At 40.1% G+C, this 72,089-nt stretch overlaps 1 protein-coding gene across 1 annotated transcript; it reads left to right on the forward strand.

Moving 5' to 3' along the window:
* Window positions 1-4,297: 4,297 nt before the first annotated feature.
* On the forward strand, window positions 4,298-31,690 carry KLHL31 (kelch like family member 31). The gene is made up of 3 exons (XM_036769312.1): window positions 4,298-4,536; window positions 26,521-27,722; window positions 30,476-31,690. The coding sequence occupies exons 2-3, from the start codon at window positions 26,551-26,553 to the stop codon at window positions 31,206-31,208; spliced, it is 1,905 nt and encodes a 634-aa protein (XP_036625207.1). The 5' UTR covers window positions 4,298-4,536; window positions 26,521-26,550; the 3' UTR covers window positions 31,209-31,690.
* Window positions 31,691-72,089: the final 40,399 nt, after the last annotated feature.

Raw genomic sequence — 72,089 nt, forward strand, 5'->3', positions numbered from 1 at the left:
GATACTCTGATACAATGTAAGCTCCCTGAGGGTATAGGCCATTTCATTTTGGTCCCAGTATCCCCAGAGCCTAGATTAGTGCCTGGCATATTCTAAAAAATGCTGATTAACTGATTAATTAGGTTGATTATTTCTCATAACTAATGTATGTGTTTGTATAATTATAATTGTTTTCCATCCAGTGATCCTCCAAATTTAAAATTTTTATTGATACTTTTGTATACGGTGCCCCACTGGCACTTTTTGATATTGCTTCCCTACCCCAGTTCCATAGAATTCTTTCTTTTGTCCTGGATTCATTCCAGAGAGAACTCCCAAGTGAGGAAATTTCCTCTGTCATCACAGAACTGGCACCTACTCAGAAGCTTATAGTCTGAAAAAGCTTCCTTTCTTATAAGAAAGAAAAACTACTAGACAAAATAAATTGTAAATTATTTACCCTGGCTTCACCCTCCATCTGTTCTATACTGCCTTCTTTCAAGTTCAATACCGGCCCTGCACCTCATGATGTCCCATATCACTATGATGGAATGCTCCCCGCCCCAAATAAGCTATTTCAAGGAAGAAAAAGAGGGAAAGTTATAATAATAATAATCTTATATTAATATATTATCTTATATATAATATATTATCTAGCCTATTTATGTTCTATATAAATAATATATAATAATAAAATATAATATACAATATAATCCCTCTTGTTAATATATCACTCTAACATACACAAGCACTTATAAATATCTTCTCATTTGGTCCTCACAACAACCCTGCTCCTATTGCTGCTATTATTATCCACATTTTGATGTGCTGCATACTTTTGGGAACTATATGCATTATGTTCTGAGCAAGCTGAATACAGGTTCTGTGCATTCATTCTCCTCCCCTCCACCTGTTCTGGACCTAATACAGTTTGGCACACCACATCGCACCCCTAAAGACCACTTGTTACATCGCAGCCTATACCCTGCCTGGGTTCTCTGAATGGCTCTTCAAGGCTTAATGATAAATTAGGGTAAAGAGGATCTGCCTGGTTCTTTCACAGGCGCCTAGCATCTCCCACAAGAACACCATCCCTTCCCTCCTCTCCCCACCCGCATCCCCTCCGCCATAGATCTAGACATGTATCTAAGCTCTGGAAACTTCAACGCCCAGGGTGAAACACTTTTCATAGACCAATCCCAGATTGGATGCTGTTTTCTAGTTGCCACTTGAAAAGTAACTTTCAACTTGTTCCTTCAAGTTCAAGACCATTAGTCGTTCCCATAACTTCAGGTCAGAATTAGCCGTGCTTAACAGTCTAACAAAACACCCGAGACCATTCTAGACCTAACATGCACAATAGCTGGCACATATAGTAGGCACTTAAATGCTTGTAGACAGACTGATTAAAGTAGCTCCGACACCGCAAAATCTTACCTGCGGCTCTAACCATTTATTCATCTGGGCTTACATTGTCACATCCTCGGGGAGATTTCAGATTGCCAACACGAAGCCAAACAGAAGGCAGCTTTGTGGGAAGGCCGTTATTAAAATACTTCCTATACATTTCTCACCTCCACCCCCATCATCTTCCCCTAATAATTTAGCTTGCCAAAAAACTTCACCTAGGGGCCCAGACAGCATTCAAGATTACTCCGCAAGTTTCTACATCTACCCAAGCTACTGGGGGTAGAGGGTGCAAGAACCTGTTGAACTCCTTTAATAGAACAGACTTGCAACTTTTGGGAATCCTGTGTCTTCCTCAATGCTCCTTCAATTTCAGGATCCTTCCTACAAGGTTCGCAGTTTCTGCCGTTGTTACAGAACCTCCCGGGAGGTCCTTTAGCAGGGACCTCGAGGAAGGAAGCCACCAGCATGACCCATAGCCTCCAGCCAACCTTCAGACCCCAAATTGCTCGTCCACTGGAGTCTTTTATGGATAAGCACGTCACTCTTAGTTAGCTACGCTTGTCCTAAGGTTCAATAAGTCCGCTCACTCTCTGAAGGTTGGAAGCAAAGATGAGGGTTTAGAAGTCCTCTGAGTCTTTTAAGGAAGATGCTATCACCCTCCCGCAATGGAGGAACACTGACCTGCTATTGGTTTTTTACAAATTTTGCATATATACATACATACACATACACATATGTGTGTGTGTGTGTGTGTGTGTGCGTGTGTGCGTGTGTGTAAAATTTCCCCTAATAGAATGGAAGTTCTTTAAGGGCAAGGGCTATTTCATTTTTTTTTCTTCACATACCCAGCATTTAGTCACTCTTTCAACAAACACTTATTATGGATCTCCTATGCACCATTTCTTAGCACATAGTAGGTCCTTAACGAATGTTTGTTGATTAATTGATGTTGACAAGATTATTGACTGCCTTGTGTAACCCATCTCAGGCCTTGATGCTTCCACATGACCATGGTGTGCCTCGTATATCCCTAAACCAGATTCATTTTATCTGGTGTCCTGCCACAGCTAGCTGATAAGAGCTGGCCCAGGTAATAAAGCAATAGAAAGAAAACAAGTTATCCCCTCCACGAAAAAGCTAGCAACAATTCAGCTTGAAGTGTGTTGAGAGGTGTGAGGAGGCTCTGAATGCATAAATTCTAATCTCGAGTCTTCCCAGAGGTGGTTAAATAATCATTGCTCAGGCATTTAACTGTCTTTGCCTTAGCTCCAGTAACTGTAAAATAGATTCATAGATCATTGAACTAGGACGGGATTTTAGGAGTCTTCTTGTCCAACCACTTTATTTTACAGGTGAGGAAATTCAAGCCTACAGAGTCAAATTAGATAGCCCAGGTCTCCAGACTGAGTACAGCATCTTATTCATGCTGCTGGAGAGAATTTTGTCATTGCAAAAATGTGCTGGTTAAACAGAATTCACATAAATATTAGCTCACTTTTATATCAAGATTTAAGTTTTAGGAAGCATTTTCCTCACAACAACCCCGTAAATTAGTGAGCATAACCTCATTCTACTGAGGAAGAAAATGAGGATCAGAAGGACTAAGTGACTTATTTATCTATGATCACACATCTAGGAAATATGGAAGGCAGAATTTTAACCCAAGTCTCTACTGATAAAAGTTCGGGCTTTTGTGGTGATACCACTCTGCTTATTAGGATTATAGAATCACAGATGTAGAGCTAGGAGAGACTACCAAGGCTCACATAACCATGAGTTGCTGGAGCAAAATGTATATGCTTCTTGTATATTGTCTCTCCTTAAGGGTAGGGGCTCACACAGTGGATAGAGCCCTTATTCTGGAGTCAGGAAAACTGGAGCTTAAATGTGGCTGCAGAAAGTTATTAGCTTTGTGACCCTAGGCAAGTCACCTAACTTGCTGCCTGTTTCCTCAACTGTGAAATGAGGTTAATAGCCCAGGACTGTAGTGAAGATTAAAATGAGATAATATTCATAAAGCACTTAGCTCAGTGTCAAGCACTTAATGCTTGTTTGGTTTGTTTTGCTTTCTTTGAACCCCTAGTGCTTAGCACAGGGCCTCATAAGTCAACTGACAAACATTTAAGAGTTTTCTATGTGTTAAACATCATACTAAGTTCTGAGAATACAAAGAAAGGCAAAAACTCAGTTCCTGACTTCAGGTAGTTCACATTCTATTGGGAGAGAGAATATGCAAACAGTAATATACATACAAACTATGTACAGTGTAAATGGGAGGTAATCCTGGCACATAGTAAGTATTTAATACATGCTTGCTGATAACAACAGCTAGCATTTATATAACAATTTAAGGTTTGCAAATATATATCACTTTATCCTCACAACAACCCTAAGAGTTCTGAAAGATAGGTGCTATTCTTATTGCCTTTTTTTTTAGGTGGGCAAACTAAGTCTGAGAGGTTAAATGACTTGCTCAAGGTCACTCAACTAGAGTCTAAGGCAGGATTTGAACTCAGGTATTTCTGATTCCAAGTCCAGGGATCTATCCATTTCGTCACCTGTTGACCAGCAACAAAATGTAATGGAACCAGTAAACATCAACTACTCTCCTAACATCTGTCTAATCTACTTATAAGAGATAATATCTTCCCAAAGAGCTTGTAGTGACCATCTTGTGTATCTCTGAAGAGCTAATTTTTTAATCCACGGCCCACACCGCCCCCCCCCCATTCTCTACCCCAAAACCTCCACATCCCCCTAAAATGTATTCTTATCATCAACTGAGGTCAATTGATGCCTTGACTTTTAAAAGTTGGACAGGCTGAGAAATCCAACTCCTTCCTCCCAAGCCCAGTCCCTCCCTCTGGCTCTGGGTGGCCAGGAGGGGTCATGTTCACTGTCCCAGCGCGCAGTCTCCAGGATCCCTTCTTCAGAGTGACAGGAAAGGGTCACACTAGAAATCGCTGCTGCTGGGGCTTGTCAGGTGGCTGTTGTCAGCTCGGGGTGGGATTTTCCCTTGTTCTTCCCTTCCCTCTACTTCTCTCTCTCTCCCCCCTTTCCCTCTATCTCTCTCATTCTACCCTCAGGTTGCCCACCAAGAAGAGTTCAGTACAGAGGCTTCGTTTTGGAACCCTGGGCCAGTACTTGGTAAGAGCTGGGGCTGCCCTCTTAGGGGGTCTGCCTCTTGTGTTCTGGGGGTGTGCCTGGTTGGGGTTAGGAGATATGAAGCAGTTTCACATTTTATTTTTTGTTTTGATTCTGTGGAAGGGAGATTACAGCTGGTGCAAATTAGCCATGTCCAAGATCTTAAGCCGCAGTTAGGGATTGTTTCATGTAAAGTCTCAAGGATCAGAAAATTTTCAGAAAACATGAACAGTGTTGAAACTCAAGCTGGTTCTTACTTGAAAGACCAAAAACTAATTGTGATAGCATGTAGGGGAAGGGTATTTTAGGGTTTTGTTTTATTTTTTTACAAATCCCACATTTCCATCTAGTTTGAAATTACTGTATTTGATCATGGTGAATTTTTTTTCATGGCTTACTAGGAGAGAAAAATATATCACTCCCAAAGTGTAGAATCCTTGCCTCTATTTAGCACAAAGCAGGGTTTATGTTTAATATACATATAGTTATCTCAATATAACTAATAGGGCACAACACGACTCACACTTTAAATGACCGTCAAAAGCACCTTTTTCAACATGAAGAACAACCCAACTCCTTGGTTCGGCATTTATAAAGCATATTGTCTTTGAATTATCATATTGTCTTGTGCCTGTGTAGGTTCCTTAATCTAAAGTGTGAAGACACACTGCAGAGAGGTACATGAGACATGTAGGAAGCAAATGCACCTTAAATCGGACCTAACTTAAAATGGCAAGGGGGCCAGGCCCCTCCTGTCTGTTACTATTCCGGGAGCTAACTCTGATAGGCTTCAACAGATGCAGCCATTGGAATGTGGAAGGGAGGGGGCAGAGGGAGCAGCTGATTCACCTCTCCAGCTATAAGACATTTTGGACACCCAGCTAGCTCAAGCTTGGGAATGACACTGACACTTCAGCACACATGGCTTTTTATCTTGCCCTGAGTGGAGTCTTATCCCAGGGGGCCTCTCCTTCTTTCTTCCTTCCCTACCCCCACCCCCAAAAAACCCTAAAGGTAAATTAACAATCCTTTCTGATAATGACTAGAAATAAATACAGGCCTATGAGCATACATAGAATAATGTAATAATGGACAATAAGCTGTCCAGGAAGACCTAAGTTCAAATCTTGCCTTGGATCCCTATTGGCTGTGTGACCCCAGCGTCATCTGATTTAGTGCTCTAGCTAAGGCTATGACTTGGAGACAAGGCATTGGCTTGCATTGGTCTCAGAGGGAGTTTTCTCACATGGGCTTTCCCTATCTCAATGAAATCACAGACCTAGTCTCTCTCCCAATTGAAAGACACCAAGACAGAAAGAGCATTTCTGATGTCGCTGTTGTCGTTCACTTGTTTCGGTCATGTCTGACTCTTCATAACTCCATTTGGAGTTTTCTTGGCAAAGATACTGGAGTGGTTTGCCATTTCCTTCTTCAGCTCATTTTACAGATGAGGAAACTGAGGCAAACAGGGTTAAGTGACTTGCCCAGGGTCACATAGCTAGTAAGTGTCTGAGGTCAGATTTGAACTCAGGAGGATGAGTCTTCCTGACTCCTGGCCTAGCCCTCTATTAACTTTGCTACCTACCTGCCCTACCTAGGTACATAGAAACGTAGACAGACAGACATATTCCAAAAGTCCTAGTGCTATTAAAGCTTAAAACTTCTCTAACACTTTTGGGACACCTTATATACAGAGGTACATATGTGAAACATCATATTGTAGTGGACAGAGAGCAGGTCCAAGAGTTAGAAAGATCTGGGTTCAGGTCCCACCTCTCTTATTGGCAATGATGGGGTGCTTGGGTGCTTATGCTTGGACCCTAATTCTAACAGCCTCTGCTTGGGTGCCTGTGCCTGAACCCCAATTCCAAAACTCAGCAGCTATGTGACCTTGGGCAAGTCACTGAACTAGGTAGCTCAAGACTCTAAAGACTAAATTTCAGGAAAGTTGCATATCTGCCTAGGCAAGAGGTGTTGCTTCATTTACAAAAATGATAAAATCACAGATTGTTAGGATCTTCAATCTTGGGTTGGAAGAAGTCTTAAAACAGCATCTAGTCCAACCTGGCACATACTAAGTACTAAATAAATGCTTGTTCATTGATTGGCAAGTTAACTGAGACTCACAGAGAGTGTGACTTGGCAGTTACCTTGCTAAGTTCTGACCCTTCCAAAAGGCACCGTGTGTTGCTAGAATTATGATAACACTAGGAGCTATTACCAGAAATGTGTTTAAAGAGGAGGCTGTAACATGCGCAGTGGCCACACTCTGATAAAATCATCTCGGATAAACCAGGTTGAGAGTAACCAGCAGGCCTCAAACCCATCATCAAGTTAGAGAGATGTCTACCCCAGGCATGCAAAGACTTCCCTGGCTGGAATGGACGAATGAGAACAATTTGGTTCAATGGCCATTAAGGGCTATGGATCACTTAAAGCTCAGTCAGATATCAAAGACACCAAGGTCACTCACTGCATCCTGGGCCATCGCCACTGGACTCCCATAACTCTGGAAGAGTGAAGCTGATAACTTTGGGTAATTCTGCCTCACTTAAATTCAATTCAAGCACAAGTCAACACATCCTCATGTGATGTCATCAGTCCTCTTCAAAAATGAAGGACAAACAACAACAACAAAGAGGGAGCAACATGACTTAGGTGGGATATAGGAATATTGACCATTCATTTAATTGTGAAAACTAGAAAGTGTTCTCATTTTTCTGGCAGCGTGATTCCCTAGGACTACTAAGTCATACTTACGGTAATATCCTTCAGTTCAGCATACTAACAGCTCACACTTGTATACAACACTTTAAAAGGTTAGCAAAGCAAAAATGCCTTCCCTTCACTGGGCCTCAGCTTCCTCACCTGTAAGATGATCGAGTTAGACTAGGTGGCTCTTGGGTCCCTTTCAGCTCCTAAATCCTTGGATCTGATTTTCCTCATAAAAAAATCTGTGAGATCCATACTACATCTATTATTATCATTTATTTCTCTTTATTTCTCTTCTGTAAAACACCTGAAGTTTGTGAGTATGTAGGTGTTTTCCCACCTAGTACAGATAGCAATCTCTCCATGACTTAACAGATGGTCTTCATGACCTCTTGTGGCAAATTAAAAGATAGAGTAATTAAGAGAGAGAGAGAGAGAGAGAGAGAGAGAGAGAGAGAGAGAGAGAGAGAGAGAATGAATCACTTAGAGACCAATCTTTTTGAGACCTGCTTCTCCCAACCTGGACTGATCCTCTGCTAAGCATGTTGCCAGTCATGGTAACATGTCAGTCTAAGCCTTTTGGGGGAGAGATGCAAAAAGACTGCATTTCCTCCTTATCTTGCCCAGACTGCAAGTGCATCTCAAGGCCCAGTCCTCCTACTGATCAGCACAGAAGTTTTAACCTGCTCTGTTTACTGACTGGACCAGTTCCCTGCTCCCTGGTCAGTCTGATGGCCTCTGCTCCCAGGGGCTCACCATATTACTGCTGGACTTAGGATGGAGACGAGATCAGTTTTAGCCCTACTGCAGGTCAGCAGTCCCCAACTTCAGTGATCCAACAACTTCAGCCTCCCCAGCAGCAGGGTCTATAAGTGTGGGCCACCAGCCCCAACTCTTCTGAGCCTTTTTCAGTTCTGGATCTCCTCACTAAGCCTATCTTAAGCCTATTTATGGTTTCTTCCTAAAGAGCCCCTAGGAGTTATACATATTAACTGCTCCCCAAACAAATGCTTTCTTTTATTTATTTGTCTAAGGGCAGACTTCTTTAACATTTGTGGTGTTCTCTTAGTCTTATATTCTAAGATCTGGATAAAAGGTTCATTTACCTTATCCACATCCTTCATGATGTTATACACTTTGCTGAGAGTCCTCTCACTCTCTAGCTTTCCATATTCAAGAGTCTTAATCTCTTTAAGCGAATGGAGGAAATATTTCATCTGAGGGATAATTTGCTGTATCAAATTACATCTAGAACACAGGTGCTAGCATAAATTCAATCTCAGTGATTTATCTTTGGGAATTCGTTGGGAAAGGACAATGAACTGTGGTCAGTGGTCAAAATAAGTAATCTGAAAAATGTGGCAATATATGAAAAGTCATGCCCTTCATTGTGGTTTCTAATATATTATGATTCTAATAGAGCCTTAAATGTTAGAAACAAGGCCAAAATGTCTATCCAGCCTAAAGCAGGGATTCTTGATCTTCATGTATACCATGTACCCCCTTTGGTATGTGTGGGGAAACCTAGGCATCACTTCTCAAAATAACACTTTTAAGTGTTTAAAAATAAAATAAATTATAAATTATTAAATATATGTAATATAAATAGATGAATATTTATATAAATATAAATAATAGGAAATAAATTATAAAGGAAACCAATTTTTGAAATATAGTTATCCAAAAAATTATTTTTATTTGGAGGTGGGAAATCAAGGCAATTAAGGTTCAATAACTTGCCCAAGGTCACACAGCTAGTAAGTGTCAAGTGTCTGAGGTCAGATTTGAACTCATCAGGTCCTCCTAAATCCGGGGCTAGTACTCTATTAGCTGCCCCTAAAAAAATTTTTAAAACAAGTTCATGGATCCCTCCCCTCCCCTCCAGTAAGAACCCTTGATCTAGAATGAATTTGGCCTATGGGCTACGAAGCAAAAATTTGCCAAGTGAAACGATGTTTCTCTACCCCATTTCTGCCCAGGATTTAACAGGTACTAATTTACAGGATAAGAGCATCAGAGCTGGAAGGACTCTTAGTGGTCATCTAGGCTTGCCTCCTCATTTTATAGATAAGGCCAAGCAGCAGAGCCAGGATTTAAGTCCAAAACCAGGATTCTTTCTACTGAATCCACATCTCCATTCAAAGACCTTAAGCACTGGATAAATTAGAGAGTTTATGCAAATGTAGAGATTTTATTGAGTCTGGCCTTTTTATCTTACCAGTGGGAAAACTGAAGATCAGAGATGGAAGGTCACACCAGCTAAATTTGGGAGCTAGGACTGAGGCTCATGTCTTTTCTCTACCATGTTACATTCCCAGTGGTATAACTGGTAAAGCAGATAAGGGAGACATTACATATGGTCAAAAATCTGTGAAGAAAAGCACTTTGTGTACACAGGTCTGGAGCAGCCCTTCAACACAGAACTGTTCTCCTGTGCAAACTCTGTTCTGGTAGCCCAGATATGCATGTGCTGGAGTTGCTCCACAAGCATCTAGCAATCCTTGATACACATGTACATAGAGCAGTTACTACTGCTGTAAAGACTTCCTTTACCACATTTTACTCTACCACTTTTGGAGGTGTGTAATAAATGTGGGCAGCTAGGTGACACAGTGGACAGAGAGAGTAAGGGGCCTGGGGCCAGGAAGACTCATCTTCCTGAGTTCAAATCCAGTCTCAGATACTTACTAACTGTATGACCCTGGGCAAGTCACTTAACCCTGTTTATCTCAGTTTCCTCATCTGTAAATTGGTCTAGAGAAGGAAATTGTAAATCACTCCAGTATCTTTGCCAAGAAAGCCATAGGTAGGATCACAAAGAGTCAGACACAACCGAAACAAATGAAAACCAATAAATGTGGATGGCTCAAAGTCATAGTAAGCTATTAATTATAAGGATCTGGTTCTTTGAAAATAAAACTGAGGGGACTGAGCCTGTAGCTTCATTGGTAGAGGAAGTTCCAGCTGGAAGTCAGTCTTAGTGAGTTACCTGGATCACCAAGAAGTTAGATGATTTAACCAGAGTCACAGAGCTAGCACTGTGTCACAGTCACACTTGAACCCAGGTTGTCCTGACTCCAAGGTACACTACCCTACTTTTCTTTTAATTAAATTATTTTATGTTATCAATTATATAATTTTAATATAAAGATAGTAACCTTAAAATGACATGAAATAAGAAATAAAATCCTACATGATAACAGTCGATATTTCTATAGCACTATATATATGTGCATATAAATGTATTATCTCATTTGAACCCCACAACAGCCCTATGAGGCAAGGATAGGGGTTATTATCCCCATTTTACAGACGAGGAAATTGAGACCCAGACAAGTAAAATCTTGTACAATCTTTATTGTTTTGAATGGACATTATCTCATTTGGGCCTCGTATCAATCCTGCGAGGCAATAACTACAGGTGTTAGTATCCCCACCTAACAAATGAAGAAACTGAGGATCAGACAAACAAAATAAGGAATAAAGACCCCCCCCCCCCACTCAGCTCATACTTATGTAGCACTGAATATACGTTATCTCATTTGAACCTCATACTGACCCTGGGTAGCAGGTGTTATTACAGTTTATATAGGAAGAAACTGAAACTTGGAGAGGCAAATGACTTGTCCAAAGTTACACAGCTATTAAATATCAGAGACAGGGATATTTTAGCTATTTTAACTAGAATTTACATAGCACTTTGAGGTTTGCAAAGCCCTTGGCAAACATTATCTTGTTTTTTTTTTTCTTCACAACAACCCTGGGAGGCAGGTGCTGTTATTATCCCCATTTCACAAACGAGGAGACTGAGGCAGACATAGGTCAAGTGACTTGCCCAGAGTCAGACAGCTAGGACATGTGTGATGCTGGGGATTTGAACTTAGGCCTTCCTGACTTCAGGTTCAAACCCTAGTCCGAACCCATCTCTTTGCCTCCCCACGTCTAGTACTCAGACTATTATGCCAGACTGCCTCTCAATCTTACAAACTTCAGAGCATTTACAGTTTGTTAAAAGGAGAAATTTGCATGGAAGCTTTAAAAATATCCCGTGTGTTTTCGCACTCTCTTCCCATCTTTTTTTTAACATGTTTTTCAGTTGTTGTTGCTATTAGGGGCCTGAGCCCAAACACTGGGAGCACACTGCCGGCGCCTTCCTGAGGGCAGGAGAGAATCCCAGCCCTAGTCTGCTTTAGAAAATTGGCTTCTGGTCATGGATAATCTGACCCTTCGATCCTCCCTTCTTTAAAGTTTCATTGACACACAATGACTACGGTCATTTCCCAGTATGCCCTGCGCCCTACACTGATACCTCTCGCCTAGCAAAGAAAAACACTAAGCAAAAATGATCACAGCTGACAGCGTATTCAACATTCCATTCCCATGGTAACCCACCTCTCTACCCAGAGGAAGGAAATGTGATGAATAAAAAGTTCGAGAGACATAGTTTCTGGGTAATTCATCCTTATATTGATTATTGCTAGTGGATAAAATAAAAGGTTCATTTGGCTGTCTCTCCTAAACCAAAGACCCCTCATGGAATCTAGTCAAAGCTTAAATGGCCTTGGAGGAGTGGAAGTTCCTGAAGGTGGAAATCAACTCTGATTGGTTAACAAGTAATAAGAGAAAGAACATTATAATGAGAGATGAGCTTATTCTAATGAGAGACTAGAGTCTTGGTCAAAGAGACTTGTCACACCACCTCATTTAGGGTAATCTATACAAAAGAGGGAATTCGCTTCTACCCAGACCTGTCTGACTAAAACACAATGGACCAAACTGGAATTTCTTTACCTTTTGATCAGATCTGAGTTTTCCCATTCCATTTTATCATCAGCCCTGCCCTTCAAAGACCAGCTGGATAACCTACAGGGGCTGATTTCTGAATGAGGAAATAAAAAGGGGAAAAACCTTAGTCCCAATTCAATAATTGGTTATCAATATAAGAGGGAAATAATCATTTTTCCAGAAGTATGTGTGGTCTTCTCTTCTCTGGTTGCAACCAAGAGTGTTCATTGAAATTCATCTAAGTTTGCCTGCTTTTTAGTATTGTTGTCACTTACATTATTGTAGTCATATATTTTATTCCAGCTTCTTTCTTTCTTTTTTCTTCCTTCCTTCCTTTCTTTTTTCCTTCCTTTCTTTCTTCCTTCCTTCCTTTCTTTCTTTCTTTCTTTCTTTCTTTCTTTCTTTCTTTCTTTCTTTCTTTCTTTCTTTCTTTCTTTCTTTCTTCCTTTCTTTCATAAAGAATTTTGATCTCATAGGTATACAGAGCTCATTTCCTCCACCCAAGCAGACCCACAACTTTTCTGTAACCTCTAGTCTGAGAGAGTTGCCTGGGACCCTGAGAGGTCAAATGAATCACAGACCCAGGATGTACAAGAGACAAAGTCTCTTTACTTTAAAAAGATGCAAAAAGTATATGGGATCTAGCCTGAGATCAGAGTCCACTGCATTGGGACACCTGCCTTGGATTGCATGCCTTTTTTCCCGTTTTTTTATCATTATTTATTTATTTAATGTTTTTAGTTTTCAGCATTGATTTTCACAGGAGCTTGAAATACAAATTTTCTCCCCATTTCTACCCTCCCCCCTCCACTCCAAGATGGCATATATTCTGGTTGCCCCATTACCCAGTCAGCCCTCCCTTCTGTCACCCCACTCCCCCCATCCCCTTTTCCCTTACTTTCTTGTAGGACAAGATAGATTTCTATGCCCCATTGCCTATGTATCTTACTTAGTTACATGCAAAAACTTTTTTTTTTGTTTTTGAATGTCTGTTTTTAAAACTTTGAGTTCCAAATTCTCTCCCCTCTTCCCTCCCCGCCCACCCTCCTTAAGAAGGCAAACAATTCAACATAGGCCACATGTGTATCATTATGTAAAACCCTTCCACAATACTCATGTTGTAAAAGATTAACTATGTTTTACTCCTTCCTAACCCATCCTCCTTTATTGAATTTTCTCCCTTGACCCTGTCCCTTTTCGAAAGTGTTTGTTTTTACCTCCTCCTTCTGTCTGCCCTCCCTTCTATCATCCCCCCTTTTTATCTTCTTCCTCCTTCTTTCCTGTGGGGTAAGATACCCAGTTGAGTGTGTATGTTATTCCATTCTCAGGTCAAATCTGATGAGAGCAAGATTCATTCATTCCCCCCTCACCTGCCCTCTCCCCTCCTCCCACAGAACTGTTTTTTCTTGCCACTTTTATGTGAGATAATTTACCCCATTCTATCTCTCCCCTTCTCCCTCTCTCGATATATTCCTCTCTTATCCCTTAATTTGATTTTATTTTTTTAGATATCATCCCTTCATATTCAACTCACCCTGTGCCCTCTGTCTCTCTCTATATATATACCTACATATATACATACATAAACACACACATATGTATATATATACACACACATATATATGCATATTACTTTCAGCTACTATGATACTGAGGTCTCATGAATCATACACATTGTCTTTCCATGTAGGAATGTAAACAAAACAGTTCAACTTTAGTAAGTCCTTTATGATTTCTCTTTCTTGTTTACCTTTTCATGCTTCTCTTGATTCTTGTGTTTGAAAGTCAAATTTTCTATTCAGCTCTGGTCTTTTCTCTGAGAAAGCTTGAAAGTCCTCTATTTTATTGAAAATTCATATTTTGCCTTGGAGCATGATACTAAGTTTTGCTGGGTAGGTGATTCCTGGTTTTAATCCTAGCTCCATTGACCTCTGGAATATCATATTCCAAGCCCTTCAATCCCTTAATGTAGAAGCTACTAGATCTTGTGTTATCCTGATTGTGTTTCCACGATACTCAAATTGTTTATTTCTGGCTGCTTGCAATATTTTATCCTTGATCTGGGAGCTCTGGAATTTGGCAACAATATTCCTAGGAGTTTTCTTTTGGGATCTCTTTCAGGAGGCGATCAGTAGATTCTTTCAATTTCTATTTTACCCTCTAGATCTAGAATATCAGGGCAGTTTTCCTTGATAATTTCTTGAAAGATGATATCTAGGCTATTTTTTTGATCATGGCTTTCAGGTAGTCCAATAATTTTTAAATTATCTCTCCTGGATCTATTTTCCAGGTCAGTGGTTTTTCCAATGAGATATTTCACATTGTCTTCCATTTTTTCATTCCTTTGGTTCTGTTTTATAATATCTTGATTTTTTTATGAAGTCACTAGCTTCCACTTGTTCCAATCTAATTTTTTTGTCACCAAAGAAAGAATCCAAAGTCTGAGACTGAATCTGGGCGCATTTTCGCTGCCTGGCCATATTCCCAACCACCTAACTTGACCCTTGAGTTTTTCAGTGGGGTATGACTGCTTGTAGACTAACGAGTTCTATGTTCTACGTTTGGGGGGGAGGTGCCAGCTCTGTCAGAGCCGCACTCCTCCTTCCCCAAGGACCCCCAGTCCAGACTGGGCTCAGATCTTCAGCAGGCTGTTGCACTCCTGCTCTGATCTGCCACTTAATTCCTCCCACCAGGTGGGCCTGGAGCCGGAAGTAACAACAGCTATAGCTGCCCCACCTGCGCTGCCCCCGGGGCTGGAAGCCGAACCGCGAACTCCTTCCACTCCCGCAGCTTTTCCCACTAACCTTCTCCGCAGTCTTTCGTGTTTGTGGGTCGAGGGGTCTGGTAACTGGTGCAGCTCACATATTCAGGGCGCTAGGGCCCCCTCCGCCCGGTTTCTGGTCTGGATCGTCCACGCCGCTCAGGCTGGGCTCTGCTCCACTCCGTTCCCAGCTCCCAGCTCCGTGTGGAATAGACCTCACCCAGAGACCATCCAGGCTGTCCTGGTCTGGAGCCCTGCTTCCCTCTGCTGTTCTGTGGGTTCTGCCATTCTAGAATTGGTTCAGAGCCATTTTTATAGGTTTTTGGAGGGACTCGGGTACGGAGCTCACTCTAGTCCGTGCTTACCAGCCGCCATCTTGGCTCCGCCCCCCTACCTCTAGTCTCCAATCTAATTTTTAAGGTAGTATTTTCTTCAGTGGTCTTCTGGACCTCCTTTTCCATTGGGCTAATTCTGCCTTTCAAGACATTCTTCTCCTCATTGGCTTTTTGGAGCTCTTTTGACATTTGGGTTAGTCTATTATTTAAGGTGTTATTTTCTTCTGTATTTTTTGGGGTCTCCTTTAGCAAGTCATTGACTTGCTTTTCATGGTTTTCCTGCATCAATCTCATTTCTCTTCCCAATTTTTCCTCTATTTCTCTAACTTGCTTTTCCAAATCCTTTTTGAGCTCTTCCATGGCCTGAGACCAGTTCATGTTTTTCTTGGAGGCTCTTGATGTAGGCTCTTTGCCTTTGTTGACTTCTTCTGGCTATATGTTTTGGTCTTCTTTGTCACCAAAGAAAGATTCCAAAGTCTGAGTCTGAATCTGAGTCTGTTTTCGCTGCCTGGCCATGTTCCCAGCCAACCACTTGACCCTTGAGTTTTTAGTCAGGGTATGACTGCTTGTAGAGTAGAGAGTACTTTGTTCCAAGATTGAGGGGCTGTGCTGTTGTTTTCAGAGCTCTTTCTACACAGCAAGCTCTGCCACACCAGCTCTCCTCCTCCCCCAAGAACCGCCAACCCAGACTGCAACTCAGATCTAAGCAGGCTCTGCATTCCCGCTCTGATCCACTGCTTAATTCCTCCCACCAGGTGGACCTGGGGCCAGAAGCAACTGTAGCTGTAGTTCTATCCTTAGAGCTGCACCACCTCCACTGCCCCCGGGGCAGTGGCCTACTGTGAGCACCTTTCACTCTGTCCCTGCAGTTTTTTCCCATTAACCTCTGTTGTCTTTGGTGTTTGTGGGTTGAGAAGTCTGGTAACTGCCACAGCTCACTGATTCAGGGTGCTACGGCCTGTTCTGCCTGGCTGCTGGTCTGGTTGGTCCAGGATTGGCTCACACTGGTCTCTGCTCTGCTCCGCTCCCAGCATGGTGCGATAGACCTTACCCAGCGACCAGCTGGGCCGTCCTGGGCTGGAGCCCTGCTTCCCTCTGCTATTTTGTGGGTTCTACAGCTCTAGAATTTGTTCAGAGCCATTTTTATAGGTGTTTGGAGGTCTTGGGGGAGAGCTTTTGGTGAGTCCCTGCTTTCCAGCCACCATCTTAGTTCTGCCCCTCTGACTGCATGCTTTGAGAAACTTGAGTTACAGCTGGTCACTAACTCAAGGAGAAGGCCAGGTGGTGCTTAAGGAAAAAAAAAAGATGAGAGGCTGATATGAATGCACATAATCAGTCCATAAAACTGAACAGCCTCACTGGTGCTAAGTAAGGAAATGCCCCTCTCCTCTTTCATAGACATCCCTTGGGCTGCCCTTCTGTGACTGCTTTTCCCTTTCAAAGCTGCCCTTAGTATTCACTTTAGTCTGATTTAATCCATATACAAATGTTCTGGAGTTGTTATTTGTATATAAGGAGGGGTTGGGAATGGCAGGAAGGGCATGGATATCTTTTGTTTTGAATCTGTATCTCCTAGGCATGGACTTCTTTAAGGTAACTAGACAACCTGCAAGTTAACTAATTCTACCTATCCTATATGGACAAAGGTCTCTGGTTTTGTTTTTTTCAACAGAATGCCTGATCCCTCAGGTAAACAAGGAGTCACCTCTGCTGACATAGGACACTGGATACCAAGCAACAGTGACCGTTTACCCTGGCCCATGACAGGCCCTCTAGTTTCCTTGGCCTTCTGCCTGATTGAATTGAGCAAGGCCTCGGGATGGGGACAGGGGAAATACTAAGATGATGCAAGTGATGGGAGGCAAGGGGAAGGGAGGGGAGGACAGGGATAGGGGGGAATTGCTCAGGAAAGCAGAGAAGGCTGTAACCTCTACCCAAGAACTAAAATATGCACAGGAGCTCAATGCGGGAAATTTTATATTTCCAGGAGCACAAATGGTTATAGGGTATATGGTAATGACTGGAGAAGAAGCCATCCATCTATCTCTTTTCCTACAAATGCCATAAACAAGTGAAGGGAAGCCCACAGCTTTGGAAGCCTACAGGATTTGGAGCTAAAAGGAGGCTCAGTGTCTACCCCGCCTTATTTTACAGGTGGGGGAACTGAGGCTCAATGGGGTTAAGTGACTCGCTCTGGGTCACACAGGTGGCAATGCTAATATCTGGCATTTATAAGGCACTTTAAAATTTGCCAAGTTCTTTACAAATATGATCTCATTTGATCTTCACAACAACCCTGTTTTCCTTAATATTATTATCCTTATTTTACAGATGAGGAAACTGAGGCAGACAGATGTTAAGTAACTCGCCCAGGGTCATAGAGCATCTGAAGTTGGATTTGAACTCAGGGTTCAAGACTTATCTTAAACCCCTTTATTTAACTTTCTTTAATTACCTCCTTATTTAAAAGATAAGGACACTGAAGCCTCAAAATGGCTAAGTAAATTGCTCAAGCTTAGACAGTGAGTGGAAGAGTGAATTCTGATCCTCTGATCCCAAGCCCAACTGTACTCCTCCGATACGCCAGCATAGTTAATAACACTAGTGATAGTAGACTGGGCCTCCATGCCACCTCGATGCTTCCATTCCAGATATCAGTTGAGGAAATTGAGGTGAAGTGACTTGCCCAGGGTCACACAGCTAGGAAGTATCTGAAGTCATATTTGAACTCAGGCCTTCCTTTCTCCAGGCCTCGTGCTCTATTCAGTGCACCACCTGCTGTTTCTTCTATACTGCTTAATAAACACTTTAAGGATCTAAGGCAGGGGTGGGGAACCTGCAACCTGGAGGCCACAGGTGGCCCTTTAGTTCCTCAAATCCTTGGATTCAATTAAAGGACTGCACTTGAGGACCTAGAGGGCCCCACTCTGATAAGGTTTGTAAGAAGCTGTACATTTGTTATCTTTTTTGAGCCTCCTGAGGAAACAAGGCTCAGCTACCTCAATGGCTCAGTGACTTGCTTGTCCTCACACAGCTAGTTAAGGCTGTGGGTGGGGCGGTAAATCATAATAGCTAATATTTGAGTAACACTATATGCCAGGCACTGCATTAAGCACTTTACATATATCATCTCATTTGATCCTCACAACAGACCTGGGAGGTAGGTGCTATTATTATCCCCATTTTACAAATGGGGAAATTGAGGCAACCAGAGATTTTTTTTTAAGTGACTTGCCCAGGGTCACACAGCTCAGACGTGTCTGTGAATGGATTTGAACTCGAGTCTTCCTGACTCCAGTGTTGACACTCTACCCACTTCACCCTTTAGCTAGTGCTCAGCTGCTGGGCAGCACACCTAGCCTAAAACATCCCCCCACCAGCCATTATTTAAAGATGCTTTTCAAGTCACTTATAAATTCACAATCTGCTTTTCAAGAGGGGACTTATCTGAAGGAGTTAATAAAATAACCATTAACTCCTTAGTCTGGATTAGTTTATTATATTAGCCAGCCAGTCTTCTAGGAGGATGCTGAGGGAAGGAGCACAGAGTTGGTTATTTTTAACTGGGGGAAAAGGTGATGTAGGGTTGGGAGTATGGGTTCCCTGCTAAGGAGAGGAGTTTAGAACACAACGTTTCAGCAGGGACTCTTGGGCAGTTGCTCTCCTCCTCCTCCTCCTCCTCCTCCTCCTCCTCCTCCTCCTTCTTCTCCTCCTTCTCCTCCTCCTCCTCCTCCTCCTTCTCCTTCTCTTCCTTCTCCTCCTCCTCTTCCTCTTCCTCCTCCTCCTCCTCCTTCTCCTCCTCCTCCTCCTTCTGCTTCTGCTTCTGCTTCTGCTATTCCTCCTCCTCCCCTTCCTCCTCCTCTTCCTTCTTCTTCTTCTTCTTCTTCTTCTTCTTCTTCTTCTTCTTCTTCTGCTGCTGCTGCTGCTGCTGCTGCTGCTGCTGCTGCTGCTGCTGCTATTGCTACTTCTCCTCCTCCTCCTCCTCCTCCTTTGTTCTTCATTCTCAAAGAGGCAAATGTCATCACAAGGGTGATGTCTTGACTTGTTCATGAATTGGATTTAAGCAAGGCAGAGATACCCAAAGTTGGCAGCCTCTATCTCTCCTCCAGAGTCATCAAAGTCCAGTGGCAAGGCAAAGGTCAAAACAACTGGCAATGCCCAGAATGCAGTGGGTGACCTCGGCCTTTCTAAATTAAAGTCTTGCCCAGGTCTCAGTTTGTCTGAGACCACACCCGGCCAATCAGGTGGCAGCACAGAGAATGGATGCTAATGAGGAAAAGAGAGCCCTCCAAGAAGGACAGAAGGGTGCCAAAGCCAAACTTTGCCTCTTGTACAATCTTGCCTAGACTGGCTCTTACTTGTCCTCATGTAATCCATCCTCTGCCACTCCCTTCCCTAAGACCTCATATTTCCCCCTGTGGTCTGTATCAGTGATTTTTTCTGACCATGCACACCATCGGTTAAAGATCCTTGAGCACACATTTCCAATATGCATATATTTGATCACTTATAAACACACACACACACACACACACATATATATATATACTGCTATGCTAATAATTATGACCATTATAAAACACACAAAAATATTCAATTTAAAAGGATAAGCTAAAATGAAATAATAATTGATCCTAGAATCAATCAGGAGCCACTAGGGTTTATGGAGCTGGGGAGTGAAATGGACAGAGATGCACTTTAAGAAAATCACTTCTGTAGCAACTAGGAAGATGCATTAGAGTAGGAAGAAACATGAGGAAGAAGAAGAGAGACCAAATAGGAAGCTACAGCCCTGGTTTAGGTGAGAGGTGATAAAGGCTTGAACTGGGAAGGTGGTTGTGTGGGTACAGGGTAGTGGGTGGATGTAAGAGTTGTTGTGGAAGTAGAATCTATAAGATCTGGCAATTGATAAGATGTCTGGATGATAATAATGATAACTAAGATTTGTGTAGCACTTTTAAGGTTTGCAGATCACTTTACCCATATTATCTCATTTGAGGTTCACCATAACCCTGTAAGGTAGGTGCAATTATTATCCCCGTTTTACAGGTGAGGAAACCAAGGGAGACAGAAGTTAAATGACTTGCCCAGGGTCACACAAGTAATGTCTCAAACTCAGGTTTTTCAGACTTCAGCTCTAGCTCTTTATCCATTCTACCATCTATGTATAGGGTGAAGGAAAATGAGGAATAAAGATGACACCAAAGGTTTAAAAACATAGGGGAGTGTAAGACTTGTGATGACCCACATAGTAGCAGACAAGTTTGGAAGAGGAATGGGTTATGGGGGAAGATGTGACCTGTTTTCCTACTCTCCAATTGGTTGCACATACCTCGCTTGGAGTAAGGCCTTGGCCTCAAGGACCCTCAACCATCCCTACTTTGAAGACCACTATTCTGTGCAATCAAAACTGAGCTCCTCAATCTATTATTCAAAACCATCCATTAACCAAACCCACATTAGCTCTTCAAACTCTTATTGCTCCTGTCAAACTAGTTCTTCCTCAGAATGCCCTCCCCTAGGAGAGACAGTATGACATAGTGAAGAGAACAACGGATTTACTGTTAGATGACCCAGGCTCAAAGGCAGACCCTGCCTCTTCCCTCCTATGTAAGTCATTTCATTACTTTAAGCCTCAGTTTCTTCATTTCTAGCTAGCCTCTAAGCTTCCTCCCATCTCTAAATCTAGAATCTTTTGACTCTACTAGTTCAGATTCATAACTTCTCAGCCTCAGTTTCCTCATCTGTAAAATTAGAAGCTTGAAATGGTCTACCATTGGACATCTACCATTGTGGATTTCCACCATTGGAAATCCAATTGATGAACAAGTCAGGACATCACCTTTGTGATTTCATTAGTCCTCTTTGAGAATGAAGGACAAAGAGGAGGAGGAGGAGAAGAAGAAAAAGAAGAAGAAGAAGAAGAAGAAGAAGAAGAAGAAGAAGAAGAGGAGGAGGAGGAGGAGGAGGAGAAGAAGAAGAGGAGGAGGAGGAGGAGGAGAAGGAGGAGGAGGAGGAGGAGAAGGAGGAGGAGGAGGAAGAGGAAGAGAAGAAGAAGAAGAAGAAAAGAGGAGGGGGAGGAGGAAGAGGAGAAGGAAAAGGAGGAAGAGGAGGAAGAAGAGGAGTAGCAGCAGCAGAAGAAACAGAAGCAGAAGAAAAGAAGCAGAAGCAGAAGAAGAAAAAGAAGAAGAAAAGAAGAAGAAGAAGAAGAAGAAGAAGAAGAAGAAGAAGAAGAAGAAGAAGAAGAAGAAGAAGAAGAAGAAGAAGATTTAATTGTCTCTAAGGTCTCTTCTATCTCAAAGTCTACGATACTATGAAATACTATTTTCCCTTCAAGGCTTCATGTGTCTTCTATAAAGACTTCCCACCCTAAGACCTCTCCCATGTGATGTTTCCCTTATTTTCCCTTTCCTTCATCAGTGTATGTAGTGTATATCATGAGGTAGCATGGCATGATGGATGGCAGGGCTTGACTATGGAGTCAGAAAAACCTGGTTTCAAATCCTGCCACATTTAGAAGCTGTTTGGCTATGAGGCATTTAACCTGTCTTGACCTCAGTTTCCTCATCTCTGTTGTTTGTTCAGTCATTTCAGTCATGTCTGACTGTTTACGATCCTATTGGAGTTTCCTTGGCAAAGATACTGGAGGAATTTGTCATTTCCGTCTCCAGCTCATTTTACAGATGAGGAAACTGAGGTAAGCAGGGTGAAGTGACTTGCCCAGGATCACATAGCTTGCAAGTGTCTGATGCTGGATTTGAACTTGAGCCTTCCTGACTCCAGGCCTGGTGCTCTATGCACTGCACCACCTAGCTGCCCTCATCATGAATAAAATGGGGCTAATAGCGGTATTTATCTCTCAGGGAGTTGTGAGGATCCGAGGACAGAATTACAGCTTGTGCTTTGCAAACCTTAAAGCACCATATAAATGGAAGCCATGGTAGCTGTCTTTATTAAGTTGCACCACATCATCTTACATTCTCTCAGCTTACAATTAGGATGAACATATTTTCTAAAACAACAACCAGAGGAACAGGTAATGTGACAAAGGATCGCCCTTTTACAAAGCCTTGGGGCCGTCCTGGCCAATCAGTCACTTAGGATTACAAACTTTAACTATTTTCAAGTGACTGTCTAAAAGCAGACCTTGTCCCTCAAGGAGTCATCGTGCAGCGAAAAGAGCACTGGACTTGGAGTTAGGAAAGACTTTGCTTTGGGTATCACACCGCCAATACTTACTCATGTCACGGGCAAGTTGCTTTTAGCAATCTGACTTTCAGTTGTCTCAACCACAAAAATGGGGATACTGTTACATGCAATGGAGGCAGCCGGGTGACTCAGTGGATAGAGGGCTAGGCCTGGAGTCAGGAAGGCCTGAGCTCAAATCCAGCCTCAGACATCTAGTGCCTGTGTGACCCTGGGCAAGTCACTTTACCCTGTTTGCTTATATTTCCTCATCTGTAAAATGAGCTGGAAAAGGAAATGGTGAACACTCCAGTATCTGTGCCAAAATAACCCTACATGGGTCAGGAAGAGTCAGAACCGACTGAACAACAACATTAGGATGTACAAAGTGCTTTAGAAGTGATCTTATTTGAGCCTTCCAACAACCCTGTGAAGTAGATGCTATTAACATTGCCCATTACACAATTAAGGAAATTGAGGCTGAGAGAGGCTAGTGGTGTGTCAAAGGCCACACAGCTAATTAAGTGTCTGAGGGAGGATTTGAACTCAGGTCTTCTTAACTCCTAGTCTAGCACATTATCCCCTGTACCACCTAGCTGCCTCTAAGTGGGTCTTGGTGCAATAGAATATAAATGGAATTAATTTTTTAAAGCAGATTTTTCTATTATATTTATTTGAAAAATATTTAGGTTAGCTTATCAATACATTTTCACATTGAATATCAAATGAAATGAAATTCTGCTTCAGCCTTTTCCAATAGAAGATGAAACTGATTTTTAAATTAAAATATTCATTATTCCTGACTGTAAGATTTGTGGTGACCTCTGTAGTCACAGGCAAGTTTGGAAGAAGGGTGGGTTATGGGGGAAAATGTGACCTGTCTTCTTACCCTCCAATAAGTTGAATACTCCTCCCTGGAGTAAGGCCCCAGCCTCATGTCCCACTCCCCTCCCACCTCCATCCTTCCTTTGAAGACCACTGGTCAATGTAACTTTTTAAAAGTAATAGTAAAGTACCTCACCAAGCCTGGTGGCTCATGCCTGTAATTCCTGCTGCTGGAGAGGCTAGTCAGTTATTTGAGCTTGGGGATTCTGGGTTACAATAGGGCTTGAAGTCCATCATGAGTCTGAATTAAGTCCAGCACCAACATGGTGAAGCCCTGGGAACAGAGGGCCACCAGGTAACCTAGAGGAGGTTGGTGAACTGGCACAGGTCAGAAACTGAGCAGGTGAAAACTTGTCTGACTCTCAGTAGTGGGATCAGGCCTGTGAAGGGGCATCACATTTTCTAAACTGGGTGAGATTAGGAGACCAAGTCTCAAAAAATAATAATAATTTTAAAAATCCTCAATGCATACTCCAAAATGAAAGAGATCCAATAACATTATAGTGGTTTTATGTCTAAATTGTGGGGGGCAGGACTGGAATTGCCCTTCCATTATATTACAATTGCTCAGTAACACTCATTTTTTAAAGTATCAAAGGATCGTAACTTTTAGAGTTAGACCTTAGAGACCATCTGGTTTAATGTTCTCGTTTTACAGATAAATAAACTGAAGACCAGAAAGGGAGAGTGATATATCCCAGGTAGAAAAGGAATTCTGACTCCGAAGTCAGTGATTTTTCTATCAGTCCTCAAAATTTAGAAATATCCTAATACAATGTCCAGCAGAGTGCACCAGGGATGCACGGCTCGAGGCTGCTGAACATTTTTATCAATATTTTGGTTGGAAGCTGAATGGCAGGAGTATCAGATGTGCAGGGGCAGTGGGGGACATGAGGGGAGCAGCTGGTACAAGGAGCTAACACAATGGATGCCAAAGGCAGGAACAGGAATGGAAAAGCATTTGACCAGCTAGACCACTGGGCTAAATCTAATCAAATGAAATTCAATAGGCATAAATTTCTTACACTTAGGTTCAAAAAATAGACAAGATGGTGAAGGCATGGTTAGATATTAGTTTATCTGAAAATTACTGGGACTTAGTAGATTATAAGATCAAAATGAATCAATATGAATACTACCCAAAAAGTTTCTATTGGCTTGGACTCCATTGAAATGCATAGCTCCCAGAAATGAGGCCATGACTATACTCTGACCCAACCAGACCACATCTCTATCATTGCGTTCAATTCTAGAGGTCAGAGGCAAAGGAAATTTATAAACTGGAGAACATCCAAAGGACAGCAACCAAAATTGGGAAGAGCCTTAATTCTTGCCATATGGAGATTAGTTGAAGGAAATGGAGTGTTTAACCTACAGAAGAAAAAGAAGCCATGAGCTATGTTCACTTATTTGAAAGGCTGCCATGTGGAAGAAGGATTAATTTTTTTCTGTTTGGCACCAGGGGACAGAGATAGGAATAATCCATGGGAAATTACAAAGAGACAAATTTAGGTTCAACAACAGGAAAAAAAATTCTTAAATGATTAGAGATGTCACAAAATGGAAGGAGCTACCTTGAGGTCGTGAGTTCCCCCTCGTCCTAGCTCTTCACTCAAATCTACCATTTATAGGATATGTTGTAATGGGCTTACTTTTGGGGCAAGGGTGGGACTGGATGGTCATTGAAGTCCCTTACAACTCTGAAATCTGTGTTCTGTAATTCAAAGGGGTAGCTAGGTGGTTCAGTGGATAGAGTGCCAGGACCGGAGTCAGGAAGACCTGAATTCAAATCCAGCCTCTGTGTGACTCTGGGGAAGTCACTTAACCTCTGTTTGCCTCAGTTTCCTCATCTGTAGAAAAGGGATAATAATAGTACCTCCCTCCCACAGTTGTTGTGAGGCTCAACTGAGATCATCATTGTGGAGCACTTAGCAGGATGCCTGGAACACAGTAAGCGCTATATAAATGTTGGCTATTATTATGATTATAGAATTTTAATGCTAAGAGATCACAGCAATTATCTAGTCCCCCTGCAGCCAACACAGGGCCAAAAGCAGCTGCATTGACCCTGAAAGATGGCCTTCAGTGTTCTATTAGCTACACACACACACACACACACACACACACACACACACACACACACTGCCAGGGGTCTTGCCAGCAGGATCAGAACAGTGAGTAGTTCTAATTGAAATGGCATATAATTTCATTATATGCTTAAATTCATTTGACCCACCCACAGGCATGCAGCCCAGGCCTTCTCAGCTATACCTAGCTTCATAGTCCTGTTGGGATGGTTGACTATTAAAATTCACAGCTTTGAACCCCTACTGATACATCTCTCTATACTTTATCAAGCCAGATAATATCTAAATTCAAAGCAAATACATTTAACTAAAAGAGAATGGCATGGTATGGATAAAGAATTGGATATTAAATGGTCTCTGCAGCCATTCCCAAATGACTTTCAAAACCATACTTTTACCAGTAATAGACGCAGTTACTGGAAGAGTTGGAGCTAGAACTAGGTCATAACTGGGGTGGGGAAGCTAGAGCTTTCCCCTAGGGCACTGAAATTCAAATTGCTCTGAAATTTAGAGTGTACTGATTACACTTACCTTCCTTCAGCAGCACAATTGCAGGAAACTAGTCTACTCCCTATCATCCCTTATGTCTCCCTAGTACAATGGTAGAGCCTTAATTCATGGAAAGTTATTAAAGGAATCTGTTGCAGCAGAAGTATTGGTAATGCTATTTTCTTGGTACAACAACTAGAAAGCATTGTTAACTTCTCAGTATTATAATCACTTCTATTGTCTGTACTAATATAGGTATGGTCTTGATGTGGCTGTTATTTTTCCTCTTTCTCTCATCTTCCTCATACACACTTCTTTTGGAAGACTCCCATATACTTTTAAACTGTGAACACTAAAAGCACATCTACCCAATCTGAGTCCATACTGGGTGATGTTGCCATGTTTCAGAGTCTATGTACAGGTTTTTTAGAGGTGTACTCCAAAGAGAATTTCCTTCAATAAGTAGGGGTCTCTCAGCTCCACGCTTTAAGGAAACATGGTGTTTGTATGTAGACATACCTTCCTACCTCTTCCCACTCAATACAAAATTTACAATTCCTGCAAAATCATCCCAGTTACCCAGGTACATCTGTGAACTTAAACCATAAATACTCATAAATTGGCGTATAACATAATAAAGATGGAGGGAGGAACCATATTATTGCATTATCTGAAAGTGAAAGTCTTGGTTATGGAACTGAACCCATGCATTTTATTGCATTTGTTTTCTGTTCACTTGTTTGTTTAGCAAACTTGCCTGTGACATCGTGTTGCAGTCATGGCGCCCAAAAAGAAGACTGTCAAAAAGAACAAAGCAGAGGTCAATGAGATGACAATAATTGTAGAAGATAGCCCACTCAACAAACTGAATGCTTTAAACAGTTTCCTAGAAGGAGGCAATGGATTGAACTGTATCTCATCAGAAGTGACCGATGCCTCATATGGACCCAACCTCTTGGAAGGATTAAGCAAAATGAGGCAGGAGAACTTCCTCTGTGACTTAGTTATTGGCACCAAAACCAAATCCTTCAATGTTCACAAGTCAGTGATGGCCTCCTGTAGTGACTATTTTTACAACATATTAAAGAAGGACCCTACCACTCAAAGAGTAGATCTCAATGACGTGTCGCCGGTTGGCCTGGCTACCGTGATTGCATATGCCTACACTGGAAAGCTGACTCTTTCCTTGTACACAATAGGAAGCATCATTTCTGCTGCTGCCTACCTTCAGATCCACACCCTCGTGAAGATGTGCAGTGACTTTCTGATACGAGAAATCAGTGTTGAGAATTGTATGTATGTGGCTAACATAGCAGAAACCTATAATCTAAAAACCACTAAAGCAGCTGCCCAGAAATTTATCCGGGACAACTTCATCGAGTTTTCAGAAACTGACCAGTTCCTAAAACTTACTTTTGAGCAGATCAACGAACTCCTGGTAGATGATGACCTGCAGCTGCCTTCTGAAGTAGTCGCATTCCAGATTGCAACCAAATGGCTAGAATTCGACCAAAAGAGAGTGAAGTATGCTGCTGATCTCTTGAGCAATATTCGTTTTGGTACCATCTCTGCTCAAGACCTAGTCAACTATGTTCAGTCTGTACCCAGGATGATGCAAGATGCAGATTGTCACAAGCTTCTTGTGGATGCCATGAATTATCACCTCCTTCCCTACCACCAAAACACGTTGCAGTCTAGGCGCACAAGAATCCGAGGGGGCTTTCGAGTTCTAGTCACTGTCGGGGGACGGCCTGCCCTCACCGAAAAATCCCTTAGTAGAGATGTCTTGTACAGGGACCCTGAGAATGGTTGGAGCAAGCTGACTGAAATGCCTGCCAAGAGTTTTAATCAGTGTGTGACTGTGATGGATGGATTTCTGTATGTGGCTGGTGGGGAAGACCAGAACGATGCAAGGAACCAAGCCAAGCATGCAGTCAGCAATTTCTGCAGGTAAATGATCTCCCATTATGAAATGAAAAGGTTAATATTGTAGAGAAATAGTCTTTATGTAGGAGTATGCTAGCCATGCCTGGATTACCTCAGTTTGTGGAATCAGAGAATGAAAGAAATTGATTCAGGGCTAATAGAACAGGTAGGTTGTTAGCGAAGTCAGAAATGAATACTTTCATTAATACGTTATCATTAATGTGTCATTAATTTAATATATTTTTGTTTTTTTAAATGACAGCCTCTCAGTCCATCAGATACATAACTGATGCATCCAACATCTAGCAAAGTGCCTAGTACACAGTAGGTATTTACCAGATACTCATTAAATGGTAGATTAATAACAGGGAAAAGAGATGGAATAATTGACATTTAAGTTGATTGCCAAGATTTTTATGAAGGGATAAATAAATTGTAGCAAAACTATAGGGAAAAGCACAGATTCTTTTATAGGCTCCCCGTTATTTCACCAATGTCATTGTAGTTACACGGTTATTGAGAGAGCAAAGACAAATGTCTTCCCATTATCTTTTCACTTAAATTACATGTACAGCAAATCATGTGTGAACAGTGGTAGCTTTGTAAAATCAAGAGGAATTATTGAAAGAAACGTAAAGCAAGAGAGGAGGAAAGGGTTTCCAAACAGACACTGCCCTGCTCGATATAGGAAAAAGCACAAGAATGTTTCACACCCGGGGTGAGCATACTTGGGGACAGCTGGTACTTCTTGGAAGTGTTTGTAACCCGAGTTCTTGCAGCTGAAGGTTGTTGGTGACCACACCAATGGAGATTCTTCCAAAGCAGAATACGGATTGCATCAGTTAGGTAATGGGAGAGACCAGACAGTAACTTTAGGCATGGAATATCAATGTGGTTCTAAGGGTATGGGAACTCCCAGGTCCTAACCCTATTGTGCAAATTTGTGTAGCTTTTCAGGGGTTCTACTAACATGATGTTCTCCTAGGGGTCCCATTGGTTTTGTATGACTGGCATTGAGAGATTGGTAGTGGGACACTATGAGGGAGGGTGAAGGTGTGGTCAGGGACATGGCCAATACCATCTCCTAGAACCCAGAGACAACAAGCTACTCTTCAAGCCTAGTTGGCTTATGTGGTGTGTCCCCAAAGTCTGGACACATAGGCAATTGATGGCAATGTGGAGTTATTGTATCAAGGTCACATGAATCTTGCAAAGCACTTCAACCTTTGCATCACACATGAATTGAAGACATTATTTGTTAATATTCCAATTAAATAAAATGTAGTTGAAAATTTCATTCATTTCATTTCTTGAAAATATGCATTTTTGCCTATGTGTCCACACTTTAGGAACACCCTGGACAAGAAGTATCTTTGCTGATCTGTTCTCCTTCCCATGTGGTACAAAAGAAGAAAGAAACCATTCTCTTTGAAAATCTTTTTTGTTCTTTCTCTTTATTTCCTTTTTATTTTAATGAACATTTGTACTTTGTATACAGCCTTTTATAATGAGATTGTATGGGGCAAAGGTGAATATTAGAATGTGAATAAGTAATTTTTATACCTATGCTAATTTTGTGCCAACCAGTCCTACATAGGTGTCCAAAAAAAAAGGGGGGGAATTTTGGTATCTCACACTGTTGTCTTTTCTTGATGCATACTATTCAATAGCTACATATTGCCTCTCGGAACCATTGATTAAATGACCAGAAAAGATATCAAAATGAACATACTAATGAATCAGAGAAGTAACATTTGATTCTCTCTTTTTAAGGTTTATGGCAGCAAAGTCAAACTAATTGAAAGACCAGGGCACTCACTTTAAGGAGCAAAGGAAAGACACAAAATCCTGAGACTGAAAAATGATACACCTCAAGCCACAGTCTTTTTGATGGGAGGTGTGTGTGGAGGGGAGAGTTGATAATTAGCTATGGATGAGTGGATGTTTGTGGGGATGCAAGATTAAGGGTGAAGGTGGGAGATTTGTCTCCCTTCTTTCTGCTGCCCATAAATATCCAATATCTTCCTGAAACATCACAAACATCCCTCTCTTGAGTAAGTCTGAATTGTCAGAGACACTGTAAATGAAGGTGAACTGGCCTTCTACTTTTGTCAGGACTCTTCTCCCAGGTGTCTATGGTCCTGAGGAGGGCAGGGTTCTATTGGCAACCAATGAGGAAAGAAATCTACTGAGTAAAACCCCTGAATCTGGGGTTATATATTCAAAAAATGCCTGTCTCGTACCTAGTCATTGCCATATGGAATGGATAAAGCACCGAATTAGTATAAAAGTTTGTTGTTGTTGAGTTGTTTTTCAGTGCTGACTCTTTGTGACCCCATCTGGGGTTTTCTTGGCAAAGATACTGGAGTGGTCCACTATTTCCATCAGCTAGTAGAAGGGCTTGGGTTCACATTCCGGTTTTGTTACTTACTACATTCCTGACTTCAGGAAAGTTAACTTCTAAGGCCTGGCTTTCTTCATCTATAAAATGAGGTGATCGGATTACATCATCTCTAAGGTGTCTTGCTTCTCTAAATGCTATGAAGTTTTTTGTTTGTTTTTGCTCTCTTTGCTAGCTAACTTGTTGGTTGTCTTTTTCTGATGTCACAATTTGTTTTTAATGGTGTGGGGGGAAGGAAAGAAGTCCACACAATGAACTCTTATCCTAGTCTCTTTTCCATGGATATTCTCATGCTTAGCCCAGAAAGGTTTAAAAATTAGCTTAAATTCCTCAGGAACGACAGAGAAGAGTAACAGGACTTCTTTAACATTTTCAGATATGACCCCCGTTTCAACACTTGGATACACCTGGCAAACATGAATCAGAAACGCACCCATTTCAGCCTCAACGTTTTCAACGGGCTCCTTTTTGCCATAGGCGGCCGCAACTCGGAAGGCTGCCTGTCTTCCATTGAATGCTACGTGCCTTCCACGAACCAGTGGCAGATGAAGAAGTCTCTAGAGGTGGCAAGGTGTTGCCACGCCAGTGCTGTAGTGGATGGCAAGATCCTCGTGACGGGAGGCTACATCAATAGCGCCTATTCGCGTTCAGTGTGTATGTATGACCCTGCTAACGATGACTGGCACGATAAGTCTATCCTTAGCACTCCACGAGGCTGGCACTGCGCCATCTCTCTCAGTGAGAGGGTCTATGTCATGGGGGGAAGCCAGGTAGGGCCCAGAGGGGAACGGGTGGACGTGATCCCCGTCGAGTGCTACAACCCTTACACAAGTCAGTGGAGTTATGTCGCTCCTCTCCAGACGGGAGTCAGCACAGCCGGGGCTTCGACACTCAATGGGAGGATTTACTTGGTGGGAGGGTGGAACGAAATAGAAAAGAAATACAAGAAGTGCATCCAGTGCTTCAATCCCGACCTTAATGAATGGATTGAGGACGATGAGTTGCCCGAAGCAACTGTGGGAGTATCATGCTGTACTATTTCTATGCCTAACAATATGGCCCGGGAATCTAGGGCTAGCTCAGTATCCTCTGTGCCAGTCAGCATTTAAGTGGAGTGGGAAGGAAGAGAAAAGATGCGTTTGTATAGCTATATAATTAACCCTTTGGCCACTTTAAAAAAAAAAAAACCACAAAGGACAGAGTGTAAACTTCCCCTACCATGATTGTATTTTAAGATATAATAGTGAGCCAAGTAGGAGGTGGAGGCAGAGCGGTGGGAAGAGTCAGGCCACTGGGTTCACAACCTAGCTTTGCCACTTACCTGCCTGTATGACCTTGGGCGAGTCATGGAATTCACTTGAGATCTGGGTCTCAGTTTCCTCCTCTGTAAAATGATGGGGTTTGGATAAGATGAGGGGGAAGGGAATGAGCACCTGCAATGTGCCAGGTATTGTGCTATGCATTTTATAAAAAAATCGTCTTATTTGAGATCCAATTCAATAAACAATTATTAAACACCTGATATGTGCCAGGCACTGTGATATGCGCTTTACAAATGTCATCTCATTAGAGATTCAATTCTATTCTATCAAAAAAAAAAAAAAACCAACTTATTAAGCGCCTGCTATGTGCTGGGCACCACTCAATGCTGGGGATTAAAAGAGATACAAAGACAGTCCCTGCCCTCTTACGATCTGATGGATAACAACAATGACCCGCAATTCCCATGCCATGATATTTTAAAATCTCGAATGTCACTTAATCAACCGTGGTGACTCTCCTCGGGACCTCATTCACTATTGGAATTTGAACAAAAAACTAGTGCTTCCGCCAAAGTAGTAAAGAGACAGCAGTTCCCAAAATGGCCACTGGGTGGCAGATATGTCTGGATTTGTTGCTGTTTTCTGGAACTGTATGAATTTTCCAGTTCATTTCTGACTTTACATTAAAGTTTAAGAATAATTTTGCTCATGTATACCTGCGTAGAATTGGTCCAGCTCTAAAATATTTTAAAATATTTCATTTGCTTTATGTATATTTTATATTATGACTCAATACTTTGTTGCACATTAGATAGAAAACAAATGCTTATAACCACAGGACTCCCATGGAAGCAAGGAATTCATTCCTGAACAAAAATTATTCTGGGATTATTCCCCTGCATTCTAAGCAATTTCAATTGTGCATATGCTACTTGTAAGTTTTTTTTTTTTGGAAGATTGATGTGCCCCCTTACCTCCCTCCCATTCTCTTCACAGCTGTCTATTTCTGGAAAGACCTGAGGCAATCTGTTCATAATATAACAGTGTAATTTTATTTTCCTAGTTAGGGCTAAGTAATGGATATCCTGAGGCAGTCTATGTATAAAAAACATACAAACACAAATTGGCTCCATTATCCATCCCTCAGACTGGCGTCTGATAGGAAAAGAACAAGGATCCTTCATCCAGACTAACCCAGACAAAATCGTAGATGAGTTTTGATTTTGGTGTTCCTGGATTTGCCTTTATGAGTTCTTTTCTCCCTTTAGTAGCCTGTGGCACCACTTCTTCCTCCCTAATTCAGGCAAGCACAGTCTCTTCTCAACTATCAAAACCTACTCTCAGAAAAAGACTCTAACATGGGCCAGTTATACCTCAGCAAGAATTCGTCAAAGTAGCAATGTGTGATAGTGGTTAGAGAGCCAGACTTGGACCCAGAAAAGCCTGGGTTCAAGTTTCACCTCTGAAATATAATGGATATGTCAGCCTGGGGAAGCCATTTAAATCCTCAGTGTTCTAGTCCACTCTCCAAGTCTTAAGTTCTAGAGAAGGTACTGACTTGCATTGGTAGAAAGATCCCTCATCATCGAGCTCCCTCTACCAATGAAATGACAAGTCCAATCCCCATCCCTATGAATTTGATGGTATAACACCTCTAATTATAGAACAAGAGGTTTTTCTATTTATACACAAAACAAAATTCGGCAAGTGAGTCATAAGTACACATCCTAAACCTCTTACCATGAAGGCAGTCTCTCTAGCTATTCTTTGGCAAATTGACCACTCATAATCCCGGAGTTATAGATGATAGTATCTATAATCTGAAACATTAGAGTGCATCTCTGACCCAAATGAGCTTAGATTGGAGTTCATTCCAGTATCATTATTCCATAGTCTTCTCAGGGAATGATAAGTGGCTAATTTTCCATAAAGGCCCCAAACCTCCTATGTTCCTTTTTGAATTCTGCCCATTAGAGCTAGGCCAAAGCTTCTACACTCCCAGAACAAGGTTTAAAAAGCATGTCCACTATGTTACTACCCACTGGAGTGCCAAGGCTTCACAACTCATATAACTTGACTTACCACTTATGGATCCTGGGCCACAGGATTTTTTAGCATTATAAATACATGTATTTATAAGAAATTATATCCTGAAGTGTCATTCACTGTGTTCCTATATTTTATGCACAATATGGCTGCCAACTTCGCTACTCCCAGTTTGTATGATGGCAAGATCCTAAATCACACTATTACTGAGTCTTTAAAAAAAAACTTTTAAATTTACTACTTAGATGAAAATCTCTTCATTTCATGAGGTTTTTTCCTCTTGCTGTTGTCCTTTTGAACCATATTGACCTCCCTTTTACATATATTAAAAAAGAATTCAAATTCTAGGCTGCTTTGGGTTTTGATGCATAAAGCTCAGCAGTTCAAAGGATTTCCATATGAATCACAGAATTTGAAAACTGGAGGGAGCCTCAGCAGCCATCTGGGCTAACATATAACCAGAAGGAATTACCAATATAATATAACTTGACAGTTGGTCATCCATCCTCTGCTCAAAGACCACATGAGGCAACCCATGCCTCTTTTAGACAGCTCTAATTGCTAGAAAGTTTTTTTTCTTGACATCAAACCTAAATTTTCCTTTTTTTAACTTCCACCTATTGCTTCTGTTTCTGCCCTCTGGGGCAAAGCAGAACAAATCTAATTCCTTTCCAAATATGTCAACCCTACAAGTATTAAAACACAGCTATCACTGTTCCCTGTGTGTCTTCTCTCCTCCATGCTACATATGCCAAGGTCCATTGACCAATTATTACAAGATGTGGATTCAAGGCCCTTCACAGTCTTGTTTGTCCTGCTCTGGACACTCCGGCTTATCAATGTCTTTAAACAATGGTGCCATTCTTAAATTCTGGCTTTACCAGTGAAATGCTATCGTTTCCTTTTTGAATCGCTAGTTAAACTGCCCCTTTTGTCTTCTGAATGAAAAGACAGACATGATATTTCATAAAGAAACATTAAAACTATCCTTGTTCATCTTAAATCACCTCTCTCATTACCTCTACCCCAAATTTGCTTTTGTGAATCAAGATAGAAACTGTCTATTCCTATTTTCTTATACAGTTGCCAAAATCTAAATCACTCAAAGGACAAATTTGTAGATAATTGATACATATTTTCCTATTGTTCAGGTTGGAACATGTTTGGAATCCTACTTTCATTGTTTTGGAAAGAAAGTGTTCTCGTCAATTATGAGCTGTATGCAATAAAAACCAAAAGAAATACTTAAAGGGTTAAATGTGAGGTATATGAAAAATTATAATTGTGTTTTCATTCATCCTTGGCCCACCTTGTTTTGGATTATTGCTGGAAATTGTGACATTTCTGGTGTTTTCTTAAAAATTTCGTTGAATTGGGAAAACAGGTTTATACTTTGCATTTTCATGGGTCAATTTTATAATGTTATCCCTTTATGGCATTCTAGTCTCTTAACATTTAATTATAACAGCTGAAGAGGGGTCTGTGGTTTCAAAATGTATCTAAATTCAGAAAGGATGTCACCAACTAAGCATACTGGCTCCTATTCTCCCCTCCTATATGGCAACCCTGGGAAACCTCTCCAAACATAATTCCCCTTGACTTCAAAGAGAGTTCTGCTCCCTTGGCAACTTGGCTGCCAGAGCTGAGTTATAAAACAACACCAGAATCAGGCCTGTTGAGCAAGTTAAGTATCTAAAATGCTTTAAAATCACAGATGGCTCACCCTGTATCAACATTTCTTCTTAGCAGTAATGGCAATAGTGGAGGAAATGGGGATTTTATGAAGTTAGCACAATGGTCGGCGTGTTGCAGAACTTGAATGGGACATTAAAATAATGGCATCCCACAACTCTGGTTCCTGAGCAGCAGTTTATAAACGGTCAGTACAGAGAATTGTGGGTACTCTATAGTGGATGCAAAAAAGTAATGACCTGAGCAGCAGCGTTTCCAAATTCAACAAAGGTACATGAATTCTTCTCACAAAAGATGGAGTATATTTCAGTAAATCATTATTGGTGTAAGGATATCTAGCATTTATACGGTATTTTAAAGTGCTTTATAAATGTTATCTCATTTGATCTTCACAGCAACATTAAGTAACTGTTACTGTTACTCCCACTGTATCGACGAGTAAGCTAAGGCTCTGAGAGGTTAAAAGACTTGCCCAGGGTCATAAAAATAGTAAATGTCTGAGGCAGAATTTGAACTCGGGTCTTCCAGTGAACTATACGCTGTGCACCTTGGATCCCAATTAAAGGAGAGTAAAATACTGCCAACATGCAGAGACAGTGTGGTAAAGAGAAAAGAGCACAGGTTCCAGTGTCAGAAGACTTTCCTCTGGTGTTTAATGCATGATCTCTTTGGGTGAGTCTATTAACCTATGTGGGCCTCAGCTTCCTCATCTATAAGATGACCAGATTGCGCTAGATGGCTTCCTTCCAGCTCTAGACTTGAGATTCTTTGAATTAGGGGTAGATACTGAATATGTGATTTCATTGGTATAGGAAGCTTCCACGTGAGGAAATTCCCTCTACCATTGTAGGTTGGCCCTGCAGCTTTTAGTCATAGGGAATTGTCTGGAGGACTGACGGGATACGTGACTTACCCAGGGCCACGTAACCAGAATGTTTCAGAGGTGGAATTTGTACCCAAGTCTTCCTGGCTTCGAGGCTGGCTCTCTATCCACTGTGATACAATGCCTCACAATCCTACAAATTAGACTGGAAAATTTGTCCTCTCTATCCTTATGTTTCAAAGTATTGCAAGATGCCTGGCTATGTAGATTTAAGTTCACCTCATGGAAGGAAACATCACTGATGATCGCTTTTAGCAGCTGTATAGGGACAGACCATCCCTGTGCGTGAATGAGGACAAAGTAACCAAGCAAAGCAAGAAGAAAATTCAATCTAAGAATCTCTAGGCATTGCCATCAACCTGGTTACTGCACTCTTGGGAATTCTAGGCCTTGCCATCTGCTCTGCAGCTAAACTTTGCCCGATGTGTTTTTTCTCTCAATTAGAATGGGAGCTCCTTGAGAGCAGGGGCTGTCTAGCTTTTTCTATTTGCACTCCTTAGAACTTAGCATAGTGCATGGCGCACGGTGAATGCTTTTTCAATCATTCATTCAATCAAGTGAGTCGTTCAGCATCCCAAAGCTCCAGCAACAGGTTTCTTACCTAGACTCAGTCTCCATAAATGGCCCCTTCAAAAGACCTTAGAAGGGAAGAAACCATGAAATCAATGATATGGTGGTTCTTAAGAGAGCCCTAATCAAGGCCATCGTAATACATCCTAGTTGACCTCCATCTTATAAGCCAACAAGCATTTATTAAGCCCTTACTACATGCCAGGATACTGTACTAGGTGCTAGAGATACAAATACCACATCTCCACTCTAATTTCTGCTCCCATCCCTCTTGTCAGCTAACACCTGATTGCATCAGTGGTTGGAATCTATTGACAAATGTTCAGGATCATCCCTTGGATAAATAGTATAGCTGGAAATACAGTGATCAACCTTAAGCCTCCCAAACACTATAACTCACTTAGAGCTCAAGGAGTTTGGACCACAGATATTTTCCTTGAAAAATATTTGTGATATTCGTTTAGCATCACAAACTATTTTCAGTCCCATATATGGAGCCCATAGATTTCATTTTTCCAATATGTTGTTTCAACATGACCCATGAAGGCTTTTGTGAGGAGACTATATTGTTTATTCTAGAATTTCTGGTGGATCCAATGGCAGGTATTTAAGTAAAACCTGAGGGCACTATTGATCAACTCAAAAGTGATACCATCCTTGTTAAGTTAGGAAAAGCTGCTAAATATGGGCATGCTAAGAGGATTCCCTAGATAATGCCAACAGGGAAAGATCCCACTAACCTGTAGGGATCCTTGCATGTAGAAGAGGCTCATGGGCTTGGAATATAACAAGAGGCATGTCTTGTAAGATTGTCAGCATCTTAGAAGGGGATGAGGAGAGATGCTGAAAGTGGAGTTCTTTCACCTGTAAATGTATGATAATGGATTAGTTTGTGGGAAAGAACTGGCAGTTGGTTTCTGTGGTGAAAACTGAGACACATTTGAGTTAGATAAGCCATATTAAAGTACTAATCTCCCAATTTACAAATTGCCAGTATGAAGACTGAGAAAGCATCCATGGTTGTACTTTGCTGTTTCCCAGTGTATTATTATCCTGTATCTTGCTTCAACAAGTAGGTTGTTGAAATCGAGACAATTATGAACTGGAATGCTGTAACAACTGACTTAATTCACTCAGAGCAAGCAGGAAATTGTGTAAATTAAACGTTTAGGTTTTGAAAGCTATAACACAGAACACCTTAGGTGGAAGCAGGTTAGCATTTGTTATCTTTTCTGACATTTTTTTAAAAGATAGATAAAGATGTAAATCAGAAAAGGTATGTGTTTTATTTATTTGGTGATAAGTGAAAAAAAATTTAATACACATTTTTGGTACAATGCTCTTCAGGATGATTTGGGAGGTTTTCTTTGAAGTTTCTTTTATTTTTTTTTTTACTTTTCCCAACTGGAAATTGCTTCATTTTAGTTATGACTTAACCCTTCGTTCAGCTATGTTGTCAGATGTTAAGGGGCCAATCCATCAAGGACTTCCTTTTACTCTTCCTCATGAAAAATACTTGCCTATATCTTAGGAAAACTGGCAGTTTTTACTAGGAAGGCCATTTTGAGTAAGTACATAGAAAGCAATATTATTCGACATACAAAGCATAAAATTCAAGCTCTCCTTTCTCTGACTGGGTGGGAAATGGAAGAGAGAAGCTACCATCCTGAAGCATAGGAAATTACCAGAATCAAGGAACTAATGGATTCCATATATTGTTAATAATACTGTTTAATGTCTAGGTACTTTTCTTGGGTCACCTGGAGTCAACAAAAATTTATTAAACAGTCAAACTATGGGGATGTAAGTATATGAGATGCCAGAAGGAAAGAGGATATTGAAGGTTAGGTGTGTGAAAAAAGAAAGCTAAATCCTTACCCTGAAGGATCTTAAAATCTAATAAGGAGATGACATGGGTGTATATGTCATTAACCAAGTAGAATAGGATGTGTGCAAGGTGTTACATGGGATTCCAAGAGAAATAGAAAGATTTGGTTCTGAGCCTTTTTTTTAAGAAGTGGAAGGTATTGGCCAAAGTCATTAAATGTAGTATTTCTGTTTTATTTTGTTTTGTTTTCCTCTACTGAGTTAAAGAATGGTTGTGAGTTGTGATGTGGTCAATGATTTCAGTCATTTCATTTTAGGTTCTGATTAGGAAGTGGTAGAATGTTATAAGCTGATTGAGGTTATAAGAAGATAAGGGATGATAGTAAAAGTTGTGTGAATTAATATTAGCAAATTCATTTGTAAATACAAGTGTAAATAAATAATTCCCTAGAAATGTGCAAGCATAAATAGATCGATTCTTCACTTTTTGTTCTGGCCAATTGTTTCTTTAAAACTCAGAAAAGTGCCTAGATGGAAGAAACTTAAACCATTTCAAGTGTATGTATGTATTTTTTCTAGCAATAACTAAATTAATTCATGTAACTTCCTCTTTGAATCTGCCTAGACTTAGGGGAATAAAAGTCTCTGCTAGACTAATAAAGTTTACCAAACTCCAGGATAATTGTGAATGACCTTCCAAAATGTTAGAAGGTTATGCCTGAAATAAATTAACTTATTGGTAAATTTTCACAAAAATGTCTATTTTTATATGACTCTGGTACTACAAAATAAAAACTTATGTAGTGGTATGTAACTTTTTCATCATCATTAAAGGTATGTTCAATAAGAACCAAATAAATGTATGAGGCTTATTCAGATTCTATTTATTTATTTTGTAATGAGGGATTTTGTCTCTGGTATCATTGAAAATGAAGCAGAAAAAAGCCCACAAAAATTCAGGAGTTATCAAAGTGTTGCAATAGAGTTTGGGAAAGTCTGGTAAATAGAATATAAAGCCAGAAAAATAACTAAGTTACTGAGTGGATGACCTTGCCATTATTCAAACTCTCAGTGGACCAGACAACTCTCCAAAAATAAAAATCGCAGGCCAGATGCACATCAGGATTGGTAATCAATCTTCATCCAAGACCCACATACAGGTCTAAAAGCACAGGTCCAGTCCAAATAAAGTGTCAATAGTAACTTGCTATGGAAATATCAAGCAAAGCACATCATTGGAAACATTCTATAGGATGGTCTTCTGCAGGCGATAAGATTCAGTTCCCAATCCCACAGTGATCATGACCAGCGGGGTGTAATAAAATGAGGACTGAATTTGAAGTCAGAAGGCCAGATCTTCCACACTGTCTCTGTGGTCTTGAACAAATCATCTAGCCTCTCTGAACCCCAGTTTTCTTACCTATAAAACGAGCAGATAGGACTAAATGGCCTCTATCATCCCTTTTGGGGCAGCTAGGTGGTGTCATTGAAAAAGTGAAGTCAGGAGGATCTAGGTTCAGATCTGGCCTCAGAAAATTACTAGCTGTGTGACCATGGACAAGTCACTTCACTCTGTTTGCCTCAGTTTCCTCATCTGTAAAATAAGCTGGTGAAGGAAACGGCAAATCACTCCAGTATCTTTGCCAAGAAAACCCAAATGGGACCATCAAGAGTCAGACATGATCGAAAAACAACTGAAGAACAAAATCATTCCTTTCAGCTCAAAATCTATAAATATTTACAACAGAATAGATCAAGAGCTAGAAAGGACCTTGTCATGTAAATCATAAATGGCAGGGATATAATTTGAACCCACATCTTCTGAACCTAGATCCATATTGCCTTCCACTCCACCATCTTATCTCCTATATTGAGTCCTCACACAAATTCCATCAAGCAATCAAGAAGCATTTATTAACCATTTATTATGTACCAGGCTGTCCTAGGAACTGCACTTGTCACAGAGACAAAAATGAAACAGACCCTGCCTTCAAAGAGATAACAAGTTGTATGCATGTATACACGTATGAATATGTACATATATACATGTGTATATGTGTGTATAGGAAATAAATACAAGGTTATATGTATAGAGAAAGGCACTGGCATCAAAGAAATCTTCATGTAGAAGGTAGCCAGTGAGCTGAGCTTAATCCCATGAATTCAGGAACAGGGAAGTGGCTAAAGGAAAGGGAAAGGAAAAAACATTTATATTCCACGTACAGAGCACTGGGTTAAGCACTTTTACAAATATTATCTCTTTTGATCCTCACAACAACCCTGAGAGGTAGGTGCTATTAATATTATTCCTATTTTACAGTTGAGGAAACTGAGGCAGAGATTTTAATGACTTGTTCAGGGTTGCACAGCTGGTAAGTGTCTGAGTCTGGATTTGAACTCAGTTCTTCCTGATGCCAGGTGCTCTGTCCACCAGCTGCCTCTGTGTGACATATGTGACCTTGGGGAAGTCACTTCTCCTCCTTCAGCCTTAGTTTTCCTCATCTGTGTAGCACAAGCTCTGGATTGATTATCCCAATCCCTCCTCTCACTCATGAGCTGGATCCCTGGAGCATAGTTAGCCCTGAGGGATGGAGAGTAACTTTTCTAGCACTATAGCTTATAGGCCTCCACCAGAATCCTGCCCTCCTGATTATTAGTTGATATCAATTAGTCAGACAAATTTAGTGTTTACAGAGAAATATTTACCAACAGAGGCAAGTAAGATGATAATTGAAAACATTCAGTCAAATGTCTATGAAACACCTGGTGGTACCACTCTGGTGGTACAGAGTGCTGGAGCTAGAGTCAGGAAGACTTGGGTTCAGATCCAGACTCAGACATTTACTAGCTGTGTGACCCTGGGCAAGTCACTTAACCTCCATTTACCTCAGTTTCTTAATAATAGCACCTACCTCCCAAGTTCGTTTTGAGGATCAAATTAGATAATATTTGTAAAAGTGCTCAGTACAGAGCCTGGCACATAATTGGTGGTGGTGGTGGTGGTGGCAATTGTCCTTTGTTTTCAAAGAGGATAAATATCACAGGGTGATGTCTGGGCATATACATAAGTTGGAGTTGTGAGGGACAGTTACACAAAGTGGTCAGCCTCCCTTTCTCTCCCAGAGTCATTGAAGTCCAGTGGCAAGGTGAAAGTTGGGATTGCTGGTGATAGTTCAGGATGCAGCAGATGACCTCGGTGTCTCACCAAGCTCTAAGCCCTCCACAAGGCTTCAGCTTTAGCCACCTTGGTGGCTGTTGGAGCGAATTGCTCTCATCTGTCCATTCCTATGGGGGGAAGTCTTCACATGCATATCGTATCTTTCCTTCTGGACTTTCTGTAGAGTCTTGAAGCTGCCTTTCCTCAATGGGTCATTTGCCCTTGGCTTCCAGTATAATCATTGGAAACCAGCTATTCTAGGATGCTGCTAGGACTAGAACATTGATGGGAAAATCTAAATCCACTGATCTTCCAAAGTTTATGTGGTCCTTCTCCAACTAAGGGAGGGCAATCATATGGATGCTGAGGCCAAGGTGCTCTCCTCTCCTCCAAATGACTTCTTCTTAGGGAGATTACAGTAAAAAAGAGAGTTTCATTTCCCCATTATTGTATGCATTAATACTGAGGAAATTTTCCAGAAAATAAATGGATGCCCTAAAAATAGCACCAGATGGAATAATGATCAAGAAGTTCAATAAACAACTACAGTAAGTGATTTCATTCACCTCAGAACTGCACAAAGAGTCAGCCAGAAGTCCACAGGCAATAGGAAAGAGAACCTGCCAGATTGCTATTGTCCACATTCGGGCAAACAACTTAGCTTTGTCAATACAGCTGTGTTTTCCCAACTGGCAGCTATATTTAGGGAAGTTAGTGGAACTCCTTTTTCCATAGCTGATTTGAGCCTAGATCTTCTGTAGATGATGACATGTATTTTATGGCCATGGCAGATGGTTCTAACTGGAAATGCTAAGTATCATACTTACGATTCAAACATATAAAGGCAGCAGTTATACTGTATTTACCTATTAAGCACCCTTTATATCAGTAACCCTTGAATTCCTTGCTTCAAATTTTTGAATGTCACATAAATGGGTTGATTAATTAATTGTTTTTTAGTATAAAAAATTAAGATCAGAGATTTAAAGCTAGAGGGAATATACTTCCTACCAAGATGGCTGCCTAAATGGAGGCATACAACCCAGCCCTAAGATTCCTGCTCTAGGGGAAAAAGGAAACCTAAAAATAGCACCAGATGGAGTAATAATCAAAAAGTTCATTAAACAACTACAGCAAGTGATTTCATTCACTTCAGAACTGCACAAAAAGTTAGCCAGAAGTTCACAGGTAATAGGAAAAGGAACCCTCCACAGAGGCTACTGTCCAGACTCAAGCAAACAAGCTGGTCACTTCTTAGCACACCAGAGATGGATAAAGCCTTCAAGTGTCAGAAGCACAGAGAATGTCCCTGAGAAAAACTTGGGGTTGTCTGAAATCCACAGCATAGACCTTAGAAGCAACCAGGAGCAGTACTGACCATCGTGATGTAGTTGGGTTGATGAAGTGCTCATACCAGGACAGCCCAGACCCCTGGGCTCCAAAGTCCCCAGTAGTCTGTTCTGAGACATCAATATATACATTCTGAACCTGAAAGATTCAAAGGGCCTTAACAACCATGGAAGGTAGGGGTCAGTATGTGACCCAGGTCCAAACTAAACCACCTCACCCAAAACTATAGTAGGGATTAAACCTGGACCTGGAACAAAGCCATAATATAGGAACTAAGGCTGCAGATAAGGGTAAACCAAGGAAGACAATATAAAAAATCATTATAAATGAAAAGATGCACCAAAAATCCGACTAGAGGAAGAAAGTAACTCCATAACAACTGTAAAAAGATACCTAAAGGGAGAAAATGAATATTTTACAAGAACTACATGAGTGACTAAAAGAAATAAAGTGAGCCAGAAAAAAGCTCTACAGGAAATAATTGGAAGGAGAATAAACAGCTTAGAAGGGAAAATGGTAAACCTTATCCAAGTAATGGACTCCCAGAAATTTAGAATATACTAAAAAGAAATCAACATCTCATGAGACACCTTAGAACAAAATAAAAATTTTTATAAAGAATAAGAAATTATAAATGAAAATAGAAACACAGGTTGAAGTAAAATCTAGAAATAATCTACAAATTGCCTCCTGAAAGAAACCTCCCCATAAGGAAAAGTTCCAGGAATGTCACAGCCAAAATCCAGAGCTTCTATGTCAAAGAAAAAAAAACATAGTAAATATTTGTTACCAAGGCATCATAGGCAGTATCATAGAAGACCTGGTTTCTTGTTCTACAAATGGCAGGAAACTTGGGAATACAATATTCCAAAAGGCAAAAGAGATAGGCTTAAAACCAAAAATTAATTACTCAGCAAAACTGAGTATAATTCTCTGGGTGGTATGAGGAGAAGGGGAGGAGGAATGGACCTTTAATGAAATAGAGAGTGTTCAAGCATTTCTGATAAAAAGACCATTTGAAATACAAACAAATTTGTAATACAAACAAAACGCAGGATGATAAATTTATTTGAACAATTGAAAGAGGCTATATGATGATATGGTGTTGACATTCTATTAGGGAGAGAAGAAACAAGCATATCTTCAGAACCCTAATGTTCTCAAAAAGTGTTGAGGGAGTTGAATCAGAAAAAAATAGAGGTCTGTGGAGTGGATTGGTTTTGTTCTGAGGGTTTGAGAAGCTAAAAGAGAAGAGAATATAAAAAGAGAAATACATAAGTATAGAAAGGAAAAAGAAGGGGGTGATCCTCATTTTTATCTGAAAGGGACAAAGGAGAGAGAAAGAGAGAGATGGAGAAGAGAAGGAGGAGAGGAGAGGAAAGAGATAGTTTGGTATAGAAATATACAAAATTCAATAGAGAAACAAGTAGGGATGAGAGTGAGTATAATGCCGGGAACAGAATCATCACAAGAAAAACGAATTTCCTAATTCTGAAGGGGGAGCCAATGATGGAGACATTAAGTGACTTTTCCAAGGTCACACAGGTAGTGTGAACCTGACAGAGCCAGGATTTGAACCTAAATCCTTTAACTCCAAAAGTCAACACTCCTCTAATTATATGCCACAGTTATATTCAGAGCCATGTGAAATGTGCTGGGAGAGACATAAACTTTACATAAGATATGATCCCCCACAGAAATTATAATCTAGTTATAGAGGTTCTTAAGCTTTTTTGTGACACAGCCCCATTTGGCAGCTTGGTGAAGCCTGTGGATCCCTTCTCAGAATAATGTTTTTTAATGCATAAAAATACATAGAATTACAAAGAAAATTGATTCTGTAATTATCAAAATATTTTTAAAAATTAATTTGCAGATCCCAGGTTAAGAACACTTGGCTGGGATCATAAACCACAAGATTTTCAATTTAGACCGGGAAGCCACCTCCAGAACTCACTAATCATTAAGTCTGTCCCAACTCCTCTTTATTTTACAGATCAGGAACAAAAGGTAAAGTGATCTGATGATGGTCAGACAGGTAATAAGTAACAAAACTGGAATTCAAACCCAGTACCCTCAGACCTGAAATCTGGTTGTTTTTTCCCTGCATCACCCCTAGTAAGAAGTAAAAGAACAAACCTAAATAATCATAATACACCATATTACATAAATGAGGCAGCAGGTGGTGTATTCAATAGAGTACTAGGCCTGGAGAGAGAAAGACTGATCTTCCTGACTTCAGATTTGACCTAGCTGTGTGACCCTGGGCAAGTCACTTAACCCTATTTGCTTCAGTTTCCTCATCTATAAAATGAACTGGAGAAGGAAATGGAAAACCAATCCAGTATTTTTGCCAAAAGAAACCCCAAACAGGGTCATAAAGAGTCAGACACAACTTTAAAAAAAATGACTGAAATATTACATAAATGCATGAAAAAGCAGCAAAAGAAAGAAATGCTGTAAAAATTCCGAGTGGCAAGATTGTTAATAACCAGGTGAATCAGCAAAGTAAATTCTTCCTGCATTCAAGAAGGCTTATAAGCAGTAGTTCTTATCCTGCAGTCTGTGAACTTACTTTTAAATGAACCCCCCTCCCCCAAAGGGGTCCATGACTCAGAAAAGGCTAGAATACCCTGCTTTAAAGGATGGGCTGGAATTCAGCATTCCTTATGTCAAGCATCTGAATATTAAATCAAATTTTTCAGCACTTGTCTCTTCCCATCTGAGCAGGAGTCAACTATGATAGGCATCGAATGCAAGAAGCATTGGCCACCTTTCAGAAGGGACAGCCAAATCCTCATTTAGTCAGTCTAATTTAAGTACCAGTAGCATAACTTAGCATTCAGATGGCTTCTCTCCACATTTAACTTAATTACTGCTGCATATAATGAGGCAGATTTTTTTTAAATACTTAAAGAGTATCATCCAAAATGAAACCAAAATGAAAATCATACTAGTTAGTGTGCTCCTTGCCCTTATCCGTGCTTTTTGGGAGTCTAGGCAGCAAAGGAGTAGAAAGGACTCCTTTCGGGGCTGAAGGAGGTGACAAGACTAGTGAGGACAATGAAGGCACCATGAAGCTAGAGCCTTGGAGGTTTTGTCCACAGACTAAACTCAACTTCCAGAACACCCCCCTGGTGTTCTGGACCCTTCCTGGCTAGGGTCTGTCACTGACATTTCTTGCATGGCTAACTTTCCACCATCAACACTTGAGAATAAGGTTCTATGTCATATCAAATAAAATAATGTAATTGAAGTCCTTTGGAAACATAAAGTCCTATAGTAACATGAATTATAAGAATGATCATGTTTCTCCCAATCAATGATCTTACCCCTTCCCCTACCCACCCTCTCCCATTTCTGCAAAATCCTATATTCAGATCATCTTCTCTAGTGTAGCATATTTGCACGTTACAGCATATTCACACCTATTGTGAGATATAGAAACTCTTTGATGACAGTATTAGGGAATCTCACAGTGTATTACAAAGAAGACTAGATTTAGAGTTGCAGAAGACGCAGGTTCAAATCCGATCTTTACTACTTAATTAATGTATTGCTCCAAGAAGCTATAGCATGGCCAGTGGTCACCTCTTGGTAAAACCATCTCAGCAGATGGGCTAAACCAGTTTGAGGATAACGAATGAGTCCCATATGTGTCTGTGAGTTAGGGGAGTGTCTTTCCCAAGCATGTGAAGATTTCCCCACACTCTCACCGCCAGCAGAATGGGCAGATGAGAACAATTTGCTCCAATGGCCATGAAGGTGGCTGAAGCAGGCACTGTGAAGGGCTAAGAGCTTGGTCAGACATCAAAGACGCCAAGGTCATCCACTGTATCCTGGGCCACCATGGTCAATCTTCTTGACTTTTGTCTTGTCACTGGATTTTGATGACTCTGGAAGAGAGAGTGAGGCTGACTGCTTTGCACAGCTCTGCCTAAATTCAATTCATGTGCAAGTCAAAACACCACCCCATGATGTCACCGGTCCTCTTTGAAAAGGAAGGACAGACAACAAAAACAACGAGTGGTTTTGAGCATGTCACTTGTGGACATTTTACTGGAGTCCTCAGAGCTGAGGCTGTTTATAAGCAGCTGGTTCTTTGACCTCCAGGGTTTACAACCCTAGAAGCTACTGAGAGTGGACTTCTCCCAAGTTGAGGTCATCCATTTTTCTCTCCTAGTTTGAGCTGAAATTTTATCTCCCTCCCACTTGAAGAGTTCACTTAACTTGTGGGTTCTTTGATATGTTCTAATCTAGGGAATTTATTTGATTGCTATTTGCTACTATGTTTGGATAAACGGGTTTGTGATAAATGGATAAATGACCATCTGTGATGGTCTTTTGTGTAGGAAAGGACTAAGTTGGGAAGAGTAACAATAAAGACATAAACTAATATTTAGATAGGGCTTACTTACTATGTACCAGACAATGTCCTAAGCCCCTTATAATTATTTTCTCTTTTGATTCTCACAACAACACTGTGAGGTAGGTGCTATTATCACCATTTTACAGATGAGGAAACAGAGACAAACAGAGGTTAAGTGACTTGCCCAGGGTCACCAGTCAGCAAAAGTCTAAATCTGAATTTGAACTCAGGCCTTCCTGACTCCAGAAAGTCATTCTATCCACTATACCATCTAGGTGTCCCTAGGTAACTATCCTCCTTCATAAGAGTAATCAGGGAAGATGTTTTCATTCTAAAGCTTTAAAAATTAAACCCCTGGCCTAGAAGTATTCAAGGAGATGGAAGGTAGATATAATTCTAGCTCTGTGCCCCTGTTGGAGATATGACAGCTTTTTCAGCCTTGGAGATCCTAGATCCAGCTTGGCCATCCCCACCAGTAAGGCTATCCTAGGTACAGAGTTAGGTCACAATTAATGCAAACAATAAATTCCTTAAAGTAGTCGCATGTATTCATACTCACACTATTTGAAGCTATAATTATGTAATGTATGGTTATTGGTTCCAGCCCAATGGAAATATACAATGAGAATTAAAATTATTTGATTGGAGAATCATCATTCCCAATAATAGGGACCTAGATGTGTAGCCATATCCTCCACCTGCTTTCCACAGAGGTGCATGTGACAATAAGCACCCTAGCATACCCAGGATGGCCTGCACCACTGGATTGAGAGAGCCTTTACATCTGAGCAGTCGGGGGGTTTAAACATACAGCTACTCAGAGTCTCGACCAGGGAATCACAAAGTCCTTCTCATAAGCGAGCCCCGTAAAGCAAAATACCAACTCAGAGTGTGTGTGTGTGTGTGTGTGTGTGTGTGTGTGTGTGTATATGTATGTATGTATGTATGTATGTATATGTATATACATATGTATATATATACACACATACACACACATATAGATATACATATATAAAGGTATATATACATACATATATAAAGGTGTGTGTGTATATATATATATATATATACACACTTTTCAGAGTCAGAAGGCATCACAACGCTCGTAACTCAGTGCCTAATTAACTTAGTACCAAAAGGTGTGAAAGCCTTCCTACAAGCAAGCCTCCTCTAAGTTAGCTTCCCTTAATGGGCTCCATGTGAGGCCTATTAATGGGCCAGGAAGATCTTATTATCCCTTTAACATTACAATGGGCTAGTCCTCAGATCATATCTAGACATCCCACTGCAAGCCTCATTTATAAATTCATATTATATAAATATGCATATGTGAATATATGTGATATTTTGCCCTTGCTTTTCTGAAGTGGGGCTTCTAAGGAGGGCAGAGCTCTTGGTCTAGCTATAGAAATTCAGGAAAATGTTCTCGTCTCTATCCTGCCCCTCCACTGTTTCACTAAATGAGTATCCAATGTCATGATAGACAGTAAAAGGAATGTATTCACTCCAACCAAACATCAAGCCTGGGGGATTTCTGCCGATGGAAAATTCAAAGTCAACAAAAGATACAGACTAGACCCGAGGGACTTTTATTACGCTAGATAGATGTGACTATTAGACTGACTTTCAGAAGATCTGAAATAATCCTAAGGCTATGGGTTGGCTCAAGAAAGAACCAACTCAAAATACAAACATCCTCCTGAGGAGAAAAAGCTGCCTGTCAGTTGTAGTTCACCAGAGGGACGACAGATAGCAATAGCAGCTTACCACTGAAGCTGCCAAGAGCAGGTCAGTTAAAAAAAAAAAAAGTCTGAAGGTAACAACAGCAGGTCTCCAAGCAAGCAGCATATGGAAAGCTCAGAGTGAGAAAAGTACTCCAACTGGGAAACAACCCAGGAATGGAAGCTGCCTGGGCTATGAATATTCCCTTTCCCACTAGAAGTATGACAATTTGTGGCAGAGTGGGGGGAACTTTTTTTCCTCATTCTTGTTCTTCAATTGTGTCTGACTCTTCATGACCCCATTTGGAGTTTTCTTGGCAAAGATACTGGAGCGGTTTGCCATTTCCTTCTCCAGCTCATTTCACAGATGAGGAAACTAAGGCAAATGGGGTTAAGTGACTTGCCCAGGGTCATATAGCTACTAAGTTTCTGAGGCCAGATTTGAACTCTGGATTCAGGTCTGGCTCTCTATCCACTGTGCCACCTTGTATTTACCTTATAATCTATTTTAAATAAATATTCTTTGATTTATTATAATGTCATCTGTGCTATCAAAGTGATTATCCTAAACTTCAGTTTTAACCATGTCCCCTCCACCCCTTACCCGCATTTGATAAACTCCATTGGCTCTAGGATCAAATATAAAATCTCCTTTTTGGCTTTTAGAGCCCTTCACAAACTGTCTCCCTCCCACCTTTCCAGTCTTTTTTCACTTTACTCTTCTCCATATAGTCTATGACCCATTGACCCTGACCTCCTTGCTATTCTTCCTACAAGATACTCCACATCCCAGGTCCATACATGTTCACTAGTTGGCCTTCATGCCTAGAATACTCTCCCTCCTTATTTCACAGGGATTTGTGAATGGTTTTTAAATGGTATATTTTTAAATTCAAAAAATGGTATGTTTTTAAATTCAAATGGTATGTTTTTAAATTCAAAAAATATTTACTAATATTTACTAACCACCCACTATGGAGTACTGCAACAGGCACTGAGGGAGATACAAAATTAGTCTAGTAGAAAGAAGTAAACAAGTAAATAAGACAGAAAATTGCATTAACAGATGATTCATCTAGACTATACCCAAATGTTAATAAGATGTTGAAAGCAAGATTTGCTCCAATAATCAAAAGGAGAATTGACTTCATGCCACTCATAATTGAATAATGATTGTTATTAATGGTTATTCAGTCCATGAACTTTCCATAGTCCTCAGCATCTCAAAGGGTTTAAATCAAAAGTGACAAAGGTAGATTGTTCATTTTTGCTAAAAAACCTAAGCCGAATCACAGTGCTTCGTGTTATTATATTCACTGGTCCAATTCCCATCTAAATTGACCACAGGATTTGAGTTATATTTTTAAAAACTTTTCAGTTAAGTCTAATTGACTGCAGAAAAATCTCTTGAAGAACAACAAAAAACAAAAAGAAAACCTTGTGAGTGATCAACATTCCCTCTTCACACTTTACATAACTGGGCCACATCTGAATGAAATCTCCTTAATTGAAGTTAAGACTATTATTTTCTATAATAAACTCACAAAGAGGATAACCCCTTCAAGAATTAAAGCAATCACTACAGGACCCTGGCATCTACCATGAAGTATGGCAACCCATGTGACTCCAGAGGAGCTTCCTGAAATTTTCAGCAAACAATTTTTTAAATTTAATTTAACTAGGACATGAGAACCATGACAACCAATCTCCTCACAAGTACCATTAGTACACCTAACCACTGCCAGAAACAATACCACCAAAGCTGAATGAAGACTGTCCTTTTGAAAATCTCATTGGAGGTCTTCCTCAAGGGCTAGATGGTCATAAATGTGGGATGTTGTTAAAGAGGATTTCTCTTGGTCAGGTCATGGTTGGACCAAAAGGTCTCTGAGCTCTCTTCCAACTCTTCAGTCTGTGATCTTCTGATTCACATCCTGGCTTTTCCCCTTAAATATATTTGACCTTGGGCAAATCACTTAACCTCTCTGAGTCTCAGTTTCCTTCACTACAGAGAGATGTTGACTAAGATGACCTCAAAGATCCCTTCTGTCTCTAAATCTATGATCCTGATGAGGTCACAGTCTCTGGGATCCTCCTTGAACTCTCCTTGAATCTTCCCACTTGATCTGGCCTTGGCCTGAGGCTATAACCTTACATTATCATTAGGTGAAAATCTCTACCTAGCCTTGCCCTTTATTATCCAGCTGCTTCCCACCCTTAATCCTGATCAAAATATCTATACTCTAGCCCAGTTACCCTAGCTCTCTTATAGTCTGTCATCTCCAGGTAGCCTCGGCTATTTCCCACCCTGGAGTCTGACCTCATCTCAGTCCCTGGAGTCTGACCTCATCTCAGTCCTCCTTAGACTCCTCCTCAAGACCCTCCCTAAACGCCTCCTCTAGTCACCCCAGACCACCCCTCGATCCCTCCCACAATCTTTGTGTATATAATCTCCATCTTGCCTCCACAAAGGTGCTCAGATTCAGTCTAGCTCAGATAGATTTAATCTCACCAGCTTGTGAAAACAGGCATCACAAAGGGCAGGATTTATTAATTCAACCCATTATGGTGAATCCCTAATAAACTTTGTCTTTTCCCTTGACTGAGAAGGCTTGAGTTGAATTCTTTCGGCGGGACTCAGCATGTCGAGACTTTGGGGTCTCGAGCACCCCTAGAAACCTATGGTTCCCTACCATCATCATTTTTCTTTAACCTCTTCAATCCTATGAGCCCACAATTTTGTGACTAAGCATTTATGGAAATCATCAAATACTTGGCCAAGTTTCCAAGATATTCAAGAAGGTTTGCCCAATATAATAACACAAAAAAACACTTAAATTTTTTATATTTTTTTTGGTAATCTTGTAAAAATGAGGTAATACCAACCAGGAATCAGGATAAAAGCCTTTAGGACCAGAATAGTATGGTTAAAAATAAAATTATTTCCCACCCTACCAGCCCTAGGGAATGAGAACTTCCTTGGGATAGATTATAAAATAAAAGTATCTTTCTAATCATGCCCCAAGAATCAAGGTGTTAGAGGTGGGATTTAGCCAGGCTGGTGCCCTGTTAGCTCAGTTTAGATTTCAGGATTAAATGAGGGAGTGAAATACTCATGAGTTATCAATAGCTAATCAAAGGAGATTTGCTAAACCATAGCATAGGAAGGCTATTCAACAAGGATACTCCAGTATATGGAAACATGGCTGGTAAGCAGAGCAGGGTGTGGTGACTCACCAGGTCTTGGAATATCTGCCAAATCTGAATGGCCTTGCCACTCAATCTCCAGAAAGTCATATCAATATGGCCAAAAGTTACTATGACACTGCCAAGATAAGGCCATTAGAACTTAAGCTTAGCCCTCTAGAACAATTAAGAACTGATACAGCATTGTGGCCTTTCAGGGAAAAACAGATAAGCCCATGTTGGCACAGAAGGAGAGAGAATCTGGTGGATAGGGGTCCTATCACACAAGACATCGAAATTTTTAATAGTGGGTCACATGATTAGACACTCCTACAAATAGAAGGCTCCATGAACAATTCATGATTTTGTTCTACTTCAATAACTCAAAGCCTTCTGGCATAACTCCTGGTAGTAATGAGTTACATAGCTATAGTTGTCAGAAAGTGGTTATACTCTACATGTTTTCTAAAAATCTCAGGTCAATCCCCTAAAGTCAGTTGGACTGCTACATAATGGATGCCAAGTCCTTTGATTATCTTGGTAACCAGCCTGGCCAATTTTACCTTCCCTATCTTCCTATATTCTCTTCCCTTCCTAGCACCCTATGATCCAGCCATACTCCTCACATACAATATTGCCTTTCCAGATCCCAGGTCTTTGCAGGAGTGTTCTCCTTCCTAACTTTCACTTCTTAGAACGCTTGGCTTCCTTCAAGACTCTACTCAACTCAGTCAGTCAACAAGCATTTGTTAAGCATTGTAGGGGATTCAAAGAAAGGGACATACATTCTAATGGAGACAATAACACGTATATATCAAGGTAAATGCAAGATATATACAGAGTCTATGAAGGCAATCTGAAAAGGGAAAATATTAGCAGTGAGGGGTGGGATAGAGAGGGCAAGAAAGACCTATTGCAGAAAGTGAGGTTTGAGCCGAGTCTTAGAATAAGTCGGGGAAACTAAGAAGCGGAAATAAGGGGGCACAGTATCCTAGGCATGGATGACAGGAAGTGCAAAAGGTAGAGAAATGGGAGATGGTGTGTTAGGGTAGAGGAACTGCAGGTAGGTTACTGTAGCTGGACTGTAGAATGCATGAAAGGCGCTAAGATATAAGATCGCTAGAAAGGTCAAAAGGGGACGTTCGAAAACCACGTTTTGCAGGAAGTCTTTTCCAGTCCCCTTAGCTGCTAGAGCCATCTACTTTGTACATATCTTATATGCACATATTTCACGTATATGCATATGGACATATATTGAGATATATGTATGTCTTTATCTATATACATATCTTATCTCCCTCCTTAGAAGGTAAGCTCCTTGAGGGTAGGGATTGTTTTTGCTTTTTTTTTGCAACCCTGGTACTTATCACAGTGCCTAGCACAGATTAAGTGCTGACTAGTCATGGAATGATGTACTGAAGGAAGGAAAACATCCTTTTCATGAGCTTAATGTTGATCACGATGATAGCAATTTCCTGGTTAGGCTGTTAGGAGCTGTGTTAATGCAGAGAAAAGCAATAAAGCTTTCATGGTATTGCCTATTGCTCTGTGAATCTGTTCAAGGGGCCTTTAAACTAGAAATGAAGTGGATGTGAGGAAGAAAAGCACATTCTTTCATCTACCAAGTCAGATATATCAGCGTAACCAAGGAAATTAGGTGGTATAAGAGAAAGAGTGCTAAGCTTGGAATCAAATTCAAATCTGGCCTCAAACACCTACTAGCTGTGTGAACCTGGGCAATTCACTTAAACCTGATTGCCTCAAAAGAAAAAAATAAGAACATTAAGAACATTTCTACTAGGCTATATAGCATTCTAGTGATGTAAACTCCTGATTTCTCACATTAAACTCAACATCAGTCTTCATACAGGATTCAGTAATGCAGAAAGTGTTGTATTTAAACCGTCAACAATTGACAAATGAAAAGTTTACAAAATTACATCAGTAGAACTGTCTTGTGAGGGAACTCACAATGTGGAAAAAATACACTATACACTTACAGGTCAAAAATAAATTTTGCCAATTTTTCTAGGATCTTAAAAAGTCTATGTTGTCTAAAATTATAAGTCTCAGTCAGAGAATTTCTTCAAGAGTCTCCACAAATGTAACAGGTCCAATTTTATCCCAAACAAGGCCCAACGTGTAACAGTGATGACCTGGGCTCCCACTGCCTGAAAGCCAGGTCTGTTACATCTCACTCCTCCTCCAGGGCTCTCCAGTAACCTCAAGGGGGCTTGGGGTACCTAGGCTTTCTGCCATTGGTTTCAGTCCCCACAAGTGGTATTCCCCTAATCATACGGGGTCTCACTACATGCCAGTTTTATTTAACCACTTAACAGTAGGATTACCTTTTACAAAGGAATATTTACTTCAAAATTATAAGAACAAATATGTATAAATACATATTTGTACATAAATACATGCCCTGGCATGTGTGGGGCATACCCCTTCTCCCATGTAACACCTCATACTCTTGAAGGAGGAAGGGGATTAGTTTTACAATTTAGCTCAGTTCCTATGTAGCACAGCCCCAAGTTGCAAGTCCAAAGCGCACTTTGAGCTCAAATCCCAGGCACCCTGGCTTTTCAAGGCTGCAATATCCAGCCTGTAATCTTGGCTTCAAAACTGGCATGGCTCAATTTGAAAAGGACAAATGAAACAGAATAAAACAAAACCCCAAGCCCATTTCTTGGGGCCACTGGGTAAAAGAGTAGAAGAGGAGAAAAGAACCTTTTCTCCCTCACTAGCTTAGTTCCTGGCATCCATGCTATTGAGTGAATTTAGATCTTCACCCCTTCTGGATATTGCAAGAAAGAAAGACAGTCCCATAATTTTAAAGATTCAGCTTGTTCCAACTCTACAGTCAATGGGAAGTAGCTACTCCCACCTACATGGTAAGGAAACATAGAATGTCTTCTCCCAGAAGCAGAGTGCCACCATCTTAGGCGATCTGGGCATGCACAAAGCCAAGCCAAGTCCCAGTTACATTTGTAAAAGAATCAGGAAAGGAGATTAAGGATTAGTTAAAGATAATAGACTTTTCCTTAATCATAGAGACAGTGAGAGTATAAAAATGGAAGAATTACTCCTGAGGAGGAAGTTCTAGAAGAGAACTTGGCACCCTAGACCAAAGGTCTTGTTGTTAAAAAGATAATCAGCCTTAGGGCCAACACTCTGAGGGAGCCAACCTGGGGACATTTCACCCTTGTCACAGGATGAGAGTGCTAATTGTTTCTGAAGAGCCCAACAGCCTCCCTAGCCAAAGATTTCACTTTAGGCATAAGTTGAAGGCTGAAGAGACTAGCCAAGCAATGGAATTGTGTGCTCTTTAGAGAGTAGGTCCAGTGAGTACAACAGAGCAACATGTCTAGCCAAGACATTTCTCTAAGTAAGACTCAACAGGAGGATATCACAAGAAGACATTAGCAGACTGTGCTATGAGAGATCTGAGTTGCCCATGCACACATATTCCTCTCTTGTGTGGGTCCCTCATACATAATCTCTGTCCTTGATCTTTATCCTTATTCATGATGGTGTGTGTGTTTGTAGGAGACAAAGTGTGGGAGTGTAAGTGTGGGAGAAGCAGCTTTCTATTGTAAATTGTCTTACTATAGTATTCTAATAAATGCCTTTGCTTTGAGCTAATTGCGTTCATGGCTTACTACTGAAAGGTAAGCACATTGGTGGGAGCTCATAAGCCATCATTTTAGGAGTGTTTGACCCACAGATTATCTTAAATTTAGGGTAGCCCTCCACTGGTGAACCTGCCTTCTGCTTGAGAGGTAGTCCAAATGGGCATTATTTTACTACATGAACAAATCCATGAACCTGAGGGTGGTGTAAGTGGGAGAGGAAAGAAGAGACACTGGGGTCAAACCCAATGTAGAGAATCATAGAGGTTATATTATGGGGAGAATATGCTGCAGAAGATCTGATCCAAAGAAAGAAAGGATGATAAATTTGGAAATAGATCACAAACCTTGAATGGAAGTAGTATAAAGGACTTTAACACTCTGGATATTAGCACTACAATTGATAAAATTCTAAATTTACCTCAAAGATAATTTATTCTTCAAAAGCTGAAAAAAATAAGGCCAAGAACTATTATTCTAGCCAAAAAGGAGGAACTAACTGTCAAAACAGAGTTTGTGATGGATAAGGACAGGAAAGTCAAACATAATCTAACGCTATAAGTTTAGGGAGATTAGAATTCAGAGAAAAAAAAGGTAAGGACCCATGACCTAAAATATTGTAGAGGAGGTAGTACCAAGAGGGATAAAGAAATTCTGATGATACAGACACAAATGACTCCAGAAAAAAGAGAACACAAAGCAATATAAAGAGAATAGTGTGGTAGCACAAGGCAATCACAGACCAATCTGGGTTTTTAAAAGACATGCGATTCAGGTAACTGAGGCACAATGCTTTATGAATAACGCCAGGCCTGCTAAAGCTTAGAACAATCTGAAATGGAGAAGTGAATGCTAAAGAGAACAAAAAGTACCTTTTGGTTTTGTTAAACCCAGAAGAAGATCAAAGAAAGCATAGGATTACCCACTTGGGGTATTATAGGGATAATGATAAAGGACCAAGAGAAAAAGCTGGACTTATTCATCTCTTATTTTGCTTCTGTGCTCTTTATGAAGGATAACAATCTTTGAACTAGAAAAAATAGAAAGAAAATGGTTAATAGTGCACTGACAATCAAGATAAATAAAATGTTAAGACAGTACTTCGCTTTCAATGAATTCAGATTACCTGACTGAGATGAATCACATGATAGGGATCAGAAAGAAATGAAGGATAGAGGTTGAACTATTTTCAACTGTTTTTTCACAAACAAATCTAATAAAACTAAGATTAAAAGGTAAACAATTAAGCAGGAAAAAATTTACAGTAAGTTTTTCTAATAAAGATCTCATTTTCAAGATATATAAGGAACTGTTCCACATTAGTAAAAAGAGCCATTCCCCAACTGATAAATGGTTCTCAAGTGAAGAAACATAGCCTATATATAGCCATATTTAAAAATTAACTAAATTACTACAAATTAAGGAAATGTAAATCAAAGCAATTCTGAGGTTCTACCTCATACCCATCTGAATCTCAAAGATGACATTTTGGAGGGAGTGTGAAGAAAAGAAGTAAATTAAAGCATTTCAGGTAGAACTGTGTGTGGGCTTTACCATTCTAGAAAGCAATTAGAATTAGACACAAAAAGTTTCTAAACAGTGTGTGCCCTTTGACCTACCACTGTTAAGCCTATAGCCAGAAGAGATTTAAGAAAGAAGAAAGGGTCCTTTATTTGCAAAATATTTATGGTAGTACTTTTTGTGGTGGTGAAAAACTGAGAACTAAGGGGCTAGCCATCCCATTGAGGAATGACTGAATAAACTGTGGTATATGAATGTGATGGAATACTGTTATACTGTAAAAAAAACAAACAAACAAAGAAACAGATTATTTCGGAGACATCAAAAGACATGCAGGAACTGATGCGGGGAACAAAACCAAAAGAACAATTGGTGCTAGAACATCAAAATTATAAAAATGAATGATCTTGAGGACTTTTATAAGCTTATGAAGAATAAAATGAGCAGAACCAAGAGAATAATTTACAATAGCAATGCTGTAAAAACAACTTTGAAAGCTGAAAGAACTGTGAGCAATACAACCACCACTCATGATTCCAGAGTAATAGTGATGAAACACACGATCCATTACAGAGAGGTGATGGATTTAGGATACAGCATACTTTTGCACACCGCCATTGAGGGAATTTGTTTTGCTTAATCATACTTACTTGTCACAAGATACTTGTGTTTCTTTCCTTTTTTTTTTCAATATGGTAGGGAGTGGGAGAGAGAGAGAAAGAAAATAGCTTCTGTTAAAAAAAATAAATAGGTGGGGGGGTACTACAGATGTGAAATGTTGCATCAACTTTCAGATAAGGTTATTATATTATTAGTTTTACTTATCTGTTTACTTTGTTACAAGGAACATTTCATGAAGTAATTTGTAAATGTTTGAAATATAAAAACAAAATTTCAACAAATCTTTTTTTTTAAATGTAATTAGGTGGTTCAGAATTCAAAGAGTAGTGATCAATGAATAAATGTTAACCCAGTTGAAGCTCTCCAAAAGAAGACTTCATTGATGTGCTCTTGGTCTTGTTCTATTAAACATTTTTATTTGTGCCTGGGATAAATGGATAGGCAAGACACTTAACAAATCTGCAAATAACACAACATTGAAAAGGGTAGCCAACACACTGAATGACAGAGCTGAAATCTAAAGCCAGAATGATGGATGACTTGAATAAGATGAAATGTACTAGAAACGAATTTTAGGCTACAATGTTGGGTTAATCTATTAAAATGAAAATTTCTAGGGATAAGTTTTTAAAACCTCCTCTTGAGTTCCAAAATTCAACTGTATAAAAACAGGATGGGAAAGGTATGTCTAGACCTTCATCTGTGTGAAAAAGATCTGGGAGGCTTAGTGGACCAATAAATACCTCAATATAAGTCAACAGAGTGACATGGCAGCCAAAAACCTTCCACTGAAGACCCAGAAAAGAAAGTTCTTGCCATCCAAATCCTAGGCAGCGTCAAATGGTTCAAAATCAGAAACTGAAAGGATTTTATCAATGAAAACAGAAAGAAAAGGCATTACCATCTGCTTCTACCTCTGCACCATGGGACCACAGGACCTCTCCGTCTGACTTGGGGCTGAAACCTTCCATATGTACTGTCTCGCAGGATATGAGCTCCTCAAGAACAGGGACTGCCTCACTTTTCTATTTGTACCCCCAGTGCCCAACACAGTGCTTTGCATGTGTTGTATGTATGTAATAAATCCACCAGTCTCCACCAGTGGAAGGGAGTTAGATACCTTGTTACACAAGTGTAAGGAGAGAGGGTGATCAGGCCAATCAACTGAGTATTGGACTTGAAGTTAGGAAGAACTGAGTTAAATTCCTGACGCCTCAGACACTTACTAGATATGTAACCCTGGGCAATTCAATCTGTCAGTCTTAGTTTCCTTGCCTGAAAAATGGGGATAATAGTGCCTGAGAGACTTGTTGTGAGGATCAAATGAAATAACATGTATAAAGTACTTTCCAAACTTACAGTGCTATTTAAATATTATCTGCTACTATTATCATCAGGAGAAACCTAATCTGCTGGCATTCCCATGGGAGTAAACCTGAGTTCTGGATCTGGAGGAGTATCCTCATTTCCATTTTACAGATGAGGGAACTGAGGCTCCAGCAGGAACTGTGAATGGAGTTCAAGTCATGTTCTAGTTGGCAGAGCTGTAATTCAAATCAAGCTCTTTAGCCTCCAAGACCGGTGTCTGTCCCCCCCAGCCTCCAAAGATGCTCCTAGAGAGTAAGATGAATAGTGATGAGAGCCGCAGAAAGAATTCACCTTCATGAGCTGCGACTGGATGTGATGATCACATGTTTTACCCAAAGTTTGAAAACTGGGCCCCTGCGACTCTTGTATTAGAAATGTTTGCCTCCTGTTTGTTGTTATCTGTTCACAAGAAGTTGAAAGCCTTTACTAGAACACATCCAGATGATATATCTATTTACAAAATAAGTCCTTCCATGCCACTGAGAGCAGAATTTTCTGGCATTAAAAACATGGGAGTTTATAAAAAAAATATTAAAAATGTTTTCATTACAACCCTCCTAGTCACCTCTATTTTCCCCCTTGACAGCTGCCAGTTCCTCTCTTCCTAGTCCTGGGTCTGTTAGCTCCACATCCAACCTTGGTAGAAGCAGGTGCCAGGGCTAAACTGCTGTGGGAGTAGGGAGCTCCCAAGAAGTGACTATGAGATCACAGGTTTCCCATTCAATTTAACTCAATTCAACCTAACAAGTATTTATTGACAATCCACCTTCAAGGAATTGTGGTAGATGCTGGGGATACAAAGATAAAATTAAAAAGCATTTCTTGCCGTCGAGGAGCTTACATTTTCTTGGGTGATGCAATGTGTGCACAGGTAAGTAAATACAATACAATTTGAGGGAAAAGAGAGTGTGGGTTAGTGCTAATGTTTTCAACCCAGGTGAATAAGAGCATTAAGTCAACTCGCTGCAGGTTGATGGCAACCACTTGGCCCTTTCTTTAATGTTTTTCAAATGAATTTGCTCACAATCTATGAGGACATTTTTTACCAGAAGGGAAGAGCTTGGGCCATGGGAGCCAACAATTCTCTTGCTCCCTTGCCTCCTAAACTCCCACAATCTTCCCTGATCGTCCTAGTGTTGGCCACTGCTCAGGCCACTTAAAGCTAAGTTACTAAGTTGAAAATGTGTTCATTAAAAATATTTGTCTTAATAATTAAACTTAAAGCACTGCTCAATTAAATGTTTTGCAAATAGTTCTTCCTTGTTCTCTACTGAATAATTTTTCAACATTCATTCATCCATCCATCTGTAAGTCCAACATCCATCCAACATTTAAACATTTTTGCCCTTCCCTAATATTACACTAGAGGGCAGTAGAATAGAATCTATAGCCCAACTTAACACTAAGACTGCTCCAACCTAGACAGAAGTCAAAATTAATTCTTCTTACCAGGAAATATACAGGGGAGGGAGTTGTGCAATAAAGCCTTTCACATAAAATGTTGATAATATCTCAGAAGTTATTTTCCTATTGAAAAAAAATTTTGGAAGTTTTCTTTTAACTGACATGGCTCTGAAAACAGGCTTCAACAAGTTCCAACTTTCTTTCCTTCTATCAACTCAACAAATATTTGTTAAGCATTTTACTGTGTTCAGCGTATTAGGAAAGGTGTGGAAGATATAAAGACAAAAAACAGATTAGTCTCTACCCTCAAGAATCTTTCTCTTTTCTTTCTTTCTTTCTTTCTTTCTTTCTTTCTTTCTTTCTTTCTTTCTTTCTTTCTTTTTCTTTCTTCCCTTTCTTCCCACCCTCCCTTCCCTTCTTCTTCCCTTCCCTTTCTCCTTTCTTTCCAGCTTTCCTCCACTCTCTCCCTCTCTTCCCTCCTCTTCCCTCTTTTGCCTCCCTCCTTTCATTCCTTTCTTTCCTTTCTTCCTTCCTTCATTCTTTCCTTCCTTCCTCCCTTCTCTCCCTCATTCCTTTCTCTCTTCCTTTCTCCCTTCTTTCCTCCCTCCCTCCCATTCTTCTTCCCTTCCTATCCTTTCTCTTTTTGGTCCTCCTGCCTCCCATCCACCTTTCCTACCTTCCTTCCTTCTTCCTTCCTTCTTTCATTCTTTCTTTCTTTCATTCTTCTTTCCTTCCTTTATTCCTTCCTTCCTTCCTTCTTTCCTTCCTTCCTTTCTTTCTTTCTTCCCTTCTTTCTTTCTTTCTTTCTCCCTTTGGCCCCTCCTGCCTCCCATCCATCCCTTCTTTCTTTCCTTCCTATCCTCCCTCATTTCAAAGTTCATTCTTCCATTTAATAAACACCTGCCAACTGCAAGAAATTAATAACTATTTTTATTCCAGTGATCAACCGCCTCCAAGTCTGAAATAAAGAACCAGGAAAAAATAAATGAATAATCCAGCCCCCCATGTTTGTATCCTGAGATGACTCTTCCTGCTATTTTCATCACCTAGGCCTAAAAATAGCATCATTCAGGCAGTTATCACCCAGTGATTGTCCTAGATGGATTGCCTCAAAGGGCGATCAGACATTTGTTGATGACCTAAGAGAGTAACATGACTTTCCAAGTTAGAATAGGAGCAGCAGATAGCCTGCTCTACCTCCAAACTTCCTAATCAATCAATCATAATAATGACTGCTCACATTTATGCAGCCTTTTTTAACAGATATAATGTGTTTTCCATGTACTATCTTATTTAATCCCCATAACAACCCTACAAAACAGATAATGCTATTATTTGCATTTTACAGATAAACAAACTGAAGTTCAGATAATTCAGGGATTTGCCCAACCTCACACAGCTCAAATATGCAAATCGTTCTCTGATCTCATCAATTTGGGATGCAGATTGCATTCTATCCATGCTTATCTATCCTGTGTTACTCTTGTCTATCTCCAACCAAAAGTTTAGCAGAGGGAGGGAGTTCCCCCAAATGCCTGAAGCCTTCTTATTATCTCCTGGCATTAGGTGTGTACCAGTGGGATACCCTGGGCAGCTAGGCGGTATGGTGGATAAAGCATTGGACTTGGAATCAAAAAGACTCATTTTCATGAGCTCAAATCTGGCCTCAGACATTTAGTAGATGTGTGACGCTGGGCAAGTCACTTAATCCTGTTTGCCTCAGTTTCCTCATCTATAAAATATGCTGGAGAAAGAAATGACAAACCATTCCAACATCTTTGCTAAAACCCCAATGGGTCACAAAGAGTCAGACAAGAATGAAAATGACCAAAAAACAACAAAATTGGATACCCTGGTTGCCCTCCTCCTATCCTTCACCTTGGCATCATAACCAACCCATCTCTTCCTAGTATACAATTCTTCAATGGGGTATTTTACTTTTTTTTCTGGAGTTTCTTATTGGTTGTATGTTGCAGGCTGCTGACACCCACCATGCACCTCTCCATCTCTCTCTGTATGATATTTACTTTTAATTCTTCATATGTTGTATTCTATATCTTGCTGTCATATAGCAATACCAGTAGAACAGGGTTTTGCTCCCTTTATCGGAATGGAAGCTCTTTGATAATAGGGTTGCTCTTGCTTTGTAATCCCCAGGTCTTAGCATGGTACTTTGCACATAATAAGTAAATGTTCCTTCATTCATTCGTTTATTCATGAGAAGTCTGGTATCAATTGGGAGCTTTGCAATTTCCTGAAAGCAATCAAGATGACTCTCTTCCTTACTTTCAACTCTGAGCCCGACACATATTCCTGAACAAATTCTATAGGATATCTGTCCAAATGTATGCTGAAATATGAGCAATAAACGTTCATTCTTTCAGTCTTTCCTGTGTAAATAGACAAACTAAATTTCTTTGAGTGATTACAGATTTCCTTCAAGAGATTCTGAAATGTTCTGAGACTTGATGCAATAGTGCAATGTCCTCTGAAAACAAAAGTATCCATAGGACTTCATCATCCACAGGGAATCCCTCTTTGCTCTGGACCCTGCCCTGGATGTCCTTCATCACTGTGACAAACACCATTGCTGCATATAGGTCTGTTTTATGCCTTGCTGGACATTTATTATGAGAGAGCCATTGGATACAAGATACATCTTCCAAACCATCTTGAATGCTTCTGATGTATATATAGGCATCCTCTTGTAAAAAGAGTGTAAAGCAGCCTTTTTTTCTACCGAACCAATTTTTTTTTCATAATCAATAAGCATTAACTGCAATGGAATCTTTCTCTTCATCTTGGGAAATGGTAAATATGTGACGCATTGTTGAAGATCACTTGGAAAATCCTGCTTGTTTCCTGCTGTTACCCTCATTGAGGGTACCCTTGTTCATGAATTCGTTGTTGTTTAGTTGTTTTTCAGTTGCATCCAACTCGGTGATCCCATTTGGAGTTTTCTTGGCAGAGATATTGGAATAGTTTGCCATTTCCTTCTCCAGCCCATTTTACAGATGAGGAAATTGAGGCAAACAGAGTGATGTGATTTGCCCAGGGTCACACAGCTAGCAAGTTTCTGAGACTGAATTTGAACTCACAAAGATGAGTCTTCCTAATTCCAGGCCCGGTGCTCTATCCACTGAGCCACCCAAATGCCCTACTGATCCTGAATACCTTCTCACATATTTTTCTAGTCCTTACCTTTTCCCACCATTGCATTGAAATCATCAAGAAAAGGGGCAGATAGGTGGCGCAGTGAGTAGAGCACGGGCCCTGGAGTCAGGAGGACCTGAGTTCAAATTAGACCTCAAACACTTACTAGCTGTGTAACCTTGGGCAACTCACTTAGCCCCAATTGCCCTGCCTTTCCTCCTCCAAAAAAACAAAATGAAACGAAATCACCAAGTAAGTCAGATGCTTGTTGGCTAAGGTACATAAGTTGATTTGATTCAGAGGGTCTTATCAAGTTCTCCATAGAATTTCCACTTCATCCTCATCAATGAATATTGACACATAAGTTGTGAATACTTTCATGATAGTCTTTCTGCAAATATTTATCCTTAGTACTTCAGTATGTGATGATGAAATGTCCCATGAAATGATGTTTCTTTTTTACCTCTGGGAATAAGATAAACCCACTTTGCCAGCTCCTTTCTCTGCCTTTCCAAGGAGTACCTGTGAGCCAGCCTTCATTTTAACTGCAATTTTGTTTCTTTTTCTGGTCTTATCCATAGCAAAAAAGTGGTAAATACACTTAATGATCATTGGATAAGATTCTTATACTGAAAGTACCAATAGCCATTAACTTGTCAAATTAACAATTTAAAAACTTTGTGATTCGTCATACCCTCTATCTCCTTTCTGGTCACTCTAACTCTGTTACTGTAAAAACAAAAACAAAAACAAAAACAAAAACAAATACCAAACCACCATCATCAGGTAGTCAGCCTAATGCTGATGTGCCTCTATGTACTTAGCTAGGTTATTCCTCCGAAATAGACATGGTCTATTGCACAAAGGAATTCAGAAAAAAAGCATCATCCTACGTAGAAATAGCTTTGACAATCTTTATTGTCAAATAAAGGGGAAGAGGAGAATAGCTGCTTCTAGGGACAGTCTCTGGGTAAGGCCTCCATATCCACAGTGGCAGAGGGGCAGCACATGGAGGGGTGGGAGGCAGTATCTGTGCTCGGGGTTCAGCTTTAGATAGCGTTTTAGACAAAGACTCAGTATGATACAAATGGGAGACTGCCTTGTTATCTATAGGACCAGTAAAATGAGGGAGATTTCTAAGTTACTTAATCAGGAGATTTGAATGCCGTGTGAAAAGGTGGGAAAGTTAACCTTAACAGAATTATTCCAGCAGGATGCAGAAAAGGGAGTCTAGGACCTACACCAGTCTGTTTCATCGACTCATTGACAATGTGCAAAGCCTTATACTCCATAGGCATAACTTTACAGGACCTAGGGTCAGCATCAGGCCACAAAAGGACATCAAAATCAGATTTTGTGGAGCTATTGTGCTTTAAAAAACAAGAGTAGGGTAGAATGTAAGCTCCTTGAGGGCAAGGATTGGTTGGGTTTGTCGTTGTTTTTCATTTTGTATTTTTTTTTAATTTTGTATCCCCAAGGTCTAGCAGAGTGCCTTGTACTTAATACATCCTTTCCATGAGAGCTGTTGAGGGATTCAAACCCAGGGCTTCAGATTCCAAGTCCTCCACTCATTCTAGTACACCAGAACCTTTAAAATTTATATGGTCTGTTTTGTCAAGGTTAATCCAAACCTGCTAACTATTAGTGAACCTTCAGCATCTCTGTTGATATTTTATAAATATACTTACATATTTAGAAATCCAAAATGGTAAGGTTGAGAGAGCAAGGAGTATAAGTCAGAGGAGGTAGGCTCAGATACTGTCTCTACTATTTATGGTTGGGAAACCTTGGACAAATCATTGGGCCTTGGTTTCTTCATCAATAAAATGGGGCAGTTATGGTAGTTGGCCTCTAAAGTCTCTTCTGGATCTAAACCTTACCCATTCATTTACGTGGATTTGAAGATGTGTTCCAAATGTTGCACTGGACCCAGACAACTCAGGAGGAGAAAGTGAGGCTGGTGACTTTGCACAGCCCTCCCTCACTTAAATCCAATTCACTTGTGAGTCATGGCATCCTGATGGCATGGTCCTCTTTGAGAATGAAGGACAAACAAGAACAACAACCAAATGTCACAATGAAAAAAGCTATTTGGAGGGACTAGAAAAGTGAGAAGTTTGGGGCTTTTTAGGTTGTTTTGTTATGGAAACAGGTGCATGGCTTCCCAAGATATTTTCACTGCCATGTATCTTGTTACGAGAATTGCCAAATGGCCACACTGGGTGTCCCCTTCTTCTGACAATTCAGTTAGCTTCTTAAATGTTTGCTATTGTGTATAATAATGATAATAATAATGACCGGACCCATGATTTCACTGGTGTAAGTACCTGGATGAGAAAACTACTTCTATAGTCAGGTTATCACTTTCTCTGCAACTTGTAGGCTTAGGGGTCTGTGGACTGCAGCCTCCACTACCAGGAAGGCCAGGGAGAGGTTTCAGAAAATTCAGGAACTTGGATAGGGGAAAAAATGACCTCTCTTTTCACTAACTTTTAACTGAAATTTAGCAAAGCAATGATGAACATAGGCATTAAATACAGCACTATTAGCAGTATTTGTGACTTTGTCTCCAATAAAAATCACAGATATTTTCATAGCTGAGTGACCCTGGATAAGTCATTTAACCTCTTTCAGCCTTGGTTTCCTCAGCTGTAAAATGGGAATATAATAACAGCACCTGCCTCATAGGGTTGTTGTAAGGATTCATGAAATAGCATATGCAAAATGCTGTGTAAGACCTTAAAGCGCTATATAAATGCTACCTACGACATCACACTGTAGTTGTCTCAAGTATCTCAAAGTATTTTATCTACTCATCACTATTTTGAAATTACTGTGGTTATCAGTCACCAGTAGATTACACGTGATCACTGCCTTTCTGTCTATAGATTATATTTAATAATAAGAGCTAACACTTATATAGCATCTACTATGTACAAATACCACATTTGATCATAACAACAATAATAATAATAAATAACATTATCATATTGCTTACTATGTGCCAGGCACTATTCTAGGAACTGCAAATATTGTAATATTTGCAAATAATAAAAATACTTTTAAAATAATTTGATAAATAATATTTAAATAATAAAATTTAAATAACAAATATATAATAATATATAATATTCAAGATATACATTATGTAATATATATAAAATATATGACAATTAATAATTAATAAAATAATAATAAAATTTAAATAATCAATAAAATTTAAGTAATAACTTAAATAATAAAATTTTACAAATAATTTAATAAATAATATTTAAATAATAAAATTTAAATAATAAATATATAATAAGATATACATTATATATTATATATAAACTATATAATGATTAATAAATAAAATAATAAAATTTAAATAATAATAATAATTTAAATAATAAAAAATATTTTTTAAAAAATAAAAATATTTGTATAATAACCCTGGGAGGTAGGTGCTATTATTATCCTCATTTTATAGATGAGGAAATTAAGACAAACAAAGGTTACATGACTTGCCCAGGGTCACACAGCTAGAACCCGCGATTTCTGATGCCAGAGCTAGTACTCTTTGCATTGTACCATATTGATGAGGAAGCTGAGGCCTAAGAGGTTCTCTGATACTAACCCAGTGCCCTTTTCCACTACACCACACTAGTCTCTCAGCTAAGTTCCTTGAAAGAAGTGAAGGACAATTTTAGAAACCAAGGAATTGTAGTCTTGTTGTTCAGTCAATTCTGACTCTTCATGACCCCATTTGGAGTTTTCTTGGCAGAGATATTGGAGTGGTTTGGCACTTCCTTCTCATTTTACAGATGAGGAAACTGAGGCAAACAGGGTTAAGTAACTTGCCCAGGATCAAACAGCTAGTAAGTGCTTGAGGCCAGATTTGAACTCACGTAGAGAAGTTTTCCTGACTCTAGGCCCAACATTCTATCCACTGAGCCATCTAGCTGCCAATCGAACTGTACAGTAACTTAAATAGAGATCATTGCACAGAGCACCAAGACTGAAAGGATCCATTTTCTGCCAGGAAAGCCAACAAAGAGACATTCAGACCCACTACAAGATAATTCTCCCTCCTGGTCAATATTCTCCTGTTTTGGTTCCCAGAGATTCCAACCTGGGCCCTCCATGTTATTGGATGAACCTCTCCAGCTTCAGCACTGTTAAAATAAATTGTACCTAACTGCCACTACTACCTTTTAAAAATAGATTTAACACTATCTCTGGTCACAACCTGCTTGTCAAGCCATTCTTCGTATGGGGATTACTAACCAAAGAATCAAGTCGGGGGGAGATTTTCTGAGGATGCCTAGAGAATTCTCCTCTAGCAACCACAGACCAGGGCAAAAGCACCTAGCTCATTTCTGAAGCCTGGCCATATTTTCAGAAGAATGGATTCAGTGAATGATGCTTTTGTTCTATCCCATTAGAACACAGTTCCCAGAGCAGCCAATACAGTGGCATAATAGCTGACATTTCAGGTTTTTTCTGTTAGGTTAACAGCTGCTGTTTGCATGCCAAACTGCCTTTGGCATTGGCTCATAGTTCACATGCCCTTCTGCCCAGGCTCAATGTCTGGACTTAACATTTCTGGGAACAAAAAAAGGGAGAGTATTAGACGTTGATGTTTCTAATTTGATCCTGAAATTCCTAAAGTATCTGAATGAAAGATGAGCCAAAATAAAGTCAAAGATTGGGGCAGTGAGATGAGAGGTTACACACTTCTATCTTCTTGGTAGAGAGGTGGGGATTATGGGTACAGAATGTTGCATGCTTGGTTAGTAGGTTTTGCTTAATTCCTTTTCTTTTCTTCAAGGAAAAGTTCTATTGAGGAAAGAAGGTTAATACTGGAATGTGGTTGTCTATGGCCATACCACCCTGAACCTGAATGATCTCATCTGATCTTAGAAGCAGGGGCAGTATTGATTAATGCTTGGATGGGATTCCACCAAGGAATCCCAGGTGCAGTAGGCTTTTTCCTTTTGGGCAGCTAGGTAGTATAGTGGACAGAGCAACAGGCCTGGAGCCATGAAGACTCATCTTCTTGAGTTCAATTCTGGCCTCAGACGCTTACTAGCTGTGTGATGCTGGGCGAGCCATTTCACAATATTTGCCTCTGTTTCCTCATCTGCAAAATGAGCTGGAGAGGGAAATGACAAACTATTCCAGTCTCTTTGCCAAGAAAACTCCAAATGAAGGTCATGAATTAGACACAACCAAACTAATCAGACCCAACAACAGCATAGTTGTGGTGTCAAAAGCATTAATAAAACGTTTTTTTTTTTAAAAAAAGAGATATACAATGAAAAAGATAAAGATAGTCAGTATTCAACTATTTTACTATGTTGTTCAATTAGCAAGCAATTCAAATGGTTATATGGGGAAAGTTTAAAGAAAATGTATAAAAGGTGATCACATGGTGGTAGGTTTTTTTTTTTAAATTTAAGCAATTGGATATTCACCCACACAATGTCCAATCACACTAGCTTTGACCATCGATCAAATAATCTAAATTCTTTAACTCACATTTTTAACCCTTGAACTTTTTTTTGCAAGAATAACCACCCACTATGTCATTGTTACAATACAATATGTAGTTTTCTGGAACACTAATCATCCCAATTCCATCTAAAGAGCTTATTACAAACAAAATACTGTGCTAGGTGCCCCAAAATATCAAGATGAGACTTGTAACTTTCAAAGAAATGCTCTTGTTCCTAGGGTGAAAAATAAGGCTCAAAATCATTCTACAGAAGTCACTGAATATTTAGTGGGTCCCTTTTTCTGTAAGTCAAGTGAACAAGAATTTATTAAGTACCTACTATGTAACTTAGTAAGTACCTACTTACTAGTACCTACTATGTAAGGTACCTAGTGTGTAATAGGCACTGTACTAAGCCCTAGAAATAAAAGGAAAAGTAAAAGAGAGTCCTTGCTCTCAAAGAGCTCACAGTCTTAATGGGGGAAGATACAAACAACTATGTTCAAACAAAATATTGTTATTCAGTTGTGTCCAGCTCTTCATAACCCCCTTTGAGGCTTTCTTTGCAAAGATATTGGAATGGTAAATTCTTTAAAGCAACAGTTTTTGAATTTTTGGCATTATATCCCCACTAGCACAATGCCTGGTACACAGTAGGTATTTAATACATGTTTATTGAATTTAATCAAATAGTACATTTTCCAAATGTCTTAAGGCAAGTTATTAGGGGTAAATTGCCAATGACATACAAGTCTATACATTCAAATTCAGCATCTTTCCCATATTTATATGACTCAATCCTTTAGGAAAATAATAGATCTTGAAGGGGAATTTTTAACAAGGTGGAGAACAATGATAGCACCAGAAAATGCAATAATTGTTCCTGAAAGTGATTTGTAGGTCTCAATAACACCAGTTTTTCTCATTAGAAGGTAGGACCAACGTCACACCATTGCTGAACAAAAGGTTCCTTCTGGAATGATGCAGCAACTCCTTATTGGTAGTTCCTGAGATGGGGTGGGAGTAGGGGATAGAAAAGGTGGTAATTATATCTCAGATGATTGACCAAAGAGTTAGGAAGATCTCATCTTGACTCTTTGGTCAATTGTCTTTGAAATCATGCTTCCCTCTTAAGGGATCACCCTTGTTATATAAAAAATCAATTAAACTCAACAAATGCTTGCAAAATCCCATGCTAGGCAATGGGGATACCCTCCCCCCCCAAAAAAATTAGAGTGACATAAGCCCAAAGGTATGCAGGAGCTCTGACTAGAGCATGAGAGAGCCCAATGTTAAATTTTCAGTGTGAGCATTTACATTTCAGATATTGGTAAATGAAACAAATCAGAGCTTGATTTATTGTTTGTTGATTGTCTAGATTTAAGAAAGTTATGGGGGAAATGTTAATCATGAATATTGACCTTAAAAGTGTGTTGTATGCACATTTTTCCCCTGAAGGATAGGTTGTTAAACACTTACTTTGTACATCCCTACATAGATCTCACTTTCAAAGAATTTGCAGAGAAACAAGATGAATTTAAATAGCTATGATACCAGGCAATGATAGAATCAAGCATTTAATAAGTAATTACTTTGTGGCAAGCATTGTGATGTGTCAGGGACACAATTACTGAAGCAAAGACAGTCTTTGATTTCAACAGGGAGACACATCACATATAGGAGTGATAGCCAGGATGGTCAATAGAGTAAAGGAAGAGTTTAACTGCAAAGGAACTGTCCAAGCAAAGGGCTAGAATAAATCTGAGGAAGAAGAAATGATATCTTTATTTATATTTCATTATTATATACAAATATACTAGATGGCTTCTAAAGTCCCTTCCGGTACTAGACTCTTGATTCCTTCTAGGTCTCTTTTGTGGGTTCAATATTTATATCATACCTCCTAACTGTGGGTGTTCCCCAAGATTGTGTCCTAGGCCTCCTCTCTTGTCCCTCTAACTCTGTCCCTTGATGAGTCCCTATCTCACCAGCACCATTGCATTTAATTCTCCTTCCCCCCTCCACCTCACTCCTCTACACCCCAACTTTTCACCTTCCTTTTGTGTGTTGTCTTCCCCCATTAGATTGTAAGTTTCTTAATTGTAAGTTACATTTGCATTTGTATTCTCAGAGGCACAATGCGTGGCAAATAGTGGAGGTTTCTTGAATGTTTATTGACTAGCCTTATACAACTTGTCTTTCCAACCTCATGAGACATCACTCACTTTCCTGAACTCTGAGATTTAGCCAAACTGGCCTTATTTTGGCTCTTTATGCTTAACATTCCATCTCCAATCTCTGGGTTTTTGTACTACCCTTCCCATGTGCCTGGAATCCACTCCCTCCTTACCTCACCCTCATAGAGTACCTTTCTTCCTTGAAGATTTCAGTTCAGGCACCATTGGATACATGAAGCCTTTTCTGATTCTCCCAGATGTTACTGTCGCACGTGCGTGCGCACACACACACACACGCACACACACACATACACACACACACACAACCTTGTATTTAACGTCTTTGTATAGATTTGTATTTATTCACTGTATGTCTATGCTCTATGTTTTTCCATATGTACTTGTCTCCATTGTAATAATTCAATCAACAAGCTTTTGCTAATAATAATAACTTTTATATAGTTCCACCTCTGTCCCAGGCTAAGCATTTTACAGATATTATGTCATTAGATCCTCACAACTCTGCAAGATAGGGATAATTAAATGCTATTATTATCCCCATTTTACAATTG

Source organism: Trichosurus vulpecula, chromosome 7, assembly GCF_011100635.1.
Source record: "Trichosurus vulpecula isolate mTriVul1 chromosome 7, mTriVul1.pri, whole genome shotgun sequence".
NCBI classification, from domain to species: domain Eukaryota; kingdom Metazoa; phylum Chordata; class Mammalia; order Diprotodontia; family Phalangeridae; genus Trichosurus; species Trichosurus vulpecula.

Coding starts and splice junctions, on each gene's coding strand:
- KLHL31 (XM_036769312.1), top strand. CDS start 26,551: ATGGCGCCCAAAAAGAAGACTGTCAAAAAGAACAAAGCAGAGGTCAAT. Junction 27,723..30,475: donor GCAGTCAGCAATTTCTGCAG/GTAAATGATCTC, acceptor TAACATTTTCAG/ATATGACCCCCGTTTCAACA.